The sequence below is a fragment of the Oncorhynchus keta genome, chromosome 4 (assembly GCF_023373465.1).
Source record: "Oncorhynchus keta strain PuntledgeMale-10-30-2019 chromosome 4, Oket_V2, whole genome shotgun sequence".
In the NCBI taxonomy this organism is placed as follows: Eukaryota; Metazoa; Chordata; class Actinopteri; order Salmoniformes; family Salmonidae; genus Oncorhynchus; species Oncorhynchus keta.
In genome coordinates, this window is record NC_068424.1 from 46547662 (window position 1) to 46619750 (window position 72089).

The following is a 72089-nucleotide window of genomic DNA, read 5'->3' on the forward strand; positions in this document are numbered from 1 at the left end:
GGCTAGCAACTCCAGCCAAAGCTTGCATGTGAATGAGCATTTATTTGGCTGTAGGTTAATCACCCACCAGTAGGCTATCCAGATTTGCAAGCAATGTGTGAGTGGATCTAACTGTTTGCTAGCCAGCTAAATGAGCTAGCCAGCTTGCTTCACTTAGCAGTAGACAAAGCTGGCTTTAATTATTATTATCCATAGTGTCCAGCATGCTGCAGGCACTGGTCATGCTGAGAAGTCTGAAATATGGTCCAACTAGCAATTGTTGCTCGAGGAAGATATTCTTAATCCCTTGCTGAATGAAAATCGCCCACAACTAAAGTTTTCATTCAGGAGCTAGCAACATCAAAGAAACTTTGTAACGACAGACTCACGAGTGTTTTCAAATTTGCTCTCCTGCACATCGGCAGCTGTCGCACAGACAGGCAGACGCACAGACGGACTGACAGCTAGGAGCCGATGTTAATTAACCGTATTTACGACTTGCATTTGTCAGTTAAATTACACGTTTATTCTGCATCACTCAACTCTCATTGATAAGTCTTGTTTGTATTGAGAGGGATATATAGTACCAGTTAAAAGTTGACACACCTACTCATTCCAGGGTTTTTATTTATATTTACTATTTTCTTCGTTGTAGAATAATAGCAAAGACATCAAAACTATGAAATAACACATGGAATCATATATTTTTTGTTGTTGAGATTATTCAAAGTAGCCACCCTTTGCCTTGACAGCCTTGCACACTCTTGGCATTTTCTCAACCACCTGGAACACTTTTTCCAACCGTCTTGAAGGAGTTCCCACATATGCTGAGCACTTATTGGCTCCTTTTCCTTCACTTTGCGGTCTAAAATATAAAATATATTTTGATTTGTTTATCACTTTTTTGGTTACAACATGATTCCATATGTTTTATTTCATAGTTTTGATATCTTCACTATTACTATACAATGTAGAAAATAGTAAAAATAAAGGAAAACCCTTGAATGAGAAGGTGTGTCCAAACCTTTGACTGGTACTGTAGTTATGTATTGTTGATGTATTGCTGTAGTCATGGATTGATCAGAGGGACAGATAGAACGTGCATGAGAGAAATTATCAATAGACCTATGCATCATAATTACTTAGAGAAATCTGACCTGCAAAGCTGCTGTACTTATAATTCGTAAAAACTTAATTTGTATCACTTTGAATTGATCCAAATGGCAAGTTCACCTTTCATCTGTACATTTTGAGATATATTAAAGTAACTAATATTTTATTTGGGACTTACTGAGTCTGGCTTTAAGGTAAGGGTTAAGGTTTATGATACGGTTAAAAAAATTAAATAATAACTGTGTTAATGACTGGGATATTACAGAAGTCATTACGTGTTGGATTACATGCAATTTAGACGTCAATCTTGAACGACCTGGCTGCTCATTTAAATAACAAATAAATATCAACACAGTGTGTGTGGGAGAGTGTGTGTGTTTCGGGAAACTATGTATGATTCTTCATGAGCCACGTGGGAGTGTCTATGTCTGTAAGTGTTAGCGTAACTAAGAGAGCGTTTGTGTGTGTGTGTGCGTGTGTCAACCCTGTTTCTCCATTATTATATTATTATTTCTCCATTTCTCCACTTCCCATGGGTAATGGCCGTTTGAGCTGCATAGAATACCCACAGAGCACTGCGGTGGCGTGCGGCCCAGTTTCTGAGGTGTGACTGATCTGTAAATTCACTTCCTGCTGCGGAGGGAAGCATCTCCTGTACTTAAACTAACCCCAAACACCCATCTCTCTCATACAATCCACACACCTCCCACCAAAAGTCTATTGGTTCCACTGAAAGGGCATCCACACTCTCTATTACACCAAGAAAATCCATTCTTTGTTCCTACTTTGATTGATTGGTGTCTCTTCCTCATATAATGATGAGCAATGGGAGTCTGACAGAGATTTAATGAGTGACCAGTGCAGGGGAAATAAGAGAGGAAGAGGAAGTAATGGCTGACTTGCTTAAAGTAGGTCACGGCATACAGGGCTTTAGTACATCTAATTTGACTATATAGATAGACGTCTCTCCTTCCCCCTCTCTCTGCTCATCTCTTCTTTCGTCCCATCCTTCCCCTTTTTGTCTGTCGCCCCGTCTCTCTCCCACTCTCACGAGAATACCTCTCTCTCTCTCTCTCTCGCTCACTCTCACGAGAATACCTCTCCCTCTCTCGCTCACTCTCTCTCTCTCTCTCTCTCTCCCACTCTCACGAGAATACCTCTCTCTCTCTCGCTCACTCTCTGTCTCTCTCCCACTCTCACGAGAATACCTCTCTCTCTCTCTCTCTCTCTCTCTCTCTCTCTCTCTCTCTCTCTCTCTCTCTCTCTCTCTCTCTCTCTCTCTCTCTCTCTCTCTCTCTCTCTCTCTCTCTCTCCCTCAGATGCCCTCCATCTCTCAGAGTAAATCCCTTTAACAGAGTGGAAACCTTTTCCTCTCCTCCTTTCCTCCTCCAGGCATCCATTTGGTCAACTTAATGGAAAGATGAAAAATGATTTTGGGGCGGGGCGGGGGAGGAGGGATGAGCAGGGAGCGACGGGAGAGGGGAGGTTCCATCGTTGGTTGTAAAATAAGATGAATTTTCAGACAGAGGAAATCAAATCAGAGTTATTTAGAAATGATGTGGCTCACCACATTTTGATATTGTCACATATTCTCATGCTGGGATATGTGGGGGATATATCCGTCTGAATATGGGTTAATCGGTGGATATAAAAGATATTAATCTAAATGTAAATATGACATCATAGTTAAGCCTGCTGCCTTACCCTTTGAGATAGCAAGGATGCAAATAACATAGCCTTCCCTAAAATGACAGGAACCTTTGGTGACAGATGTGGTCCAAATGCATGTACAGTCTCTCTCTCTCTCTCTCTCTCTATGTGTGTGTCTGTGGATTGTAGTCTAATGGTTAGATAATGAATAATGACAACACTGCTCCTTTAACTGCTGAGAGTCTCTTCTAATCTCTTCCAAGTCTCTTCTATTTGATTTCCTGGATACGGCGTAGTAACGCAGGCCTAAAAAGATCCGGGGGAATAGTCATTATGGGGCTTGGTTCACTTAAATGGGTGTTGCCTCACCCTCTAACAAGGGCCTCGATTAAAGGGGTAGAGAGAGAGAGAGAGAGAGAGAGAGAGAGAGAGAGAGAGAGAGAGAGAGAGAGAGAGAGAGAGAGAGAGAGAGAGAGAGAGAGAATTACATTCAAGGAAACAAAAATACCTCCACAGATCGGTTAAAACAAGCCTCCCGACAGATGATGCTATCGTTGAAGTGAGGAGTGTATGGGGATTGAGACTGGATGAGTCCGAATGAGGAAAGGTTTATGTAGAGTAATACCCAAAGGGTTTTGAAGAGAATTCGCAGTGTGTGCCTTCACACGTTTCTAATGATTATGAGTTAGCCCCTGTGGAAACCAGAGAGCTTAAAGTCTATTAAAGGAAAGACGTGGTCGTGGCTTAGTAAAGCATTACAATGTGCTTTAAAGAAAGTGCTGTGAATGTGGCCCTACGGACACCCCCGTTGAATGAATCTCAGTGGAATGCGAGCAAAGGGTTGTCTTAGTATCGGTAGGTTATTCTAATGTGCAGAGCAAAATGTGAACGTAGAGTCAAAATCATTGTATAGAACAGATGTGAATTGGAACGCACTTTAAGTGTTCCATTTCTCCTTGTCACTACACCACTTTATGGAACAATGCCTCTCAGGGAAAAAAAACGAGGACACAAAACTAAAAATAGATTAAAGATGTCTATCAATCTCTGTTCAGTCTCTCCCTTATGACAGAGAAGGGTCACAAATCTGAGAGATTCTAATACGTTCCTCCAACTGATCTTGGAACTGGAACTTTCAACTGATCTTACTCGTTCGTATATGTTCTTCTTCGTCGTATTCATGTAGAATTGATACTGCTTCATGTTTCAATTGTAATATCTGACAGATTCTCCAATGGAAATTAAATGTCTACATCTTCAAACAGCCCTCTCAGAGAATCAAAGGAAAGTGACAAAAGAGGGGGAGAGAGAGAGATTTTTTTTTAAGGGCGATATACAATTGAGCGGAAATACAGTATTAAATGTGTGTCTGTGTGTGTGTGATACAGCCAAACTCCCTGTCTTTGTTTGAGTGAATAGAGCTGGTTCTCAGATCGTCAGAGGAAGATTCCTCCCAGCCACTACAGAGCCAGCTAGCGTGGGAAGAAAGGACACTGTCAAACACTTTTCAAATGGCTTCCTCTACGGACTGAATGGGTTTCCAGCATGTTGCTTCCACTTACCAAATCATTCCTGATCAGTTTGAATGAAAGGGGAAGGTGGAAAGGAGACCTTGGATGACTACTGGAACATGCAAATGATAAAATGGCAGATTGGAAATATCTTTAGATGTGCCTTGCTCCTATCTCTTTATCTTCCCCTATATTCTGTATATGCAAATGCCATCCTCCAGACTGGGCAGAGTAGGGTATCTCTGAGTTAGAAATCAACTGTGGATCTTTGCTTAGGCCCATGGATATAGTAGCTCTGGGCCTGCAGCTTAAATAAAAAGGTGTGTAATAATATTGTGAGTTCAAACCCCCGAGCTGACAAGGTACAAATCTGTCGTTCTGCCCCGGAACAGGCAGTTAACCCACTGTTCCCAGGCCGTCATTGAAAATAAGAATGTGTTCTTAACTGACTTGCCTAGTTAAATAAAGGTTAAAAAAAAAAAAAAAAATATTGAGGAGAGGTTCAGCATCTCATTGCCAAAAAGGCGTGCGTGAGAGAGAGAGAGAGAGAGAGAGAGAGAGAGAGAGAGAGAGAGAGAGAGAGAGAGAGAGAGAGAGAGAGAGAGAGAGAGAGAGAGAGAGAGAGAGAGAGAGAGAGAGAGAGAGAGAGAGAGAGAGAGAGAGAGAGAGAGAGAGAGAGAGAGAGAGAGAGAGAGAGAGAGAGATATCATGTGTGTGTGAGTGTTAAATCACAGACACACAGCGAACTGCAGCCTCTGGGCATCTTGTGTTCCTCTCACCCGGTCTGCCTCGAGCCAGTCTTCCCTTTACCTTTCTATCCCCCATCTTTTTCCTCGTCTTTTTCTTGTTCTCGCCGTCTTTCAAAGTGAGTCAGAGTCAGTGGGAGGGCGAGATACAAACTGAACACATCCCACCAGGAATCACAACCGGCATTCAAAGCATACATGAATGCCACATTACGTAACGTGCCAGTGGAAGAAAACACATCTTATCTGGTGGTATGAAAGTAAACATTTGAATTTGCATTCAGAGGAGTTGAGATCCTTATGCACTGACACTAAATGCTTTGGCCACTCTGGGAAGAGATCTAGGTTGATTAGTATGCTTCTCAGGTTCTCAAAATCACCAAATTGAGGCTGCTTCCCCCTCCAGCTACAGTGCTGCAAACACGTTTGATAAAGTGGGTTCTGAGGCATAATAAGGATGGAAGCATTCTGCTATTTCTGGGCTCTGCTTGTGTGAAGAGAGGGGATGGGAGGAAAAGGGAGGCATAAGGTCTCACCGTTTGTTACCATCGACCTCCTGGGCGTAAAGTGTTGCTGTCTACAATGTGTACACATCTCTGTGTATAACAGCAGTTTACATACATGGAAGCTGAGCTAAAGCCAGAGGCATCGCAGTGAGAAGCAACATCTACACTGCAGCAGACATAACTCTACAGTGCAACAATATCTCACCCACCTCTACCGTCAAAAGTACGGAACTCATTTACAATATATTGCACACACCAATGCCCTATATACTGTAAACGGGTGTTAAACATTCTGTACTCTGTACTGGAAAGTGTGAAATCATTTAGTGAAGCGAGGGCTGTTTGACTTGTGTCATGGCCATGCAAACTATAGGTTAATCACACTGTAGGTGATCATTATTCTCAGCATATATTTTTTTCTGGCTGACAGTGGCGTTACCAAACCAACAAACAATACAAAAAGTTCAAATACTCTCCGGCTTGCACACTGACTCAGACACAGATAGCGGGATGGGCGCACAGTCAATCCCACCTACGGGTGTGGTGTGCACCACGCTCCTCTCTAGTGTGTGTGGGCAGGCCAAGCCCACATTGGCGTGATTGGAGCAGGTACAGAGGCTAATCCCAAACAGCCCACAAAGCGTTGTTGTGATTTCTGTAAAAGGGAAGGGCATACCGTCAGGCGCTATTAGAACCTTGGCAGAGGCAACCCTCCTGCGCATTTCAGGCAGCCTGACGGCCCACAGAGTAGGACCAACTATCCAGTTAAATGTGGAGCTTTCTGCTGAAAACATAGGTAACTATTTCTTGACTTTACAACTAAATGGTTGCTATAGCCATTCGTGATGGCTATGTTACATTTGTGAATGTGTGTACTTTGTATACAGATTGCTAGACAAATGACTCCTGTTGCACCAAGAATAATTTGTTTTCCTATGTGTACTCCACATAGTCCATCTGAATGTATAGATGTGGGTGTGCTCTGAGTAAAGTAATTGCCTCATTCCTTACAAAATGCCATTAGAGACTTCACCATTGGTCTGCTACTGTTGGGTGCTGTAAACCGGAATGTTAATACACCTCATTTTCAAATGGCTTGAAACCACTCTTAGCCTACATTGAGTAACTTTCACACAGAGGGTAGGAGTAGAAAATGTGTGGCTATTCAACGTGTTTCTTCAACAATTTTTTGTAGCCTGAAACTTGCTTATGATTTATCTTCAAGCATTTTTCTTGATTATTTCAAAAAATTTTGTGTTTGTTTTTTTGGAGGGGGTGAATCCATTTTCTCTCAAAGGGAGGAGAGCTTTATTTAAAATATACAGTACTGTATTTTATGACGCATTGATCTTTTCTGTATTCATCTGACCCACATAATAAAACCACATCTGTTGCTATTGACCAATCAGTTCAACAGATTATTTTGTGTTCAGTGAAATGTTGAAGTAATCCGTGATGTTCGTCATGTCCTTCAATCTCTGTGTTTTGCTCTTACAAAGGAGAATGGAGCGTTCCTTTCTGTCTTGCTCGCAGAAAGGTGTTACCTAAGGACATTTGCATGTCTAAAGCAGAATTGCAATGCTACCCCCGAAAGGACGCTCCTGGAGGTGATGCTGCTGGGACCATGAACTGCTGGTCTGAAGATGCCGACAGTGTCGAGAGTGCTGGCTGTCCAGTCCGGTTTTGAACACTCCTGTCTAATACAGTTTGCATCATAAAAAGGGAGGATTATGTAGACCGGCCCAAGCCCCAGTGTCACTTTTGTTAAATGCTCAATGCAAAAGGTTTTATTGTCTTCTCAGGAATGCAACCTTCTCTGTGTTGTTCTCACCACCCCCTTTCTGTCACATCTGTGACGCCGTAGCTGCTGTTGTGATGACATCCTGTAGGTATGATGATGTGATTAGAAGTTCATTTTTACACTATTCTATTGGTTAACAACTCAGATTTTGAATCCAAACAGTCAGATGTTAGACAAGGGTCTCCGGGTCATTTTGTCTTTCTCTTTTGGTCCTGCCCTGCTCTAGTTCGATACCGACACTCTCTCTGTCTCTTTCCCTCCACTCCCAAGAGTTTTGGGACATGGCTGGAAACGTCTCTCTCTCTCTCCCTCTCTGATCATGCCTAGATTATGAATGCTTTGTTAATAGAAGTATTGCCCTGTAATGTAAACCTTGTAAAGTGGCTGTTCCACTGGATGTCATAAGGTGAATGCACCAATTTGTAAGTCGCTCTGGATAAGAGCGTCTGCTAAATGACTTAAATGTAAAATGTAAATGTATAATGTGAAGCGTTCATTTTACAAAGAGAAGGAATCTATTTGCTTTTAGTATTCCACTCGTTAGACCTTTCTTGTTTTGTTCCTGTAACTCAACAATAGTCCTGATTGCACACTGCTAAATCATCGTTATGGATTCAGATAAACATTTGAATAGATTTTATTCATATTAATTGCATAGTCTTATTAACGGCCGCATGTGTGGTATTAAATGATAAATATGACCTCTCTCTCTGTCACGCCCTGACCTTAGAGATCCTTTTTATTCTCTATGTTTGGTTAGGTCAGGGTGTGACTCGGGTGGGAAAGTCTATGTTTTCTATTTCTTTGTTTTTGGCCGTGTGTGTGTGTGTGTGTGGTTCCCAATAAGAGGCAGCTGTCTATCGTGTCTCTGATTGGGGATCACATACAAGTTGTCATATTCCTTTTGGGGTTCGTGGGATCTTATTTTCTGTTTAGTGTCTGTGCCTGATGGAACTGTTCGCGGTCGGATTTGTTATTTTTTGTTTGAGTGTTTCTTGTAATAATATCATGAACATTTTCCACGCTGCACTTTGGTCCACTCTTCCTTCCACCGAAGACGAGCGTTACACTCTCCCTCTCCCTCTTTGCAGGTTTGTTTTGTGCTGACGTGGCCTTGCTCACCTCCCAGATAGTGGGCCTACACTATCTCTCTTACACACACACACACACACACACACACACGCCCCTCCCACTCTCACTCTTGTTCTCTCTCTCACTCATTTACTCTCTCTTTCACTTTCTTTTCTACTATCCACCTATTCCTCCTTCTCACATTCTCTAGCATATTTGTCTCTCTGTGAGAGAAGATTTGGGTCTGTGTGTTGGATGTGTGAGATCATCCGAGTTCTCTGTCCCTGTGTCAATACTGACATATAGATTGTGGTCTGGTTCTGTGTACAGAGTAAACACGGAGTAATGTCCTGACCTACTGTCTCTCACTGGGAGATGGGATTAGTCTACTCTGGGGACAATATATACACAACTGCACAATAGCACATTCAGCAGCACCACTCTCATTGTCCCCAAATCCCCCTTTATCCTCTTCCCGTCCAAGGCCTGAAATACAATGTAAATATATCATACACACAGTTCCATTATCACTCTGTGAGATACGCTAAAGTCTCTACCTTCCATAAAAACCCGCCATTTCCTCTTATCTCTCTTTATAATACACACACAAACCACTTTACATCCTCATCGATACACAAATCTTTGTTTATTCCTTTAAAATGCATAGAGCCCAGTGTCTCAATGGATATCTACAGTATAAATAAATATGAGCTCCAGATTTCTCCTTGTCTATAATGTTCTACATACATATAATGACTCAATTATAAGTACAGTAGCTACACACACGCACACACACTGCAGTCGGCCAGGGACAGGATTGGGGGAGGACATGACTGCTTGCTGATGGTGTTTTCATTTATGCGTGTGTGTGTGTGGAGCTGTGGAGATTGGGGAAGGCGATACCTCTCAGATATGTAATACACACAGCTGACCCCTAACCTGAGCAGTGGCCAATCGCATCGTTTATCACAGCACTGTGTTTACTTTCCCAGAGCCAATCAACAATCCCGGGTCTGTCTCGGTCGGCAACCACAGCTCAGACAGTGCAGTTATGGGCAAATAAAATTGGCCAGGTTTCAAATATGCTTAACCACACACACTGACAGTATGGGAGCCTGAATTCAAAATACAGATCCAAAATACAGTTTCCTTCCTTCCATTTTCCTTCTTTGTTTATTGTTATTTCGTTCTTCTGTTTCATTTTTTTTCCTTCCCTCCTTTTATCCGCCCAGCGTGATAGATCAGTGATAGCCCAAAGTAACTAGAGTTGATAGTGTCTTTGTGCTCTGGCTCTTACTGTTGAGTGCTGCCGAGTGTGCTGTGAAGTAGAGGGGAGTCTGTATGTCAGCTCCACTTCTCCTTCCCTTCAGATGGCAGAGCAGTGCAGATCAGAGCAAAACAGAGCAGAACAGAGAAGAACACAGAAGAACAGTGCAAAGTAGAGCAGACTAGAACAGAGCCGACTAGAACAAAGCAGATTAGAACAGACTAAACAGAGCAGACTAGAACAGAACAGAGCAGGCTAGAACAGACTAAACAAAGCCGACTAGAACAGAGCCGACTAAAACAGACCAGACTAGAGCTGAGCAGACTAGAGCTGAGCAGATTAGAACAGAGCAGACTAGAAAAGAACAGAGCAGATTAGAACAGAGCAGAGCAGACTGGAGCAGATTAGAACAGAGCAAAGTAGACTAGAACAGAGCAGAGCAGAGCAGACTAGAATGGAGCAGTTTAGAACAGAGCAGATTAGAACAGAACAGAGTAGATTAGAACAGAGCAGAGCAGTCTAGAACAGAGCAGAGCAGACTGGAGCAGATGAGAACAGAGCAAAGTAGACTCGAACAGAGCAGAGCAGTCTAGAACAGAGCAGATTAGAATAGAAAGGAGCAGATTAGAACAGAGCAGATCAGAGCAGAGTAGAATAGATCAGAGCAGAATAGACCCGGTACTTCCGGGTTGGAGCGAGCGGTCGCATTCGCACTTCGGTCCACATGTAGTATAACTTTTCATTACATTTCATTACATTTCATTATAGTACAACGGTTTGATTTGTCTAATCTTAGCAATTTCTTCTTAGCTAGCTACATAGCCGTCTTTGTATCAAAGATAATTGCGTAATTATCGTATTTCGTCATCCTAACGTAGTCTACACTGCTATCTGCCCAGCAGCTAGCCAGCTAGCAAACGTCCACCGTCTACCGAATAGCAGCACTGTAGCAACTATTACACTCAACTGAACGACTTGATTAGTGTAGTGTTAGCTAGCTACATAGTTGTCTTTGCTGTCTTCGTATCCAAGATAATTGTGTAGTTTAGAGTGTGTAGTCTTAGAGTGATTATCTTAATTTACCGAGGTTAGCTAGCCAGCTATTTGTCATCCTTAACGTAGGAGACACTGCTAGCTAGCCAACAGCTAGCCAACGTCCACCGAATAGAACTTCCCACTCAACAACCCGGTCGCATTCCGCTTCGCTCCACAGGTAGTATCACATTTTCATTTCATTTCATTACAGCACAACGGTTTGATTTGTTTGATCGTAGCTAGCTACATAGCTAGCTACATAGCCGTCTTTGTATCAAAGATAATTGTGTAGTCTAGAGCGATTTTCTAGGTTAGCTAGCCAGCTATTGTCGTTCTTTTAACGCAACGTAACGTAATCAACACTGCTAGCTAGCCAGCTAGCCCCCGAATAGCAGCACTGTAGAAACTATTACACTCAACGGAACGACTTGATTAGTGTAGTGTCAACAACACAGCCACTGCCAGCTAGCCTACAAAGTCAACAACGCAGCCACTGCCAGCTAGCCTACTTCAGCAGTACTGTATCATTTTAATCATTTTAGTCAATAAGATTCTTGCTACGTAAGCTTAACTTTCTGAACATTCGAGACGTGTAGTCCACTTGTCATTCCAATCTCCTTGCATTAGCGTAGCCTCTTCTGTAGCCTGTCAACTATGTGTCTGTCTATCCCTGTTCCCTCCTCTCTGCACAGACCATACAAACGCTCCACACCGCGTGGCCGCGGCCACCCTAATCTGGTGGTCCCAGCGCGCACGACCCACGTGGAGTTCCAGGTCTCCGGTAGCCTCTGGAACTGCCGATCTGCGCCCAACAAGGCAGAGTTAATCTCAGCCTATGCCTCCCTCCAGTCCCTGGACTTCTTGGCACTGACGGAAACATGGATCACCACAGATAACACTGCTACTCATTTACATTTACATTACATTTAAGTCATTTAGCAGACGCTCTTATCCAGAGCGACTTACAAATTGGTGCATTCACCTTATGACATCCAGTAGAACAGCCACTTTACAATAGTGCATCTAAATCTTTTAAGGGGGGTGAGAAGGATTACTTTATCCTATCCTAGGTATTCCTTAAAGAGGTGGGGTTTCAGGTGTCTCCGGAAGGTGGTGATTGACTCCGCTGTCCTGGCGTCGTGAGGGAGTTTGTTCCACCATTGCGGGGCCAGAGCAGCGAACAGTTTTGACTGGGCTGAGCGGGAACTGTACTTCCTCAGTGGTAGGGAGGCGAGCAGGCCAGAGGTGGATGAACGCAGTGCCCTTGTTTGGGTGTAGGGCCTGATGCGTTGTCCCATGGTGTTCATACTTGCATACTATTTTTTGGACAGATGAACGTGGTAACTTCAGGCATTTGGAAATTGCTCCCAAGGATGACACAGGTCTACATTTTTTACAGAGGTCTTGGCTGATTTCCCCATGATGTCAAGCAAAGAGGCACTGAGTTTGAAGGTAGGCCTTGAAATACATCCATAGGTACAACTCCAAATGACTCAAATGTAAATGAGCATAACAGATGTTTCAAAATCCATGACATAATTTTATGTAATTTGCCAAATACTAAAGGCACAGTCAACTTAGTGTAAGTTAACTTCTGACCCACTGGAAGTGTTATACAGTGAATTATAAGTGAAATAAACAATTGTTGGAAAAATGACTTGTGTCATGCACAAAGTAGATGTCCTAACTGGCTTGCCAAAACTATAGTTTGTTAATTAACAAGAAATTTGTGGAGTGGTTGAAAAACAAGTTTTAATGACTCCAGCCTAAGTGTATGTAAACTTCTGACTTCAACTGTATGTCCTATTATACACATGTACAAGTGTGTATTGTACGCATGAATTGGAAATGTGTTTTTTTGCAAATCACAACTCTCCCCGAGGCACCCTCGGAAAGTGGGGCACGGCCAGGGTCTCTCTCTCACTCTCTTTTTCTATCTCTCTACCTTGTTGTTTCTCATGCTCCTTCTTTCAACCCTTCTCTCCCTTCTCTCTGTCCAGGGTATGTGTTATAATTGGTAATTGTCTCCTAGAGTTCTTCATCTGGAACATTCCCTGGTCTCATTGGGAAGTTATTCTCCCGATTGCTGGACACACCAATAACAGAGGAAGTAGGGGGCACATTTGGGTAACTGGGGGGGGCTGTCTTGTTTGGGTAATTGATTAATAAAAATTAAAAATAAACTGCATAATAAAGAAATGTGACTGGTCAATTGTGTGAGTCAGGTGCTCAGCCCTTTTTTATACACCCATAGGAGACAGATCTCAATGTTCAAAATACACCAGAAAGCATCATCTAGCCACAGATCAATCATATCACAAGTATACAGGTAACTGCCAAAATAAATGAATCCTTTCCTGCACTGGCAGTCAAATGGCCAAAGCACCCTCTAGTGGCTTCATGGGTGGAACGTTATGAATCTTTTTCACAATTTCATAATCCGTAAACATTATTATTTTAAAAAGCAGAAAATCTGGTGTTTCTCTGTCAATTGTTTTGTTATATTTCTGTCTTCTGTGATGTATATAAAGTGTCAAATTGGAGTACAAACTCAAAATTGAATATATTTCAACTCTATCTGACATGGTACGTCTTCTTTTTTGTACGCTCATAACCATGTGCGTGAGGTGTATACTTTTTTTTCAAAGTAGATTTGTTTAAGACTACCAATAAAACTGTAGTTTGACCCTGGTTTAGCCAACTGCAGTAAAAGGTTTGAAAAGAGTGTTTGGCCACCACAAGCTGTCAGAACAGCTTCAATGCACCTTGGCATAGATTCTACAAGTGGACCAAAACCAAGCCATGAAAATGCACCCTACACCTTTTATTTTTTTCCCACATTTACTCAAGTGTTTCCTTTCATTTGCCGGGTGTTGGCAGTGGTTGAAAAAGTACCCAACTATCATACTTGAATAAGAGTAAAGGTACGTTAACAGAAAAGTCACCCAGTAAAATGCTACTTGAGTAAAAGTCTAAAAGTATTTGGTTTAAAACAAACTTAAGTATTAAAAGTTTAAAAAATTATAAATAATTTAAAATTCCTCATATTAAGCAAACCAGATGGCACCATTTTCTAGTTATTTCTTTATTTAGGGAAAGCCACAGACACACTCCAACATTCAGACATCATTTACAAACGAAGCATGTGTGTTTAGTGAGTCCGCCAGATCTGAGGCAGTGAACTGGACTATTTCCCTGTCCTGCTAAGCATTCAACATGTGACCAGTACTTTTGGGTGTCAAGGAAAATGTATGGAGTACAAAGTACAATATTTTCTTAAGGAATATAGTGAAGTAAAAGTAGTCAAAAATATAAATACTTAAAGTAAAGTACAGATACCCCAAAAAACGACTTAAGTGGTATTTTAAAGTATTTTTTTACTTAAGTACTTTACTCCACTGACAGTTGGTAAGGCCGCAATTTGGCCAACATGCACGCCAAACATACAGCTTGTTGAACTGTGGCCGTAGACATATCCATAGAAGGGTTATGAAACATCTTACCCTGACGACTCCCAATTTTTTTGTGAACAGCAGCACTGTTTTTCAAAGGGGCTCATCTTGAGGTAGTCTATTGCCAAGACACGTGCATCAGCCAACACTGTGTGCCTTGCCTATGGCTTCATCTTCATTATTAGGTGAGTCAGTGTGCCACTGGAAATATTATTTAGTTGTCTGCTTTTTCCTATAATACACAGTACCAGACAAACGTTGAGTGTTTTCAAGGGGTTTTCTTTATTTTTTACTATTTTCTACATTGTAGAATAATAGTGAAGACATCAAAACAATGAAATAACACAAATGGAAAACTTTAGTAACCCAAAAAGTGTTAAACAAATCTAAATATATCTTATATTTGAGCTTCTTCAAAGTAGCCACCCTTTGCCTTGATTACAGCTATGCACACTCTTGGCATTCTCTCAACCAGCTTCATGAGGCAGTCACTTGGAATGCATTTCAATTAACAGTGTGCCTTGTTAAAAGTTAATTTGTGGAATTTCTTTCTTTCTTAATGCGTTTGAGCCAATCAGTTGTGTTGTGACAAGGTAGGGGTAGTACACAGAAGATAGCCCTATTTGGTAAAAGACCAAGTCCATATTATGGCAAGAACAGCTCAAATAAGCAGAGAGAAATGGCCTTCATGGTCAATTTGATGCAAAGAAACCACTACTAAAGGACACCATTTAGAAGAAGAGACTTGTTTGGGCAAAGAAACACGAGCAATGGACATTGGAAATCTGTCCTTTGGTCTGATGAGTCCAAATGTAGAGGGACACTTAACCAGCATGGCTACCACAGCATTCTGCAGCGATACACAATCCAATCTGGTTTGTGCTTAGTGGGAGTATCATTTGTTTGTCAACAGGACAATGACCCAACACACCTCCAGGCTGTGTAAGGGCTATTTGACCAAGAAGGAGAGTGATGGAGTACTGCATCAGATGACCTGGCCTCCACAATCACCCAACCTCAACCCAATTGAGATGGTTTGGGATGAGTTGGACCGCAGAGTGAAGGAAAAGCAGCCAACAAGTGCTCAGCATATGTGGGAACTCCTTCAAGACAGTTGGAAAAGCAACAGTCTTGAGGTAAAGCTGGTTGAGAGAAGGCCAAGAGTGTGCAAAGCTGTCATCAAGGCAAAGGGTGACTACTACATATTTTGATTTGTTGAACACTTTTTTGGTGACTACATGATTCCGTATGTATTATTTCATAGTTTTAATGTCTTCACTATTATTGTACATTGTAGAAAATTCTAAAAATAAAGATAGACCCTCGAATGAGTAGGTGTGTCCAAACCTCTCTCACTGCATTGATCGCCTTCTCTTCTCACTCACTCTCTCTTTCTGCATTTCTCTCTCTCTATCCTGTGGAAGGAGCTGCAGCTGCGGTAAATCACCTCATATGGTTTTCCTAGCTACAGTATGGTTCTACTCTATATACTACTCAGTAGAAAGATGCCCAGACAGCTCTTACAGAATATGGAAACACGATGCACCTGAGCTCAATTTTGAGTTGTCAAGCAAAGGGTCTGAATGCTTATGTAAATAAGATATTTCTGTTTTTATTTTCAAAATCTTATGAGACTCAAAATTGAACTCAGGTGCATCCTGTTTCCACTGACTCCAATCAAGTCCACCTGTGGTAAATTCAATTGATTGGACATGATTTGGAAAGGCACACACCTGTCTATACAGTGGGGCAAAAAAGTATTTAGTCAGCCACCAATTGTGCAAGTTCTCCTACTTAAAAAGATGAAAGAGGCCTGTAATTTTCATCATAGGTACACTTAAGTTATGACAGACAAAATGAGAAAAACAATCCAGAAAATCACATTGTAGGATTTTTAATTAATTTATTTGCAAATTATGGTGGAAAATAAGTATTTGGTCACCTACAAACAAGCAAGATTTCTGGCTCTCACAGACCTGTAACTTCTTCTTTAAGAGGCTCCTCTGTCCTTAACTCGTTACCCATATTAATGGAACCTGTTTGAACTTGTTATCAGTATAAAAGACACCTGTTCACAACCTCAAACAGTCACACTCCAAACTCCACTATGGCCAAGACCAAAGAGCTGTCAATGGACACCAGAAACAAAATTGTAGACCTGCACCAGGCTGGGAAGACTGAATCTGCAATAGGTAAGCAGCTTGGTTTGAAGAAATCAACTGTGGGAGCAATTATTAGGAAATGGAAGACATACAAGACCACTGATAATCTCCCTTGATCTGGGGCTCCACTCAAGATCTCACCCCGTGGGGTCAAAATTATCACAAGAACGGTGAGCAAAAATCCCAGAACCACACGGGGGGACCTAGTGAATGACCTGCAGAGAGCTGGGACCAAAGTAACAAAGCCTACCATCAGTAACCCACTATGCCGCCAGGGACTGAAATCCTGCAGTGCCAAACGTGTCCCCCTGCTTAAGCAAGTACATGTCCAGGCCCATCTGAAGGTTGCTAGAGAGCATTTGGATGATCCAGAAGAAGATTGGGAGAATGTCATATGGTCAGATGAAACCAAAATATAACTTTTTGGTAAAAACTCAACTCGTCGTGTTTGGAGGACAAAGAATGCTGAGTTGCATCCAAAGAACACCATACCTACTGTGAAGCATGGAGGTGGAAACATCATGCTTTGGGGCTGTTTTTCTGCAAAGAGACCAGGACGACTGATCCGTGTAAAGGAAAGAATGAATGGGGCCATGTATCGTGAGATTTTGAGTGAAAACCTTCCATCAGCAAGGGCATTGAAGATGAAACATGGCTGTGTCTTTCAGCATGACAATGATCCCAAACACACCGCCCGGGCAAACAAAGGAGTGGCTTCGTAAGAAGTATTTCAAGGTCCTGGAGTGGCCTAGCCAGTCTCCAGATCTCAACCCCATAGAAAATCTTTGGAGGGAGTTGAAAGTCCGTGTTGCCCAGCAACAGCCCCAAAACATCACTGCTCTAGAGGAGATCTGCATGGAGGAATGGGCCAAAATACCAGCAACAGTGTGTGAAAACCTTGTGAAGACTTACAGAAAACGTTTGACCTCTGTCATTGCCAACAAAGGGTATATAACAAAGTATTGAGATAAACTTTTGTTATTGACCAAATACTTATTTTCCACCATCATTTGCAAATAAATTAATAAAAAATCCTACTATGTGATTTTCTGGATTTTTTTTCTCATTTTGTCTATCATAGTTGAAGTGTACCTATGATGAAAATTACAGGCCTCTCTCATCTTTGTAAGTGGGAGAACTTGCACAATTGGTGGCTGACTAAATACTTTTTTTGCCCCACTGTATTTGGTCCCCAAATATGTGTGTCAAGCTTATAGCGTCATACCCAGAAGACGAGGCTGTCATCACTTCCAAAGGTGTACTGAGTCAAGTACTGAGTCAATTTTCTGAATACTTATGTAAATGTGATATCTCAGTTGTTTATTTTTAATACATTTCCAAAAATGGCTAAAAACCAGTTTTTGCCTTTTCATTCTGTGATATTGTGTGTAGATTGGTGGGAGGAAAACGGCTATTTAATCCATTTTAGAATAAGGCTGTAATGTAACAAAGTGTGGAAGAAGTAAAGAGGTCTGAATAATTTCAGAATGAACTGTACACAGTTGAAGTCGGAAGTTTACATACACTTAGGTTGGAGTCATTAAAACTCATTTTTCAACCACTCCACAATTTTTTTTCGGACAGTCGTTTCGGACATCTTCTTTGCACATGACACAAGTCAGTTTTCCAACAATTGTTTACAGACAGATTAGTTCACTTATTATTCACTGTATCACAATTCCAGTGGGTCAGAAGTTTACATACACTATGTTGACTGTGCCTTTAAACAGCTTGGAAAATTCCAGAAAATTATGTCATGGCTTTAGAAGCTTCTGATAGACTAATTGACATCATTTGAGTCAATTGGAGGTGCACCTGTGGATGTATTTCAAGGCCTACCTTCAAACTCAGTGCCTCTTTTTGCTTGACATCATGGGAAAATCAAAAGAAATCAGCCAAGACCTCAGAAAAACAATTGTAGACCTCCACAAGTCTGGTTCATCCTTGGGAGCGATTTCCAAACGCCGGAAGGTACCATGTTCATCTGTACAAACAAGAGTATGCAAGTATAAACACCATGGGACCACGCAGCCATCATACTGCTCAGGAAGGAGACGTGTTCTGTCTCCTAGAGATGAACGTACTTTGGTGTGAAAAGTGAAAATCAAATCACAGAACAACAGCAAAGGACCTTGTGAAGATGCTGGAGGAAACAGGTACAAAGGTATCTGTATCCACAGTAAAAACAAGTCCTATATCGATATAATCTGAAGGGCCGCTCAGCAAGGAAGAAGCCACTGCTCCAAAATCGCCATAAAAAAGCCAGACTACGGTTTGCAACTGCACATGGGGACAAAGATCGTACTTTTTGGAGAAATGTTCTCTGGTCTGATGAAACAAAAATAGAACAGTTTGGCCATAAATACCATCATTATGTTTGGAGGAAAAAGGGGGATGCTTGCAAGCCAAAGAACACCATCCCAACCGTGAGCACGGGGGTGGCAGCATTATGTTGTGGGGGTGCTTTGCTGCAGGAGGGACTGGTGCACTTCGAAAAATAGATGGCTACATGAGGTAGGAAAATTATGTGGATATATTGACGCAACATCTGAAGACATTAGTCAGGAATTTAAAGCTTGGTTGCAAATGGGTCTTCCAAATGGACAATGACCACAAGCATACTTCCAAAGTTGTAGCAAAAGGGCTTAAGGACAACAAAGTTAAGGTATTGGAGTGGCCATCACAAATCCCTGACCTCAATCCTATAGAAAATTTGTGGGCAGAACTGAAAGTGTTTGCGAGCAAGGAGGCCTACAAACCTAACTCAGTTACACCAGCTCTGTCAGGAGGAATGGGCCAAAATTCACTCAACTTATTGTGGGAAGCTTGTGGAAGGATACCCAAAATATTTGACCCAAGTTAAACAATTTAAAGGCAATACACTCAACTAGTATTTGCTAGCATGTAAACTTCTGACCCACTGGGAATGTGATGAAAGAAACAAAAGCTGAAATAAATCACTCTCTCTACCATTATTCTGACATTTCACATTCTTAAAATAAAGTGGTGATCCTAACTGACCTAGGACAAGGAATTATTACTAGGATTAAATGTCAGGAATTGTGAAAAACTGAGTTTAAATGCATTTGGCTGAGGTGTATGTAAACTTCCAACTTCAACAGTATATATATTGCCTCCTAATATAATACAATCTGTGTGTCACTTCATTGGCCTGTGCTATTGTTTGTTTGAATTCAAGAGAAGATTGATCTCAGTATGTCAGTGTCAGTAGCCACTCAATTCTGTAATTTGTGTGGTATTAAAAGAGATTCCGCTAATGCCTTCTATCATGTAAATTATGTAGAATTGCATGAAATGCATTTTTTTATATAAAAAGAATAATAATAATATTCCAGCTATAGGAATTCCATTTAATCCCCTCTCTTTCTTATATAAGATGAACATCTCATTCAGTCATGTTCAGTGATGTGCTAATTTGAGTAAGATGTCAAACCTGTCAGGAATACAGATTACATTCGCTTAAAGCACCAGGTCGGAATTTCTCTATTCCCCAGTCGCCAATGATATGCTTTCTAAAAGATGTTCCCATGGTAACACAGCCGGATCTGTCACTATACTGTCAGATGCATGTTTTATAACTTAAAACAAATAAAAACGTAACTAAAATATATTTAAAAAAAATACAATTTTTACATTAGGACAAAGGAACGCTATAATCTCAAGAGACAATAATGAAATACTGATCAAATCTAAATGCAAATCGACACAGAAATATGTGGTTTATTTATATCATACTGGAGAGACACCTACGGATGCATCTATAAGCAGTGTTGAATCTATCTGCTAATCTAATTACGGCGTGATAATAAGCAGCTACCCACACATGGGGATGCATAACTCATATCTTCTACAATGTATATACCACATCCCGTGTGTGTGTGTGCGTGCCTGTTTGTGTGTATGTGTGTGCATTCATGCCAACGCTCTGACAGGGGATGTCTTGTTCTGAGGGATAATCCTGTGTGAAGAGTGAAGGATGATATTTTTTTGTTTTCCGACAATAAACACTCTAGATAAGGTTTGGATGACAGTCAACAGAAACCCAGCAGATAAGGTTTGGCACAGCGGCATATGGCACAACAGTGACAACTAACACTTCCCATACTGTGGATGGTATTATCGGTTGACGCTTTATGTCTGACTGACATTGGTGATAGGCCTCTCTACCTAGAACTCTAAAAGCCTTGTGAATAGAAAGCCACATTTCTGACGTCAAAGGATGCAGCCTGAAAACCCCGTTGAGCTTTCATTTCCAGGATGAGAAGTATTCAGAGGAATCTTCAAACGGACAGAAAGGCTTAATAAAACATGAGTAAACAGAACTGGGGGGTGGGTTGAATGGAATCTGCTGCTACAATACAGAACAGCACATCGGGGTACACAGCGGGGGGGGTGTATTCTCGCAGAAATGTAACCGTGCATAGACATACATATCATAATCACACACAAACCTCTCTCACTGCGTTTGATCGCCTTCTCTTCTCACTCACCCTCTCTTTCTGCCTTTCTCTCACTCTATCCTGTGGAAGGAGCTGCAGCTGCGGTAAATCACCTCATATGGTTTTCCCTAGCTACAGTATGGTTCTACTCTATATACTACTCAGTAGAAAGATGCCCAGACAGCTCTTACAGAATACGTCTCCTCTCTCCCTCCAAGGCCTCTTGCGTTAACAGGGCCTGCTCCCATGCTAACAAGAGCCCTCCTCAATCACACTCCATCAAGCAACAGTCTGCACTAACCACTGAGCTCTCCCCTCACCCCCACCCTGACGCTTTATTATTTAAAACACAAGGATCCGAGTTGCCATAGAGGCCCCTTAGTCGTCATGGCTACAAACAACTGCGTAGATGTAAGGAGCAGGAGGACGGGTTGAGGAGGTGCTCGAGGGCCTCGGAGAGAGGTTAACCTCTGCAGGGCTGAACTTTCCATCTTCATAAAGACGTCACTGGCCTCTGAACAAGAGGTTAAAGAAGAGAGGTCAGCTTTAAATATTGTTTAAAAGACATGTCAGAAGCAGTGATAAGGGTTAAGATGAACATTTCTGTCATTCTAGCTGCACGTTTCCTTCCAAAGTCGCTAGTCTCTAAGAGACCAGGCCAGTTCAGAACCTTGGACAGGGCTATGTGCTTTGCTGGACTCAGCTGAGCCACCAAGACCAGAATGTATCCCCTCTGTTTTTCTACAGTAATTGAAGTGACTGAAGACTATGCTTCGAAGTGCAGGCCAAAGGGTAATTTACATAGGATTAGATAAGTCTACAGTTCTACCAAGGAACAACACAAGTTGACTAAATTACTGAGGAGACTCCAAAGTAGATCCCATCTATCCCATAGCCACATCGATAGAATCTTGCAGATCTATTCCAAAGTCCTAATTCTATAAAGCATTCTAGTCAACCCATGATTCCTCTCACTGCTGCACTGCACTGCAAATTATCTGATCATTACAGCTGACCTGACCTGAGTTGAGCTGAGGTGAGTTAAGGGAAAATATAGATCCATTATATGGCTCTTTCCTGTGATCTAGGATCAGTGTCCCCGATAAAGACTGGGTTGTTCCTGCCCTGCAGCTGAAGCAGAGGAGGATCTAACACTGGATCACTGATCAACACTGGATCGATAGCTGTGATCTGATGCTGAAAACCGTGTTTTAACCCTAAATCGGAGGGAAGGGAGAAGCTGGTGGTTAAAGAGAGAATGTGTCCTGATAGGACCCTACTTGTCCAATGAAGGACAAAGAGCTATCAACCATTCATGGATTTTAAAAAGAGAAACAAACAGAGCACCTACATTTCATGTACAGTGCTAGAAAAAGGATACTATGATTTAGATAAGGTTTGGAAGATGATGGAAGCAATTCCTGCCGGTTACATTTTTGCTGATGACAAGGTGCACCACCCATTGAAAACACACTTACCATATAAAATAGCTAATAGCCCCATCTGGTGGTCAAATGTTCCATAGCAGCATCTCTGTGTGTGTGTGTGTGTGTGTGTGTGTGTGTGTGTGTGTGTGTGTGTGTGTGTGTGTGTGTGTGTGTGTGTGTGTGTGTGTGTGGCTATGGCTTACCTCCAGAACTCAGCTCTCTAGCCTGCAGTGTGTAAGGTGCATTAACACAAACTGTTCTAAAAGCTTTCAGTTCTAATGAAATGTTTATCGTTGCCCATGTTTAAGTGACTCACAATAGGGAAGCTGTATCTCCCTGCCTCTGTCTCCAACCCCATCTCTCTCTGTGGTTAAACAAACTGTAAAATAAGAAGAGGTTATCACATTTTCACTATACAGTAAGCCAACCTCTCAGTCTAAATCCCCCCTCTCCCACTGTGTACTCAGGGTAAAAGCTATAGTCTAGGAGTTGTGAGACTATGATTCGTTTCCTGTAAGGTAGGTTGGTAGCTGCCCACTGGTTCTGAGTATGCTCTGTGTGAGCGTGCGTGCGTGCGTGCGAGTACTCTCCATAGATCAGCTAAATGGCCTGGGCTAAACTTTGGGGTGACTGACCACCATCACTCTTCTCACACTGTTAAATGCGACTGACACTTGGTTCACTGCATCCCACAGCATTAGCATGGACAGGTGCCATAAACCAAGAGAGTGTGGGAGAGAGAAAGGGGGAGGGGAAAGAGAGATAAACAAACAGAAGTAGAAACAGATTGACTGAGATAGAGAAACTACCACATCTATTGGGTGAAATACCACAGTGTGCAACCACAGCAGCAAGATGACCTCGCCACATGTTGCCTGTTCGCGACCTGTTGCCACATGAAAAGGGGAACTGAGTGTCAATTGACACGGTGGTCTAAGTCAGGCCAGAAGTTTGCCAGCATTTGTGCCATTGTACCCCGGTAAAGGGGAGTGTCTAACCCTGTATGCTCCAATCAGGAAGCATTGCCTGGCAACCACTTTCATTCCTCTCCGGTGTCGGGGGGTTTATTGCAGTTTGTGTGCCCGCATACAGTATCTATTTTTGTGGTTGTAGCTAGTTCTGAATGTGTGTGTCTTCAGGAATGAGCCAGGCTGAGTTACACTCTGGTCAGTCCCTCAGGAGCTGTTATGGTGCAACAGCTGAAGTCAGGGCTGCTTAAAGACACAAACATGCACACTCACACACACGCTCTCTCACACACACACACGCACACACACACACGCACACCACACACACACACACACACACACCACACACACACACACACACAGCTGCTGAGTGAGAGCTGCAGTCCTTTCCTCAGACGGCCACAGTACTCCTGCTACCTGCCGCCCACCAGCCGCGTCAAGGAAACCGAGGAGAACCAGGCAGGGGGTCCTACACACACTTCCCTCCCAAGGACTCGGCACTCCTTCCAGGGGACAGCCAGCAGGGACCCTCCCTTGCACCTCCAGACAGACTTACAACCAGACTTCAGACCTCTCCTTGACTAAACTGACAGCAGAGGAAGGTGTCACTACTGCACCCCTCGAACCCTCAGCACCCCCCCCTCCCTCACCGTGCCGGACCCCCCGAGGGTGAGGTAGTGACATGGAGCTGCCCTGCCTGCCCCCCGAAACCCCCACCACAGCCAGCTCCTGCTCCACCGACCCCTTGTACGACAACTGTCTACCCCATGCCGGGAGAGGGAGGGATAGAGGGTTTAGGGAGATGGAGAAGGAGAGAAAAAGGGAAAGTGGGGGACTTTGCAACCCTGCTGTAACTGGAATCCTTCACCCCTCCTCCCCCCCTGGCCTGGTCCCAGCTGCAGCTGTGGTTCCCACACTGGGAAGGGGGAGAGATGGAAGAGGAGGGGAGAGAGGGGCTGGCGTGCAGCCAGCTCACAGTCACTGCAGCTGGGGAGGCCTGGGAAGGCAGGGCTGGGACATGGTGACAAACAGAGGAGAGAGAGGAGGAGGGAATACGGGAGTGCAGGAGGTGGAGAGCGTTCGGCATCAGCAGAGCCCCAGCCCGAGCGACGGAGACACACACGAGAGCGCTCTTTCCGTCTACGACAACCTCCACGCCGTGACCCCCACCGAGGACGCTGCCATGGAAACCACTGTGACCTTCCCCACGCCCCAGCGTTTCCTGAGGATCCCAGTGCCGGTCTCGGTGTTGATGGAGGATGGAGGGGTCAGTGGGGAGAGTAGCTCCTGGTCTTCCTGTGAAATCCTCCTTGCAGGGAGCAGTGCCAGCAATGGACCAGACCAGTACCAAGACCTGGACCCAGAACCGGACTTTAACCAGGACGAGCCCATGTTCCAACTCCAGCCATTGATCCAACCACAACCCCATCGACCAGATAACTTCTCCCATCTCCAGCCCCTTGTCCCACCTCTACAGGCTTCTGCCACCCATCCAGTCGAGCCTCTCCAGCCTTCTGGTCCGATCCCTGTACCTGTCCCTGGGGCCCGGGTTCCCCCTCCCCTGCCCTTGGCAGACCCCTCAGCCAGCGCCCTCCGCAGCCTCCTCACCAGCCTCCAGCAGCAGATAGCCAGGCAGAGAGAGGAGTACGAGGAACGCATACACAGGTAAGAACTTCATATCATGATCTAATGTGCACACACATATAATGAAAAACATGGTGACATGGTTTCTCTGTGTACTTTCAGTGATAAGGAGTTGCAAAGGTTTTCTATCCAGATGTGTGTGTCCACTCTGCTGTTTCCCATGACCACCCCTCCCCCCTACCCCCACATCCTGTTTACTGACAGATATCAGTCATGGAATATTCCACAAACACTTTTCCTGCCTTTTCTTCAATATTTATTTGACATGTCATTAGTACGCACACAAGGAATGAATGCCACGAATGGCATATTAAAAAACACTGGAATTCAAAACCGACAATTACACACTTCATGAAATTGTTTTCTTCGGGTGGAGTAATATTATGCTTAAAAACCTAATGCTGCCATGTCTGTCTTTTTGAAATAGAGGCTGTTTGTGGGGTGGATGGGAAAAAAAGAGCGATATAAAAGGGTATGTGCTAACCTAGACACTAACACATACCTCACTACTGCTGATATAGACAGACAGTGGATGCCTGGTCAGATTGAGACGAAACTGGCCATACAACTAAAATTAGGAGCATACAGCACACAGGGACGATGACGTCTGACTGTCACATAGGCTAATTCACCATCCTTAGCCCTAACCCCACTCAATCGAGGTGTTGGCTCAGGACCCCTCTCTCTTCCTTACCCTTTTCGCTCTCCTCTCCTCCTTCTCACTCTGTCCCCCTTACCCACTCTCTCCTTCGAACCCTTAAGGAAATGCAATTGAGATTCTCCCATGATTCCTCACGTCTTCGCCTCGCCATTTTAAGAGGCGAGAGGACGCAATGAACCAAGGAAATGCAATTGAGATTCTCACCAAAAGTCTGGAACAGAGGAGCGAGGTGCTACAGGGAGAGGTGTTTGACCTGATGGCTAACCTGGCTCAGCAGAGTTAATGTGCCACCCCCATTTTCCTAATCTTCTCTCTCCACCCCCCACCCTTTGTCCCCCCCCTCCCCAGTCTGGAAGAGAGGAACGAGGCTCTCCAGGTAGAGGTGTTTGACCTCAGGGCCAACCTGGCTCAGCAGAGGCGGTGGTACTCTGTGGTCCAGGCTAAGATCTTGGAGTCAGAGAGGGGCCGGGCTGCAGCAGACCTCCGAAACACAGCCCTGCAGAGGGAGATGGAACAGTTCTTTGACACCTTCGGAGAGCTCAACAACGAGGCCAAGAAGACGGAGAAAATCGTCAGGAGTTTCTGAGACTGACCTTTGGCTGAGGGGTGTGTACTGTGTGTGCTGAGGAAGTGAAGTATGTATGATGAGATTGGAAGTGGTAAGACAACTGTCTTTAAACTAAGACTATTTACACAATCTTTAAGGCCAGCTGGAGAGGAAACATTTGAGTATGAAGCGCTGCCTTCAGGAATTCTAATGGATTATGGAATGGTTCATTATCAGAAATGTGCATATTCATAAGCCACAGTATATTGTCCATGGATTCAGACCACGGGCTCATACACCTTTATCTTGCGTCATGTTTGGCTCATCTTTGATGATTATATCACACCTCTCTATTAGCACTTTCTAGTGCTGGGTCGGGATCTGGAAAAGCTGATTTGCCAGTTCGGTGGGGGAAGCGCAAAAGGCGCTCACACACATCTCGAAGGTTCTGAACTGGTATCGATGTACAGTACCTCTGCATTTACAGCAATTAACAGCACATTCTTTGAGTTGTCCACTTTTAATTGATGGGGAAGGACAACGTGAAGGCAAAGTGGTATTGTGAAACAGCATGTCATTGCAGACGGTACATTATGAAAATGAACAAAATAAAAGAAAATTAACAAGATAAAAACATGAGATGTACAGTTTGTACACAGTGAATATTTTAAACATGGTACACACACACACACACACCTCAGTCCTTAACAAATAGGATGTAAAGAGCGAGGCGGACACTCCTCTGGTCATTTAAGGCATGATGAATGAATAAGGCTGTCATGGAAAACAAATATGGGGCACAGTCCTCATCTGACTACATTATGTCTGTTTGTGCATATCCGTCATCCAACAGAGTTACTTTTCACGAAAAATCTGTTTAGTTCCATCTACGCAGAGTTCCGCTCCAGAACCTCAAGGTTCAGAATCACAACTAGGTATTGTACAAGTTATGTGACATGTCCACATTCCAAACCAACAGCTGTGCTCCACCACTGTGTGACTGTCCTTCCGTCCATAGGCATTCATCTACTGATGGTGGTTGTCCTTGTCTTGAAGAAGCAAAATCCATTTGAGGAACGACGAGGGGACAGCATGGTACCGATATAAGATACACACAAGAAAAGTACAGTGAATGTGACACCATGCAAGTTGAAAACAATTGTTAAGTTGCTACATCTCTAGATACTGAATTTCAATATAAATGTTTTATGTCATGATTTCTCCCAAAGGATTTCCAGTACTGATGGAATGGTTTAGAATAAGAGGCCCCATGCATTTGACCCTATGCATTTGACCCCATGCATTTGATCATCAATAAGAGGTTTCACAAGGGTCTTGTTGTGTATGGGTAAAACATCATCAGTGGTGTGCAACATTTAGCCAAGAACTCAAACTAAATACAAAACACATGGACCTTTTTTTGTACTCTCAAAATGTACAGGATAATGATATTTCAATATACACATTGTACCTTACGGCATATGGGTTGATTGTACTATATGAAGATGTTTCTATGGGTACATTGGATGTCTAACAAACAAATATGCCTAGCTATATATCTACGTGCATTATCAGAGCTTTAGCTGGATACGATGACATACATTACACTTATAAGGAAATAAAACCTTAACATTGCGACCACAGCCACCCCTGGAGGTCAGGAGTAGTAACAGCTCCAAACCACATCACTCACGACAATTAAAACACTATACTCAACGCCGGCACCACTCTCACTTGTTCTCAACACTGCTACCTAACTAAAACAAATCTAAAAAACGTGATTAGTGGTTGATCGATCGGCAGATGAACATTTGATGGTTTGATAATGTGATCAATGCTTTGTTTGTGTAGCTGTAGCATGCAGAAAGCAGCTGTTCAAATGTAATGATACTCCTGTCTTTCGGTTAAAATCTTTATAACCTTAATTGAAAACAAAAACAATAAAACATTTTTTTTTAAAGGGTAGGCAAATTAAATATCAAGTCCCTTGCCAAGAATTCTAAAGACAGATATTCAAAATGGAAGAATATATTACAGAAAACTTCAAATATTAATATTTTAACTTGCGCCTCTTACACACAGTCAGAAAAATAAGGCTTAGGATAGAAGTGAAACACTGCTCTGGGGTTACAGCTAAACTATACCTGTCCAAGATCACACAATTTTTCCTTTAGAAAAATAGACCTATGCATGGAAGTTAGAGAGAGAGAGAAAAGGATACGGAAAGAAATATGAAGTAAGCGAGACAAAGCAAGCTAGAATAGAGAGAAAAATATACACTTCCTGGTGCGATCTCATTGGCTCTCGTCCAGGTGTCCAGTGAGTGTGTCAATGCTGCTGCTGTCAGTGTCGGAGGCCAGGGTTTGCTCTGTTGACATGGACGAGATGTCATTGGCCGAGGACGACTGGGAAGCCAACCCCCTCACTGCATCTATCACAAAGACAGACAGACAGACAGTGAGAGAGAAAATATAATAGGGTTTATACTGTATGTCTAATGCAGTCGTCACCAAACTTTTCCGAGTCAAGATCACTTTCGCAGTCAAAAAGGAAGCCGAGATCTAGTGTTCAGCTAAAATAAATGACTTAAATGGCTTAAATTTGTTTTTAACTACCTAATAAAAACAATTATGTAGGAAGAGTAGGCCTAATCACAACATATTGGCTAAATGCTTAGCAACATTGTTCTTCTCAGACCATATTATACACTGCTTAAAAAAATAAAAGGGAACACTTAAACACCACAATGTAACTCAAAGTCAATCACACTTCTGTGAAATCAAACTGTCCACTTAGGAAGCAACACTGATTGACAATACATTTCACATGCTGTTGTGCAAATGGAATAGACAACAGGTGGAAATTATAGGCAATTAGCAAGACCCCCCCAATAAAGGAGTGGTTCTGCAGGTGGTGACTACAGACCACTTCTCAGTTCCTATGCTTCCTGGCTGATGTTTTGGTCACTTTTGAATGCTGGCGGTGCTTTCACTCTAGTGGTAGCATGAGACGGAGTCTACAACCCACACAAGTGGCTCAGGTAGTGCAGCTCATCCAGGATGGAACATCAATGCGAGCTGTGGCGAGAAGGTTTGCTGTGTCTGTCAGCATAGTGTCCAGAGCATGGAGGCGCTACCAGGAGACAGGCCAGTACATCAGGAGACGTGGAAGAGGCCGTAGGAGGGCAACAACCCAGCAGCAGGACCGCTACCTCCGCCTTTGTGCAAGGAGGAGCACTGCCAGAGCCCTGCAAAATGACCTCCAGCAGTCCACAAATGTGCATGTGTCTGCTCAAACGGTCAGAAACAGACTCCATGAGGGTGGTATGAGGGCCCGACGTCCACAGGTGGGGGTTGTGCTTACACCCCAACATCGTGCAGGACGTTTGGCATTTGCCAGAGAACACCAAGATTGGCAAATTCGCCACTGGCGCCCTGTGCTCTTAACAGATGAAAGCAGGTTCACACTGAGCACGTGACAGAGTCTGGAGACGCCGTGGAGAACGTTCTGCTGCCTGCAACATCCTCCAGCACGACCGGTTTGGCAGTGGGTGGTGTGGGGTGGCATTTCTTTCGGGGGCCGCACAGCCCTCTATGTGCTCGCCAGAGGTAGCCTGACTGCCATTAGGTACCGAGATGAGCTCCTCAGACCCCTTGTGAGACCATATGCTGGTGCGGTTGGCCCTGGGTTCCTCCTAATGCAAGACAATGCTAGACCTCATGTGGCTGGAGTGTGTCATCAGTTCCTGCAAGAGGAATACCACGAAATTGGGGAGGAAAAAAATAAGATAACTCAAACAAAATAATTTTATGCATCCTCAGAACTGTAGGCTACATTTACGGTTCGCAACTGTAAACAATTTACTTTCAAAACCGTCTGAAGCAGCAGTAGCTCAATGCATGTACGTACATAAATAATATATTTTAAAATGTGTGTTTATATTTAATGAAGAATTTCAAATGTCATTGTATATCCTTTGTCATTGTTGAAATAGGCCCAAATCTTTTGTTGTTTTGAATACTTACATCCTTTTGGATATTAGAATATGAGAATAACCGTGCCCAAACCCTAATACCTGGTAGGATCCACCAGGGGTCAATTCCATTTTAATTAGAAATGTCAATTCATTTCTTGAAAATGGAGAAGTTACGTTGAATTCAATTTGAATTTCAACAACCTTCAAGTTACGGAATTGAATTGGACTGCTAGAATTTTTTTGATCTTGGAATTCAATATTTGTACATTTCCCAGTTGATGGAATCAATGCACTTAAGTATCAAAAATGGACAGTAGAATTGGTTTAAAAACATTTCAACTTTAATTTCCATTATAGCTAGGCTGTCTGAACAGTGACATGATCCGTCTGAAAGCCTGAGGGATTTGAATTCTAATTTGGAATTATTGGGGATAATATTGAATTGGGAATGTCATTCTTGGAATTTACTTAACATTAGAATTGAGAGGAACTGAATTCAAAGACCGAACTGGAATTTTAATTGAATTTGTGCAATTAACCCCAACCCTGGGGCCTGGTCCACTAACATTCACCACTGTGTCACAGACACAACAGACCTAGAGGACTTGTTATATAGTACAACCTGTACATTAAAGATGTGATCTTGTATCCGTGTATTGTGTAAAGAATTACCTGACTCTTCTTTCGTCACGCCATTCTTGTTCCTCTCCTCCCAGTCTATCAATTCTTCATAAATGAGCTCTGAGGAGAAAGAGTGATTTGTTTCATCCCTGTACAGTCGTCTACACTGTGCGTACGTGAACGTAACATATCAGAACAGGGGAGAGAGTGCTGTCCCTAGAGGGAGACACCACATACCTTTCCAATGTTGGATGCTGTGTTCTCTCTCCTCTAGCTGCTTGTCACAGATCTGTGGGGGAGGCTATTAGATACAACATAGACAACACAGTGACACACATATCAGACCAAACAAAATGTATTCCCCATATATATATATATATTACACACATACATACACAGTTGAAGTCAGAAGTTTACATACATCTTAGCCAAATACATTTAAAATCAGTTTCACAACTCCTGACATTTAATCCTAGTAAACATTTCCTGTCTTAGGTCAGTTAGGATCACCACTTTATTTTAAGAATGTGAAATGCCAGAATAAGAGAGAGAATTATTTATTTCAGCTTTTGTTTCTTTCATCACATTCCCAGTGGGTCAGAAGTTTACAAACACTCAATTAGTATTTGGTTGCCTTGCCTTTAAATTGTTTAACTTGAGTCAAACGTTACGTGTAGCCTTCCACAATAAGTTGGGTGAATTTGGGCCCATTCCTCCTGACAGAGCTGGTGTAACTGAGTCAGGTTTGTAGGCCTTGCTCACACACATCTTTTCCAGTTCTGCCCACAAAATGTTCTATATGATTGAGGTCAGGGTTTGTGATGGCCACTCCAAGACCTGGACTTTGTTGTCCTTAAGCCATTTTGCCACAACTTTGGAAGTATGCTTGGGGTCATTGTCCATTTGGAAGACCCATTTGCGAACAAGCTTTAACTTCCTGACTGATGTCTTGAGATGTTGCTTCAATATATCCACAATTCTCCTGCCTCATGCCATCTATTTTGTGAAGTGCACCAGCCCCTCCTGCAGCAAAGCACCACAAACAACATGATACTGCCACCCCCGTGCTGCACGGTTGGGATGGTGTTCTTCGGCTTGCAAGCCTCCTCCTTTTCCTCCAAACATAATGGTCATTATGGCCAAACAGTTCTATTTTTGTTCCATCAGACCAGAGGACATTTCTCCCAAAATTACGATCTTCATCCCCATGTGCAGTTGCAAACCGTAGCCTGGCTTTTTTATGGCGGTTTTGGAGCAGTGGCTTCTTCCTTGCTGAGCGGCCTTTCAGGTTATGTCGATATAGGACTCGTTTAACTGTGGATATAGATACTTTTGTACCTGTTTCCTCCAGCATCTTCACAAGGTTCTTTGCTGTTGTTCTGGGATAGATTTGCACTTTTCACACCAAAGTACGTTCATCTCTAGGAGACAGAACACATCCCCTTCGTGAGTGGTATGACGGCAAAAAGGCACAGAGTTTGAAGGTAGGCCTTGAAATACAGCCACAGGTACACCCCCATCAGAAGCTTCTAAAGCCATGACATTGTTTTCTGGAATTTTCCGAACTGTTTAAAGGCACAGTCAACGTAGTGTATGTAAACTTCTGACCTACTGGAATTGTGATACAGTGAATTAAATCAGTCTGAACAATTGTTGGAAAAATTAATTGCGTCATGCACAAAGTAGATGTCCTAACCGACTTGCCAAAACTATTGTCTGTTAACAAGAAATTTGTGGAGTGGTTGAAAAACAAGTAAATGACTCCAACCTACGTGTATGTAAATTTCCGACTTCGACTATATACATCCCCTCTCTCAAAAATGTGGAACAGTCCACTCACCGCATCTGCCTCTCCTGGATCGTACCACACGTGGATATACGGGTGATTCAGGGCCTCTTCCACTGAGATGCGGCTCTCGGGATCGATCACTAGCATTTTGGACAGCAGGTCCCGAGCTTGACCCGCTGTCATGGAAATGAGAGAATGGCACATTCACTGCACTGTTTCTACAGCAACCAAGGCTATCTTGACATCATTTCATTAAGATAGACCCCGTGGTCTCTATGCGACCACTTAAGCCCACACAAGGTGTTATCTAAGAATACTGATCCAGCTTTCAACTAGATCACTTTGATACAGCAACACACATATTGCTGGATAGTGTTCTTCACTCCTGCTCTTGGAGGGCTACAATGTGAGCGAGATTTTGTTCCAGCCCATCAATAACACACCAGTTTCAGCTTATCTATTCATCACTAAGGCCTTGGTCAGCTGAATCTGGTGACGCAGTGATGGGCTGGAGCAAAAGCCTGCGATACTAGAGCCTTCCAGGACCAAGAACTAAAAGAAAAGTAAAACATATATTTAAAAAAAAAAGATACAAAACTCAGAGGGGAGGTATCTTACTCTTGAGTCTGTCGTGTTCGGAATCAGAGGGGAAGGCCCAGTCAGGAAATAGTTCAGCGAAGTTGACCCCTGGGTATTGAGGCTTGTTCATCACATAGTTCCTCACAGTCTCCATCAGCCGGTTCATGAACTCCATGGAGGGAGTACCCAGCACCTCAATCACCTTGTTCCACTGGTCTATGTCTGGACAGGCACCACGGTTAAGGAGAACATGGGTGTATGTGTGTGTATTACATCAACTAAAAATGAGAGCGAGAGCCCATTCCCATTAGAAAAGGTGAAACGGGCAGCCAGTATAAAATGCTACATCGGAGGCGTCCCAGTTCTTTTTTTCATTATCAATGGAGGTGACATCTACTGGTTGAGGAAAAACACAATGGAGGTGGTCTCAGTCGTCCATGTGGATCTAACCAAGTATAAATACTTATGGAGACAATGGAAGAATCAAGTGCCAGAGAGGAGTGGAGACAGAGGGATGAGGAAAGGGATGAAGAGGAGTGAGATATTGAAAAAAAAAAAGGGAGTGGGAGAGAGGTGGATGAAGGATACGGTCGGTGCCCTGGAAGATAACGTTGCCCTTCACCATTTCACCCATGATGCACCCCACTGACCAGATGTCCACTGGGAACAGGAAGAAAATGAAAACACACAATGTTCAAACATATGGTTGGTTGTCTTCATAACACAAATCACCAAAATCATAGGAAGACTTACGGCAGTGGTTAAATTATTATATGTTAAATGGAAGAATAATGCTTTAGTTACGAAATGGTTCAAAATGCAGGTTTAGGGACATTGTCCAGGCTATTTCCATTCAGAGAGCACTCTCATCAGGATGGGAAGGACAGACTAACTCACTTAACACACAGCCTTTCAGGCTCCTCTCGCATGCTTAGGAGCACTGCTCATCAGTTTACACGGCCGTTTCGCTTTCTCGATTTGCAAGTCGGGGATGAAATAACGCGCGTCCTTGCTGGACACTTTGAAGATGTCAGAAGAACTGTCCCACGCGTACTTTTCCTCAGCCAACAAGACGAGTAACGAACAGCAAAATCGCCAGCCTATGCATAGGCGGCGTTTGAGTTACCATAAAAATGCATCTTTATAATAATGCATCGTCGCCTTTCCAGACTTATGTAAGATAGCCTACTATGCATGTGAGGAGTAGATTGGAAAATCATAATTTAGGCTAATAATATAACTCTTGTCACAGTTCGCAAAGAAAAAAAAGGGGGAAAAAAAAGACCACGTGTATATTGGTGAGTCCTGGGTTACAGGCTATATCAGATACGTTTATTCTTTCTTTGCACGGGAGAAACACATTTCATGCAATTCTACTTCACTTTATATGACTGGAGACATGAGCAGAATCTTTTTTTAATTTTTTTTATTTTTTTAAATACGACTAATTACAGGGTAGCCTACTCTGCTGACATTGGAACGGATAAATCAAAACAACGTTGTCCATTTAATAGGCCTATGAGAAGGGGAGACGCAAATAGAATATGACGTCCATCTAAACTGGAAGAAAATGTCCAAAAACAAACTTAAGTGGCACTGACTGAACAACGATAAAGAGTGAACATGCGCAGAGTGATAAAGAGTGAACATGTAAGATAATAAGATAAGCTACAGGCCTACTGTTCAATTAGGTTGAGAATTTGGTTATTAAAAAAAAGACAGATTTTCATTGTCTTCTCTTTACAGCAAGAGCCTTTTGTTTTCCAAACTAATGTTTTATTTCTGTATAGGAGTAGGCTAATTAGGCTATATAATTTTGGCAATTTAATTTAAGTTACTTAGGGAAAGCTTAGATTCCCCTAGCCTTATGGATGCGTCACCTATGAGCCTATGGCAATCTACTATTCCCCATAGTAAAAAAAGTATACTATTCTATTGGCCAGCTTGTTGAGAAATAAATAGCCCAAACAGTCTCTGGGACAGTTGTGGGAAGATTGATCCCAAATTCACGTAACCACTAGGCCTAGGCAACAAAAATAACATTGAATAGCAATGAATAGATGGAACAGATCATAACATTAATTTAAAATGTAAAGTCTTATTTCTTAACATAATTAGCGCAGTAATGTGCACAAGGCATTTGGCTACCGGACAATGGAAGGAAATTTAAAACCAATAGAATATGAGATAAATAGGCTTTTGGTTTCAATGGCAAATGCCCAGGCTACTTTGAAGCAAGGTAAAACATGCCTCATAATATGTAGCAAAATGTTCAGTTTTTAAACAATTAACTTCTCTAGGATAGGGGGCAGCATTTGGAATTTTGGATGAAAAGCATGCCCAAATTCAACTGCCTGCTACTCATCCCCAGAAGACAAGATATGCATATTATTAGTAAAACACTGAAGTTTCTAAAACGGTTTGAATCATGACTGTGAGTATAACAGAACTTATGTAGCAGGCGAAACCCAGAGGACAAACCATTCAGATTTTTTGTTTCGTTTGAGGTCACTCTTTTCAATGGGTTTTCATTGGGAATCCAGATTTCTAAGGGACTTGGTGCAGTTCCTACCACTTCCACTGGATGTCACCAGTCTTTAGAAATTGGTTGAGGTTTTTCCTTTGTGTAATGAAGAAGTAGCCCTGTTCAAAACGAGGGTCACTTCATGTGTACTGTTTGATAGAGGCACGTGACCAGAAAGCTAGCATCAGTTTGTTTTCTTCCTGTATTGAACACAGATCATCCCGTATTCAATTTGATCTATTATTTACTTTTAAAAAAACTAAAAGTTGTATTACAAAAGTAGTTTGAAATGTTTTGGCAAAGTTTACAGGTAACGTTTGAGATATTTTGTAGTCACGTTGCGCAAGTTGGAACCAGTGTTTTTCTGGATCAAACGCGACAAATAAATGGACATTTTGGATATATATGGATGGACAGAATTAATCGAACAAAAGGAACATTTGTGATGTTTCTGGGACATATTGGAGTGCCAACAGTAGAAGCTCGTCAAAGGCATGATTTATAATGGCATGATTTTATTTCTGCGTTTTGTGTCACGCCTGCAGGGTTGAAATATGTTCTCACATTGTTTACGGAGGTGCTATCCTCAGATAATAGCATCGTTTGCTTTCGACCAAAAATCCTTTTTGAAATCTGACACGTTGGCTGGATTCACAACACGTGTAGCTTTAATTTGGTATCTTACGTGTGATTTCACAAAAGTTTGATTTTTATAGGAATTTATTTGAATTTGGCATTTTCTCTGGCTTTTGGCCAAGTGGGACGCTACCGTCCCACATATTCCAGAAAGGTTTTAAGTAGGTATACGTTTTCAAAAGGCATACTGCTTCCAGCTCATTGCTAAGTGGCGTGTGACGCGCTGATGAAGCCTGACTTCCGTTGCCAATGCATTTAAATAGTGAATGGGAAGCGAGCTTCAATTACCAGTTGAGAAATAAAAAGTTATTTTTAAAACGTGGACACAGAACTATTTAACACGTGACTGCATTTAGACTGCAGATTTTCCACTCAAAAGGCCCTGTATCACGTGTGATAAATAAGTTGCATAACGAATATACACACGTACCAATTAAATTCCAATAGAATTATTTAGAATTAATTGCCCCATAGACCGATAAGCATGACTGGTCAAATGTATTTACATCAACAAATAGGCAGTGGCGTAAAGTACTTAACTAAAAATACTTTAAAGTACTACTTAAGTCGTTTTGGGGGGAGGAGGGTATCTGTACTTTACTATTTATATTTTTGACAACTTACATTATTTTCTTTAGTAATGTACTTTTCACTCCACATTTTCCCTGGCACCCAAAAGTACTCGTTACATTATGAATACAGGAAAATGGTGCAATTCACACACATCAAGAGAACATCCCTGGTCATCCCTACTGCATCTTATCTGATACTCACTAAACACAAATGCTTCGTTTGTAAATTATGAGTGTTGGAGTGTGCCCCTGGCTATCTGTAAATGAATATTTTTGGTTTGCTTAATATAAGGAATGTAAAATGATTTTATTTAAAACCAAATACTTTTACTCAAGTACATTTTATATTAAGGCATCTTTACTTTTACTCAAGTATGACAATTGTTTACTTTGTCCACCACTGCGAATAGGCAACAAAAAAAGCATTATTTCGCAAATGGATTTTTTTCTCCCAGCCTGGCGCCAATTGTGGTTACTAACTTTTTTTTAAATATATTTTTTATAATTAAATGAAGGCCAAAAGCTGGATATTTCTGGCTAAAGCAAACCCTGAGTTCTGGCTAAAGCAAACCCTGAGTTCTGGCTAAAGCAAACCCTGAGTGTGTGGGTGTGTGTAGCTGGTACAATAGGATGTGATCAGGGCGTGGATAGTATTTGCTTTGGACTGTGTGCCTTTAACAAATGTTCAAAAACCCCTCCCCTGTACTTCTGCCCTGATGAAGACTTAGAGGTATTTTCCTTTGATAAAAGGTCAATTGGAATCTAATGCACTGGAAAAATGTGCCTTAACTTCCTACACAGGAAGTAGGTTTGACTACTGTACATCGATAAAACAAAAACATAAATGGAATACCATTCACTATGCAACACTGCTACATACAAATTCTCATAATCAGAGTAATGTGTCATAAGTGGAACGAACACACACGCTCTCTCACTCACAAAGGATACAGTCTTTTCCAGGGAAGAGGATTTTGTGTGCAATCATCTCAGCCATGATGCAGCCAACAGACCACAGGTCAACTGCAGAGCAGCACAGAACCATCATCAATGGAAACATGATCAAGCGGTATGATCAGAACAGCATGATCATTCACTGTTCGTTCTCTAACCTTGATCAGCCACCACAATAGTTTCGTAGAATCACTAACTATGATCAATAAAAAGATTTCTCCAACCCTTCAAAGGTCCTTGGACACACCAAACATGACCAACAGCACTCCATTTTAAAACCAACCCACTGTGATGGACATTGTTTTTTACTAATAACCAATTTCTGTGTTCATGAAAGTGACTGATTGAACAAATCCTCACTATCAGTATCTGCAATTTGGCAGTACGCCCAGAACCTTGTTTAGAGAAAGGGATATCTCAGTTTCAAGTTCTCAGCTTAGAGAAAAGAATACCTTGTGAGGTATTGGTCTGTCACATGCATGATCCAGTATTGGTCGTCACATGAATGAAGCAAACATGAATTATGAATAAGCTAAATCATGCAAATATAACTTGTCAGTATATAACGGGACTGCCCAGTTAGAGCTCCTAATCGACATGTGTACTTGGTGCATTAAGTTTGTTGGAACCACTCCAGCGCACTGATAATAAACAATGATTCATTTAAAGATTGACTTAGTGTCCCGGTGTAAGAATTTCCATTGGGGGTCTGCGAAGAAAACCGGTGGCACATTTTATGAAGCCTGAGGGTAAATTTCCATTTTGACCAAAAGATGAGACCCGCCCAGACCCTTACTGTGAGCTGCCCAGGAGGAGACATCATCCGCGAACAAATGAGGGACAGCAACTGATTTCAATAAGTCCATTTAAAGGAATCTGAATAAAAATATATGATGAAAAATAAAATCATGGTGAGTAACGGATAAAAAGGTACCCATAGTCTTAGAGAGAGAAGGCTATTCACAAGTTTTATGAGAAAACTTGCGCAAGGGCATAACGGTACCATGGAAAGCCCCACTGATAGCTGTCTAAGCATTTGTAAGAAATGTCTACGTGGTCTGCAGCCACTGATACTAAATATGTACAGAAGATACATATGGTGCAAAAGCAAGTAAAAAGATAATCGTTGAAGATGCACAAGACTAAATATGCAAATTGATTTTCTTCACATGCCTGCATGTAAAAAGGGGGAAAAAAAGATGTTGGTAATGGTTGACAGTTAAGTCCAAATGGATTGAGGTTTCCCCACATCAAGTGATGTGTATTGCTGTTGTCTTCTCATTGTTCTTGTCTTGCTTCAATAACACATATCACCAGACTGGGTCTGTTGGATGGTTGGGATTTCTCCCTTAGGATTAGCCCTGTGCTGCCATCGTGTTAGAAGGTAACAGATGGGGCCTCCCGGGTGGTTGTGCCTCCAGAGACTCTGGGTTCGCGCCCAGGCTCTGTCGCGCCGGCCACGACCGGGAGGTCCGTGGGGCGACGCACAAGTGTCCTAGCGTCGTCAGGGTTAGGGAGGGTTTGGCCGGTAGGGATATCCTTGTCTCCGTGTTTTCTCCGACACATTGGCGCGGCTGGCGTCTGGGTTGAAGGCGCGCCGTGTTAAGAAGCAGTGCGGCTTGGTTGGGTTGTGTTTCGGAGGACGCATGGCTTTCGACCTTAGTCTCTCCCGTGCCCGTATGGGAGTTGTAGCGATGAGACAAGATAGTAATGACTAACAATTGGATACCACAACATTGGGGAGAAAAGGGGGCGAAACATTTTTTTTTTAAGAAAAAAAGGTAACAAATATTTTTTATTACAATGGTTAAGATGGATTTTCATGGTGTTATTCACCCCTAGTGGAGATTCCTGGTACTTAGAAAGACTGTACTCAAACAGGAAGTAGAGAATTCGTTCTGCACGCATAGAAGCAGCTAAAAACAACGATACGGTGCAGGTCTTTCAGTGTAGTTATTTCTTGTCACGCTTCAGCCTCTGAAAATATTTGTTTGTAAATTAAATTCAAGCATTTAGCTAGTGATGACAATCTTGTTATTGATAGAGTTGCTTACATATCAATGTTGGTTGGTTGCATTTACTCACACAAATTGCAAAGCCTTTCATGTATGTCGTCAGCTGTATTATTTTGCTCGTGCGTCATGCAAAATAATTGTAAAATATACAATACTGTAGTTTTGTTACTGTTTCTAGCGTAATATGCTTTGTTATTAGGGTAATGAAAGGAGTTAGTCAATTACCATATGAGTAACAATTAGCTATATGGTTTGGCGTCATGCCAGATGCATGGTACCTTGGCACGTGCTTTGTATTTTCATGAAACTTCAACATGAAAGGTATAATGTACAGCTACAATATGTCGATTTGAATTGAATACTAAAGTATATTCTTTTCTGTATTCTGCAGTTTCAATTCATAAACGTTTTCAATAATTTAATTCAAGAAAAGTCACGCCTTGGGAGTTTTATTGACGATTTAGTTGTTAGCTATCTGTCTAGTTTTGCATGGGAACGCAATTCAAGGGCAGAACAAGCCCTCTGACTCCCTGACCTGTAACTCTGCAGTGAGTTCGCCAAGATGATAGGGGAGTATAAGCCCATTTGAAATATATATATCTAACTCAGCAAAAAAAGAAAACGTTCTCTCACTGTCAACTGCGTTTATTTTCAGCAAACATGTGTAAATATTTGTATGAACATAACAGTCAAGAACTGAGACAAACTGTACAAGTTCCACAGATATGTGACTAACAGAATTGGAATAATGTGTCCCTGAACAAAGGGGGGGGGTCAAAATCAAAAGTAACAGTCAGTACCTGGTGTGGCCACCAGCTGCATTAAGTGCATCTCCTCATTGACTGCACCAGATTTGCTGTGAGATGTTACATAGTACGGACATTGCAATTTATTGACAGTCCTCATGCCTCCTTGCAGCATGCCTAAGGCATGTTCACGCAGATGAGCAGGGACCATAGGCATCTTTCTTTTGGTGTTTTTCAGATTCAGTAGAAAGGTCTCTTTAGTGTCCTAAGTTTTCATAGCCGTGACCTTAATTGCCTTACGTCTGTAAGCTGTTAGTGTCTTAATGACCGTTCCACATGTGCATGTTCATTAATTATGGTTCATTGAACAAGTGTGGGAAACGGTGCTTAAACCCTTTACAATGAAGATCTGTAAAGTTGTTTGGATTTTTACGAATTATCTTTGAAAGACAGGGTCGTTTCTTTTTTTGCTGAGTATATTATAATATATATATATATAAAATGGTTTAAACTGTGTTATTCTCTGACATTTGTTTTAGAAATCTGTATTAAGAATATTGGTAGCATTAATAGTTTGTCATACAATAAATAATTTGTCTGGATTTTGTTGAATCAGAAATGCCCTAAACTAAAAAGAAAAAAACTGTTGTTCTGGTCTCTCCTTTATGGCGAAAGTGACTACAGATGGTGTCTAGATGCATGGAAGGGATAATTTGACCAAGAACAGTGTGAACTTCATCCCCACTAATCAGCTGAAGCAATGGTGTTCAGTATGGTCCTTGACCACTTCTACCGTGAGACCGGAGTCCGAGCCAGCATGTACACAGCATCCACTTGGAGTGAGCATGGAGAAAGATCCCATTCAAACTTGCTGGTGTACTTGTAGGAAAATGGACAAGACATAATGGACTGTAAAGGACAGTGGCGGCTCAGGTGAGAGACATTATCAAGGGCCATCCACTTTGAACATGTGCCATTAGGAGGACAAACTGAAACACATGAAGAAAACGCCAAAAGGATGAGTGTCGGGAGGGAGGGGGTAAACTGTGTCCGTAATTGATTTAGGCTTATCCAAAATTGTATATTTGAAGTATCAGGTTGATTGTGGAGGTCTGCACACTAAGAAATGTATAGTAATTTTGACTAAGAATGAATTGAGATACCACATCTGTCATTACCACAAGGGATGAGAATAGTTGCTACTGGAAATATAAGAATATACTGTATGTCAATGTACACTCTGCCAGTATCGGTGTGTGCTAAGTTGAGGGTCTTACATTAAAGTGATAGAACCAACTTGAAGCACTACCATTCTAAACTTGGGTTCGACAATTTATCAATAGTTATAATTATGGTTTGGAAAGGCGAGGCTTCTAGAGACAGAGCTACACAACTAAAATGTGAGGAGAGCCACTAGATTGGGGCAAGGTTAGCCCAAGCTGCAATCTCATTCTTATCAAGGTTGGTGTGAAACTGTTTAACATGTGTCCTCTCTTCCCTGTGAAAGTCAATATGCATGTACCCTAGACCAAATTCGGGAGATGTCTAGAGAAAATTGGCAATGCCTAAAGAATTGCGTAAATTGGCTCTACAAACAGAGAGGCTCTTGACTATCTTTTGGCAGTTCAAAGGGGCACTTGTGCAATCAGTTGTATTTATTATGGATCCCTATTAGCTGCTGTTACTCTTCCTGGAGTACAGCAAAATTAAGGCAGTTTAAACAATTATAGAAACATCACAATACATTCGCAACACACTGTGTGCCCTCAGGCCCCTACTCCACCACTACCGTACTAAATCCATGTGGATGTATAGAGCATATATGTGTGTGTGTGTGTGTGTGTATATCGGCGATGAATGTTGTACTTTTGCCCCAGATCACTCCTCTCATATGACTGATCTCACCGAACACATTGCCACTGTTGCGAAGAATAATTCCCCACAACCAGAGGGGACGCCTGCAACTTGGTTGGAATCTCTGTTTGGAAGTTGGGGATCCCAAATTGCCAAAATGGGCTACAGCAAGTTTTTTTTCCTTTTTCTTAGTTTGTCCAAATTGTGTTATTGAACATGCTGTGTATGTTTGATAAATTAATTGCCGTTAATAGAAGTATAACCTTTCCTATGATGATAGTGTTACCATACTAATTAGATTGTATAATACAGAACGAAGGGTTTGAAGTGTCTGGTTTCATGTGTTCATTTTCCTTACTTTAAAATTCAAAAAGGCATTTGCACATCTGAGCAAACTTTTTTTGCAGGTGCATTGCAACAGTTGAATAAGACGAATGAAAAAGGAAACCGCACACTGCTCTTGATAGTGTCACGGATCTTTAATAGGCTTAACGTATCGGCCTCCATCAGAGATTTCCCCTTACTTTAAAAGAAATATGATAGAGAAGAAAAAAACGAAATGCTTACATTAAAATGCAATGATTATCATCACACACGACGTGATAAGTTAAATATGATGGACATTATTACATTAGTTATTTTCTGATAACCAATTTCTGTGTGTTCTGTTGCTGCTTTTCTCAAAACCAATTTCTGTGTTCATGAAAGTGACTGATTGAACGAATCCTCACTATCAGTATCTGCAATTTGGCAGTACGCCCAGAACCTTGTTTAGAGAACGAAAGATCTCAGTTTCAGGGTCTCAGCTTAGAGAAAAGAAGCCTTGTGAGGTATTGGTCTGTCACATGCATGATCCAGTATTAGTCGTCACATGAATGAAGCAAACATGAATTATGAATAAGCTAAATAATGCAAATATAACTTGTCAGTATTTAAGGGAACTAACGGGACTGCCCAGTTAGAGCTCCTAATCGACATGTGTACTAGGTGCATTAAGTTTGTTGGAACCACTCCAGCGCGCTGATTATAAACCATTATTTATTTAAGATGGAATTCAAGTGTCCCTGTGTAAGAATTCCCACGACACCCCTTTCATAATTCTTCTGCAATTTGTTTTTGTAGGTTGTAACCAGGCACTATGAGGAATTCCAATCACTAACACATCAGCACCTTTTGGAATGGAACAACTCTGTTCAGTGGTACACAATACACACAGGACCCAGGACTTGTTAGTGGGTTAGTCAGATTAGTAGCAATTAGGCTGTGTCCTAATTGACACTATTTCCCAAGTTCAATACTTTTAACCAAAGCCAGAGGGTCAAGGGTAGTGCACTACAGGGGAAATAGGGTGTGGTTTGAGACACAGCCATAGCGTTCTTCCCACTTACCGTTCTCCTTGTACTTCATGCCCAGGATGACCTCTGGGGCCCTGTAGTACCTCGTCACCACATAAGGGGTCATCATGAAGTTGGTGCAGGCCGTTCTGGCCAATCCAAAGTCCAGGATCTTCAGAGTACAGTCTGACTTGACCACTATGTTACTGGGCTTCAGATCCTATAGGGAGAGAGGGATAGAGCATACAGCGTATCCGGAAAGTATCACATTTTAATGGTCATATACACATGGTTAGCAGATGTCAATGCGAGTGTAGCGGAATGTGACTTTTTCCACATGGTTACGTTACAGCCTTATTCTAAAATTGATTCAATTGCCCCCCCCCCCCAAACAATACCCCATAATGACAAAGTAAAAACAAGTTTGACATTTTTTGCAAATGTATTCAAAATAAAATACTGAAATATCACATTTACTTAAGTATTCAGAACCTTTACTCAGTACTTTGGTGAAGCACCATTGGCAGTGATTACACCCTCACGTCTTCTTGGGTATGACGCTGCAAGCTTGGCACGCCTGTATTTGGGGAGATTCTCTTCATTCTTCTCTGCAGATCCTCTCAAGCTCTGTCACATTGGATGGGGAAAATAGCTGCACAGCTATTTTCAGGTCTCTCCAGAAATGTTCGATCGGGTTCAAGTCCAGGCTATGGCTGGGCCACTCAAGGACATTCAGAGACTTGTCCCGAAGGCACTCCTGTGTTGTCTTGGCTGTGTGCTTAGGGCCATTGTCCTGTTGGAAGGTGAACCCTCGCCCCAGTCCGAGTTCCTGATCAGGTTTTCATCAAGGATCTCTGTACTTTGCTCCGTACACCTTTTCCTCAATCCTGACTAGTCTCCCAGTCCCTGCCGCTGAAAAACATCCCCACAGCACGATGCTGCCCAGACCATGCTTCACCGTAGGGATGGTGCCAGGTTCTCCAGACATGACACTTGGCATTCAGGCCAAAGAGTTCAATCTTGGTTTCATCAGACCAGATAATCTTGTTTCTTAAGGTCTGAGAATCCTTTAGGTGCCTTTTGGCAAACTCCAGGCGGGCTGTCATGTGCCTTTTACTGAGGAGTGGCTTCCGTCTGACCACTAACATAAAGGCCTGATTGGTGGAGTGCTGCAGAGATGGAAGAACCTTTCAGAAGGACAACCATCTCCACAGAGGAACTCTAGAGCTTTGTCAGAGTGACCATCAGGTTCTTGGTTACCTCCCAAACCAAGAACCTTCTCCCCCGATTGCTCAGTTTGGCCGGGTGGCCCGCTCTAGGAAAAGTCTTGGTGGTTCCACATTTCTTCCATTTAAGAATGGAGGATTCTGTACTTTTGGGGACCTTCAATACTGCAGAAATGTTTTGGTACCCTTCCCCAGATCTGTGCCTCGGAGCTCTACGGACAACTCCTTCGACCTCATGGCTTGTTTTTTTCTCTGACATGGCACTGTCAACTGTAGAACCTTATATAGACAGGTGTGTGCCTTTTCAAATCATGTCCAATCAATTGAATTTACCACAAGTGGACTCCGATCAAGTTGCAGAAACATCTCAAGGATGATAAATGGAAACAGGATGCACCGGATATCAATTTCGAGTCTCATAGCAAAGGGTCTGAAAATGTAAATAAGTTATTTCGTTTTTTCTTTTTGTTATAAATTAGCAAACATTTCAAAAAACCTGTTTTCGCTTTGTCATTATGGGGTATTGTGTTTAGTTTGCTGAGACTTATAAAAAAAATATATATATTTAATCAATTTTAGAAATGAGCTGTAACGTAGCAAAATGTGGAAAAAGTCAAGGGGCCTGAATAATATCTGAAGGCACTGTATGTAGTCAAAGTGTGTATGCTGGTGTGTGTGCTGCATTCATGCAAGTATGTGAGCGTGTGCAGGTGTGTGTGTTCCTCACCCGGTGGATGATGCCAGCGGAGTGCAGGTGTCTGATGCCACAGAGGATCTGGTAGAGCAGGTAGGACATCCTCTCATGGTCCAGGTCCATGTGGATCACCTGGCACAGACTGGCATCCATTAGCTCCATCACTAGGTAGCTGGCACAGGGACCGGGAGAGGAGAGGGAAGGAGAAGAGCACATAAGAACAAGCAGAGATTGAATAGTAGAAGATTGGCGAGAACGTCTATCAGCAAACCTATGGGTATTACTGTATCAAACTGGATTTGAGTTGAAGACTAGGGCTCTATTTCAATGTCCACACTCGTATAGTACGCGTAGAATTACGCCATGCATTGGAATGTAGCGCAGAACTACTCAACAGTAAAAGAAAGACCACAGGTACAAGAAGACTTACAGGTCCTGAAACTCCTCCAGTGACTTCTGAGGCGTGAACACATTGATCAACCTGATAATCTGAGGACAGACAAAACGCCACTCATCAGCTGAATAGATTATTAAAGGAATATGGGTTATTAACAGGTAATGAAACGTAATATCATGGTATTACTGATGGTTACTATATTGTATCTATTAGGTCATTATTTTTTGCATCATACGGCATGTGTCAGCTTCAAATAGACAATCCGCTCAATAGACAGGGCAGAGGGCTTTCAAACAGTAGCTTGTTAAAAATCGGGTGCCATACGTTTTTGTGGTTGACACATTTGAGCAGCACCAGTTCCCTGTAGGCCCGCTTGGCATGAGTCTGGTTCTGGAATGGCCGACACAGCTTCTTTACTGCCACGGGAAAACCTAACACTGAGTCCAGAGCAGAGCTGGAGAGAGGGTTGGGGGGGTGAAAAAGGAAGAAAGAGTGGTGGGGGTATAGGGAGGATGGAGAGAAAAATATGTGCCATGACTCATGACAGCGCAAGGCTAAGAGACATACTCATGGAACCTTTCATTCTTGTAGAATAGAGAACAGTAAAACAGTAGCTAGCCTAGTTCTAGGACTACCCAACCTATGGCCCAATCCCAAATGGAATGCACTTGTGGAGATATGAGAGGATTTGACTGGTATAAACAAGTAAGTGAAACTTTCACTTATTAGAGGGCATATTGTTTGTCTACATAACGGTTGTCTTACCAGACAATCCCCTGTGCCCCGGAGCCGATGGCCCTGAGCTCCTGGTAGCGCTTCAGAACAGTGAAGGTGGAGTCTCCCACCTGCACACTGTAGAACTGGCCCTCATCCACACTCATACTGCTGCCGTCTCAGTCAGGGGCCTCTGTGCTGCCTCAGGGGCCGGAACCAGTCTAGGAGACACAGAGATCGATATAGTAGGACTTGTCTTACTATAAATCATAATATATGTCTGAAATTTGCAAAGCATCCTTCCAGCCATCCAAGTCCTGTTAATCTAAGCAGAGTGTGTGAGGGTCTGTGGGTGTGTGTTTAAATGCAGTATAAGAGGACAGAAGCAGTGAGATGCTAGCTGACAGATTGAGAGCGCCTAGGGCCGTAGTCTAAACAACACTGCTGTGCCTGCTCTAACCCAGTTACACAACATTACTCCCTTACAACAACCTCTGGCAAAACACATGCAGCTTGACACATACATTTTTGGGGCGACCTGACCAAATTCACATAGAAATGAGAGTAATTCGCATTGAAAGCATGTGCGCTATTTCTATGCTTCGTTTTTGCGTCTTTTACTTTTTAACACCGGTATCAAGCAGCTGAAAAAACAATATTTTTGGTTATGGGAAATATATTTCACAATGGTTTAGATGGTACAATGACTCTATTATACTTGCTCGTTTTGTCAAACTGAAATTTTAGCAACCAGGAAATGGCGGATCAATTTCTGCATAGTGCATCTTTAAAACATACATTTTTTAAAACACGTATACACAAACTGACAAAACAGTTAATCTACGCTGATGAAGATCCATGTCTGCCTGTTAAGCGTGGTGTGTGTTTCAGGACCTCAGAGATAATGTGTGGGCATGCTGTTGCTGATGCTTCTGGCAGGAAGAAAGAGGAATGTTATTATTGGCTGTGTATGTGGGGGAGGCATGTTTGTGTCAGTGTGTGTGTGATTGCAGATGCCCACACTGTTGAAGCAGTGTGTGGGCACCATGACAAATCCCCACAGGTGAATTGGACTCGGCTACATTACAGGCTTTCAGTCAGACAAATTGCCAAAAGCAAGAAGGCAAGGTACAGGGGAACTCATATCCCTTTATAATTTTTTTAAACACAATAAAAACACTCACAGACAATGACACTAAACACAGAGGTACACATGGAAAAGACATGCACTCATGTCATGAATCTACAATCGCATGTGAAACCACAGGAGTTGTGCGTGCGCACATACAAGGTTAGGGAGAAACGGATTTACGTGTACTCCATTACATGTAACAGATTATATATATATATATATATATATGTATTTTTTTAACTAGTTACGTTACCAGCTAAAATATTGTAATCAGATGACAGATACTTTTGAAAAAACAGATTACTTTTGAATAAAATAAAAAAATAAAAATCTTTGACACCGTTGACGTGTCGGTCCCATGTTTCAGGAGTTGAATTTAAGATCACAGAAAATGTCCATATACACAAGAAGCTTATTTCTCTCAAATTGTGTGCCCTAATTTGTTTACGTGAGCATTTCTCCTTTGCCAAGATAATCCATCCACCTGACAGGTATGGCATGTCAAGAAGCTGATTAAACAGCATGATCAATACACAAGTGCACCTTGTGATGGGGGACACCAAAAAGCCACTAAACTGTGCAGTTTTCTCACACAACACAATGCCACAGATGTCTCAAGTTGAGGGAGCGTTTAAACTGGCATGCTGAATGGAGGAATGTCAACAAGAGCTGTTGCCAGAGAATTTAATATTAATTTCACTACCAATGTCGGTTTAGAGAATTTGGCCGTACGTCCAATTGGCCTCACAACCATAGACCACATATATATCAATGCCAGCCCAGGACCTCCACATCCGGCTTCTTCACCTGCGGTATCGTCTGAGACCAGCCACCCAGACAGTTGATGGATCTGTACAACCAAAGAATTTCTGCACAAACTGTCACAAACAGTCTTAGGGAAGCTCAGCTGTGTGCTCAGCATCCTCACAAAGGTCTTGATCGGACTGTAGTTCGGCAGGTAGCATAGTGGTTAGGGCAATGGACCAGTAATCGAAAGTTTGCAAGATTGAATCCCTGAGCTGACTAGGTAAAAATCTGCAATTCTGCCCCTGAACAAGGCAGTTAACCAACTCTTCCTAGGTAGTCATTGAAAATAAGAATTTGTTCTTAAAAAGGTTAAAGAAAAAAAAATCATAACTGACTTCAGTGGGCAAAATGCTCACCTTCGCTGGAAAAGCGTGCTCTTCATGGATGAATCCCGGTTTGAACTCTACCGGACATATGGCAGACAGCGGCGTGTGGGCGAGCGGTATGCTGATGTCAACGAGGAGAACAGAATGCCTTATGGTGACGGTGGGGTTATGGCATGGGCAAGCATAAGCTAAGGACAATGAACACCATCTATGCAAAAGGAGATGTGTCGTAAAACATGAGGCAAATGGTGTTCACACCAGATACTGACTGGTTTTCTGATCAGTCTCTACATAATTGTTAAAAAAAATTTAAAGGTTCCGTATTCCCAGTGATGTGAAATCCATAGATTAGGGCCTAATGAATTCATTTCAATAGACTGATTTCCTTTTATAAATTCAGTAAAATCTTTTTAAAATTGTTGGATGTAATTTCTCAATAACTTTCAAAATCAGCATGGGAAAAAAAAACGTGCATTTTTTAATTTTGTTCCGCCTGAGCGAGTCTGACCACAAGTCAGAGACCATTATGACGACACACTAAATGTGTTTGATGGATCGCAGGAAAGAGCAGGGAAAGGCTTTTGTGGGCTACAGTCCAAGCTATGTCTTCCAATGGTGTGACTGATGTCAGCATCCAAAGATTATCCAACTTGAATTAACAGGTAGTTGGAGGGAAGGGCGACAGCAGTGGCGTTGCCTACAGGAAATGCTGTTATCACTTATTATTGATATCTACCTGGCACATTGACATGCACTGCTGTGCGCTCATTTAGCCATTTGCGCCTTACGGATTGTGGTTGTTGTGGATGACTGTTTACTTATTTTCCACCATAAATTGCAAATAAATTCATTAAAAATCCTACAATGTGATTTTCTGGATTTCTTTTTCTCGTTTTGTCTGTCATAGTTGAAGTGTACCTATGATGAAAATTACAGGCCTCATCTTTTTAAGTGGGAGAACTTGCACAATTTGTGGCTGACTAAAAATACTTTTTTGCCCCACTGTATATACAGTACCAGTCAAATGTTTGGACACACCTACTCATTCATGGGTTTTTCTTTATTTGTACAATTTTCTACATTGGAGAATAATAGCGAAAACATCAGAGCTATGAAATAACATATGGAATAAAGTAGTAACCAAAAAAAAAAAAAGTGTTAAATTAAAATATTTTATATATTTGAAACTCTTCGAATTAGCCACCCTTTGCCTTGACAGCTTTGCACACTCTTGGCATTCTCTCAACCAGTTTCACCTGGGAAGCTTTTCCAACAGTCTTGAAGGAGTTCCCACATACTGTATGCTGAGTACTTGTTGGCTGCTTTTCCTTCGCTCTGTGGTCCAACTCATCCCAAACCATCTAAATTGGGTTGAGGTCGGGTGATATGATGCAGCACTCCATCACTCTCCTGCTTGGTCAAATAGCCCTTACACAGCCTGGAGGTGTGCTGCATCATATCACCCGACCTCAACCCAATTTAGATGGTTTGAGATGAGTTGGACCGCAGAGTGAATGAAAAGCAGCCAACAAGTGCTCAGCATACAGTATGTGGGAACTCCTTCAAGACTGTTGGAAAAGCATCCCAGGGGAAGCTGGTTGAGAGAATGCCAAGAGTGTGCAAAGCTGTCAAGGCAAAGGGTGGCTAATTAAACGAATCAAAACGTATTTTAGATTCTCCTAAGTAGCTATCCTTTGCCTTGACAGCTTTGCACACTCTTGGAAATCTCTCAACCTGGAGGTGTGTGTTGGGTCCTGTTGACAAACAAATTATAGTCCCACTAAGTGCAAACCAGATGGTATGGCGTATCGCTGCAGAATGCTGTGGTAGCCATGCTGGTTAAGTGTGCCTTGAATTCTAAATAACTCACTGACAGTGTCACCAGCAAAGCACCCCCACACCTCCATGCTTCACAGTGGGAACCACACCTGCGTAGATCATACGTGACACTGTCAGTACTCTGCGTCTCACAAAGACACGGCGGTTGGAACCAAACATCTCAAATTTGGACTCATCAGAGCAAAGGATAGTGCTCCTGTTCCTTGGCCCAAGCAAGTCTCTTCTTATTGGTGTCCTTAAGTAGCCATGTCTTTGCTGCAATTCAATCATTTATTTGAGCTGTTCTTGACATATATGGACGTGGTCTATCTTCTTTATACCTCCCCGACCGTGTCAAAACACAACTGATTGTCTCAAACGCATTAAGGAAATGAAGACATTTCAAACTAACAAGGCACACCTGTTAATTGAAATGCATTCCAGTTGACTACTTCATGAAGCTGGTTGAGAGAATGCCAAGAGTGTGCAAAACTGTCTTCAAGGTAAACAATGGCTACTTTGAAGAATATCAAATATATTTTAATTACTACATGATTACTACTGTGCTATCTAACCTCCAAAAGAGCTTCAATGCCATACAACACTCCTTCCATGGCCTCCAACTGCTCTTAAACGCTAGTAAAACCAAATGCATGCTTTTCAACCGTTCGCTGCCTGCACCCGCACGCCCGACTAGCATCACCACCCTGGATGGTTCCGACCTAGAATATGTGGACATCTATAAGTACCTAGGTGTCTGGCTAGACTGCAAACTCACCTTCCAGACTCATATCAAACATCTCCAATCCAAAATCAAATCTAGAGTCGGCTTTCTATTTCGCAACAAAGCCTCCTTCACTCACGCCGGAAAAATTACCCTAGTAAAACTGACTATCCTACCGATCCTCGACTTCGGTGATGTTATTTACAAAATAGCTTCCAATACTCTACTCAGCAAACTGGATGCAGTTTATCACAGTGCCATCCGTTTTGCTACTAAAGCACCTTATACCACCCACCACTGCGACCTGTATGCTCTAGTCAGCTGGCCTTTGCTACATGTTCGTCGCCAGACCCACTGGCTCCAGGTCATCTACAAGTCTATGCTAGGTAAAGCTCCGCACTGGTCACGATGGCAACACCCACCCGTAGCACGCACTCCAGCAGGTGTATCTCACTGACCATCCCTAAAGCCAAAACCTAATTTGGCCGCCTTTCTTTCCAGGTCTCTGCTGCCTGCGACTGGAATGAATTGCAAAAATCTCTGAAGTTGGAGTCTTTTATCTCCCTCACCAACTTTAAACATCTGCTATCTGAGCAGCTAACCGATCGCTGCAGCTGTACATAGTCCATCGGTATATAGCCCACCCAATTTACCTACCTCATCCCCACACTGTTTTAATTTTACTTACTTTTCTGCCCTTTGCACACCAGTATCTCTACCTGCACATGTTCATCTGATCATTTATCACTCCAGTGTTAATTTGCTAAATTGTAATTATTCACTCCTATGGCCTATTTATTGCCTACCTCCTCATGCCTTTTGCACACAATATATATAGATTATTTTTTCCCCTACTATGTTATTGTTTACTCCATGTGTAACTCTGTGTTGTTGTCTGTTCACACTGCTATGCTTTATCTTGGCCAGGTCATAGTTGCAAATGAGAACCTGTTCTCAACTAGCCTACCTGGTTAAATAAAGGTTAAATAAAAAATAAAAATTCCATGTGTCATTTCATAGTTGATGTCTACGATGTAGAACATTTTTAAAATATAGAAAAAAATACCTGGAACGAGTAGGTCTGTGCCCCCCATCCCCGGCTTACTTTTATGGGTTAATGTAAAGATAATATGATTAGGTTATCTATAGAAAGCAATGGGTTGGAAGAAGCCTAACATAACCAACCCATAAAGGAGATGCAACATCAATTTCTGGCCCGCTATGTAAACTCTAACATAGTTTTATCCTGCAATAGATGTTGGTAAATTGGCTATATTAATTTGTCTTCTAATGTCTCTTAAAGGGGAAAGTAATTTGAAAGCAACAAAGACTACTAAGAAGGTATCAGTCGCATTAAAATCATACTTCAATTAAGGGGTTGGCACTGATTTACTATAGACTAGACCACCCACTAAACTATTATGTGAACAGAGTTAGTTTTAGACAGAGTATAAACACATATCCTGTGTGAGCATGAGTATCTTCACAGCTAGCCCTGTGTGACACACAGGGACCCCTGGGGCAGGATGTGATGCGGCTCCCTGGAGCTAACTGACTGGAATATCAGATTATAATACAGCAACACACAAAGGCAGTGCTTATCTGTATGGAGAGAGTCTTATAAAAAGGAGTCGAGTTCGGCCGATTATGATTTTTCAACGCCGATACCGATTATTATTATTTTTACCATGCATTTGTAATAATAATATAATAATAATAATAATAATGACAATTACAACAATACTGAATGAACACTTATTCTAACTTAATATAATACATCAATAAAATCAATTTAGCCTCAAGTAAATAACGAAAGATGTTCAATATGGGTTAAATAATGCAAAAACAAAGTGTTGGAGAAGAAAGTAAAAGTGCAATATGTGCTATGTAAGAAAGCTAACGTTTAAGTTCCTTGCTCAGAACATGAGAACATATAAAAGCTGGTGGTTCCTTTTAACATGAGTCTTCAATATTCCCAGGTAAGTTGTTTTAGGTTGTAGTTATTATAGGAATTATAGGACTATTTCATATACCTTTGACTATTGGATGTTCTTATAGGCACTTTAGTATTGCCAGTGTAACAGTATAGCTTCCGTCCCTCTCTTCGCTCCTCCCTGGGCTCGAACCAGGAAAACATCGACAACAGCCAACCTCAAAGCAGCGTTACCCATGCAGAGCAAGGGGAACAACAGCTCCAAGTCTCAGAGCGAGTAACGTTTGAAACGCTATTAGCGAGCACCCTGCTAACTATTTAGCCATTTCACATCACATCGTTACATCAGCCTAATCTCTGGAGTTGACAGGCTTGAAGTCATAAACAGCAGAGCTGCTGGCAAAACGCACAAAAGTACTGTTTGATTGAATGCTTATGAGCCTGCTGGTGCCTACCATCGCTCAGTCAGACTGCTCTATCAAATCATAGACTTAATTATAACATAATAACACACAGAAATGCGAGCCTTGGGTCATTAAAATGGTTGAATCTGGAAACTATCATCTCGAAAACAAGATGTTTATTCTGTCAGTGAAATACGAAACCGTTACGTATTTTATCTAACGGGTGGCATCCATCAGTCTAAATATTCCTGTTACATTGCACAACCTTCAATGTTGTCATAATTACATACAATTCTGGCAAATTAGCGCAATGAGCCAGGCGGCCCAAACTGTTGCATATACCCTGCTTCTGCGTACAATGAACGCAAGAGAAGTGACACAATTTCACCTTGTTAATATTGCCTGCTAACCTGGATTTCTTTTCGGTAAATAAGCAGGTCTAAAAATATGTACTACTGTGTATTGATTTTAAGAAAGGCATTGGTGTTTATGGTTAGGTACACGTTGGAGCAACGACAGTCCTTTTTCGCGAATGCGCACTGCATCGATTATATGCAACGCAGGACACGCTAGATAAATTAGTAATATCATCAACCATGTGTAGTTATAACTAGTGATTATGATTGATTAAGTTTAATGCTAGCTAGCAACTTACCTTGGCTTCTTACTGCATTCGCGTAACAGGTGGGCACGTGGTTAGAGCATTGGACTCGTTAACCGTAAGGTTGCAAGATTGAACCCCTGAGCTGACAAGGTAAAAATCTGTCGTTCTGCCCCTGAACAAGGCAGTTAACCCACTGTTCCTAGGCCGTCATTGAAAATAAGAATGTGTTCTTAACTGACTTGCCTAGTTAAATAAAGATTAAATAAAGGTGTTAAAAAATATATATAAAAATAAGAATCTGCAAAATCAGCGTCCAAAAATACAGATTTCCAATTGTTATGAAAACTTGAAATCGGCCCTAATTAATCGTCCATTACGATTAATTGGTCGACCTCTAAAAAAAGGAGTCACAACACAAAGAAAGAATGGACACTCGTGTCATGGTTTGGTGGACTGAAATAAGGCCCGGCACCCACCTAGCCTAACTCATACCCTAAAAGGTGAGTGGGTTCAGATAAAAAACTGGATTAGGCAGAGAATGTGGTAGTGAAGCATCTAAAACAGTGCACGTTAGGCTAGACTAAATACACACACCAAACAAAAATGATTTTTAAAAACGCAGCATGCAACAATTTAAAAGATTTTACTGATTTGCAGTTCATAAGGAAATCCCAAACATAGGTAGTGAAATGTCTGGTGAGTATGCAGGCAATGGAAGAAATGGGACATTTTGAGCTTCCAGGAATTGTGTACAGATCCTTGCGACATGGGCCGTGCATTATCATGCTGAAACATGAGGTGATGGCGGCAGATGAATTGCACGACTATTGGCCTCAGGAGCTCGTCAGGGTATTTCTATGCATTCAAATAGCCATTGATAAAATGCAATTGTGTTCGTTGTCCGTAGCTTACGCCTGCCCATACCATAACCCCACCATGGGGCACTCTGTTCACAACATTGATATCAACAAACCGCTTGCACACATGACGCCATGCACACTGTCTGTCATCTGCCCAGTACAGTTGAAACCGGGATTCATCTGTGAAAAGCATTTTCCAAATTAGGTCGGTTACGACACCGAATTGCAGTCAGGTTAAGACTGGGGGTCGACCGATTAATCGGAATGGACGATTAATTAGGGGAGATTTCAAGTTTTCATAACAATCGAAAAATCGGTATTTTTGGACACCGATTTTTTACACCTTTATTTAATCTTTATTTAACTAGGTAAGTCAGTTAAGAGCGCATTCTTATTTTCAATGACGGCCTAGGAACGGTGGGTAAACTGCCTTGTTCAGGGGCAGAATGACAGATTTTTTCCTTGTCAGCTCAGGGATTCAATCTTGCAACCTTACAGTTAATTAGTTCAACGCTCTAACCACCTTCCTCTCATTGCACTCCACGAGGAGCCTGCCTGTTATGCGAATGCAGTAAGCCAAGGTAAGTTGCTAGCTAGCATTAAACTTATCTTATAAAAAACAATCAATCATAATCACTAGTTAACTACACATGGTTGATGATATTACTAGTTTATCTAGCGTGTCCTGCATTGCATATAATCGATGCGGTGCGTATCGTTGCTCCAATGTGTACCTAACCATAAACACAAATGCCTTTCTTAAAATCAATTACACAGAAGTATACATTTTTAAACCTGCATATTTAGCTAAAAGAAATCCAGGTTAGCAGGCAATATTAACCAGGTGAAATTGTGTCACTTTTCTTGTGTTCATTGCACGCAGAGTCAGTGTATATGCAACAGTTTGGGCCGCTTAATTTGCCAGAATTTTCCCGTAATTATGAAATAACATTGAAGGATACGCAATGTAACAGCAATATTTAGACTTATGGATGCCACCCGTTAGATAAAATACGGAACGGTTCCGTATTTCACTGAAAGAATAAATGTCTTGTTTTCGAGATGATAGTTTCCGGATTCGACCATATTAATGACCAAAGGCTCGTATTTCTGTGTGTTATCATGTTATAACTAAGTCTACGATTTGATAGAGCAGTCTGACTGAGCGATGGTAGGCAGCAGCAGGCTCGCAAGCATTCATTCAAACAGCACTTGTGTGCGTTTGCTAGCAGCTGTTTATGACTTCAAGCCTGTCAACTCCCGAGATTAGGCTGGTGTAAGCAATGTGAAATGGCTAGCTAGTTAGTGGGGTGTGCGCTAATAGCGTTTCAAACGTCACTCGCTCTGAGATTTGGAGTGGTTGTTCCCCTTGCTCTGCATGGGTAACGCTGCTTCGAGGGTGGCTGTTGTCGATGTGTTCCTGGTTCGAGCCCAGGTAGGAGCGAGGAGAGGGATGGAAGCTACTGTTACACTGGCAATACTAAAGTGCCTATAAGAACATCCAATAGTCAAAGGTTAATGAAATACAAATGGTCTTGAGAAATAGTCCTATAATAACTACAAACCTAAAACTTCTTACCTGGGAATATTGAAGATGTTAAATGTAAGTCATGTTAAAAAGAACCACCAGCTTTTATATGTTCTCATGTTCTTAGCAAGGAACTTAAAACGTTAGCTTTGTTACATGGCACATATTGCACTTTTACTTTCTTCTCCACTTTGTTTCTGCATTATTTAAACCAAATTGAACATGTTTCATTATGTATTTGAGGCTAAATTGATTTTATTGATGTATTATATTAAGTTAAATGCATTCAGTATTGTTGTAATTGTCATTATTACAAATAAATAAATAAAACACTATTTTTTTATATTTTTAAATCGTCCGATTAATCGGTATCGGCTTTTTGTGGTCCTTCAATAAATCGGTATCGGCGTTGAAAAACCATAATCGGGCAACCTCTAGTCAAGACCCTGGTGAGGACGCCGAGCATGCATATTAGCTTCCCTGAGACGGTTTCTGCTGTACTTCTTCAGTTGTGCAAACACACAGTTTTGTCAGTAAGTCTAAGACAGAGTATCCTGGGCTGGCGTGGTTACATGTGGCCTGCAGTTCTGAGGCCGGTTGGACTTACTGACAAATTCGCTAAAAACGACATTGGAGGAGGTTAATGGTAGAGAAATGAACATTAAATTATTTGGCAACAGCTCGGGTGGACATTCCTCCAGTCAGTATACCAATTGCACTCTCCCTAGTGTTAAGCAAGACAACTGCACATTTTAAAAGGGACCTTTTATTGTCCCCAGCACAAGGTGCACCTGTGTAACAACCATGCTGTTTAATCAGCTTCTTGACGTGCCAGACCTGTCAGGTGGATGGATTAATTTGGCAAAGGTGAAATGCTCACTAAGAGTGATGTAAACAAGGTAGTGACTTTTTTTTGAGAGAGAAATAAGCTTTTCATGCATATGGAACATTTCTGGGATCTTTTATTTCAGCTAATGAAACATGGGACCAACACTTCACATGTTACTTTTATATTTTTGTTCAGTCTATGATACTCTCCTGAGAGAAGAAATTAAAGCTATGGCTTCTCTCAATAATAAATACATTAAAAAACACCACACACACGATATTGCATCATTCAGAACCTATAGCAAGTGGAAAACGACAATCTTTTAAAAAGTACAAATGAATGAACCTCAAATGCAGTCATTGATTTGGCTCAAGAAAGCGTGAATAACGTAATCTCATTCCATGTAGGTTACTAAATTGACTTCAGACAACAAAAAAATAAGCGATAGAATAAGAGATCGTCCGGAAACACTGAAACGCCCTATAGCATAGCCTACTTCCCCCAAGCGTTAACCCCGCTATTTCGTTCCCATTCAATTCCTTGCTGGTAAACTGGCACAACCCGGTTGATTGAAAGATGAAGTCATCGCCCATCTTCTCATCGACCCCCGGTGTATGACACCGCATACCATCGGCAATCCACTATACCCTACCCTAATGTCAATCGTCAGAGGTTTGATAAAACTCACGTTTTCTGGTGTGCCACTTATTATTCGCCAAGGCCCTGGCTCTTCCGTTTCTATCACTCCGAGCAGACAATGCAGTAGCAGGAATGGAAAAAGGACGGACAGCGGGCAGAATCATACGACACCTACCTTCTCCCTTCGCTTCTCCTATGTCACTCCCATGCATGGAAATGACGAGATACCAGCTCCTCTCCCTCGTTGGGAATATCGGGTATTAAGTAAAGTTGTGAAGACCAGTTTTCCTAATTGCCAATAGAAATGTGAAAATGCTTCCCGAGTTTGAAACCAAAATGACAAACTCCTGCACTATCAGAGGCGGAGGAGGGTATGTCGGGGTTCAAGTGCTTATTGAAACGAAGAAACTCGGAAATGTCCGACTTGCTAATTGGTTGTAGTTAAACACGTGCCGCAAGTCGGAAATGTCTGTGTATCCTAGTTCCGACTAGAACGTGAACGCGGCAGTAGTCTCAACACAACAAGTGAATGACGTAATCGCGTTGTTTCACGTTGGACTCCTGAAAGTTTGTGGCAAACTTTTTTTATTGTGGAAAGAAACATTAAACTGGCGACATATTTTAAGCAAATATTCTAAATCCGCATAAAGAAAATATTTTTCCATCAGCAACCACGTTTCCATCCACAGTTTTTATGAGAGTAAAGTCATACCGTATTAAAAAAAATGGAAACAGGAAGTTTTGGTACAATTTAATAAATGCAGACAAGATCATTATCTCGTTCTACATGTCTACATGATGGCATCTTTTTGTATCGGTAAAATGTATTATGCGAGAAATGGCGATGGAAACGCCTTTATGCGCAAGTATTGATATAACAACCATCATATCGAAGTAAACTTGGAGTCACGTGATGCTATGTCTCGGGAAATCATGCAGTTTAAATTAGGCTACAGGAAATACATTAAGATGAACTTCACAGGGTGGTGAAAGTGCATGGTATGAGCTTGGTGCTCCTTTCCAATATATATCGAGGATCTTATTCTGGTGACATGATCATCGATGCTTGACTGACGTTTTGACAAATACAAACATTCTCGCTCTTATACATAGTCTCATCATGTAAACTTGCCTACCCACACTGTATCTGCAAACTGTTGGCTAGAGTAAATGTGCCAAGACCAGAGTAGGCACATTTTTTTATTTAACAGTTGTGACAAAACTATCGGTAGATTCGGTGCGAATTACGGAGGAATGAGACCTTAGCTCCCATAAATGCAACAAAAGTGTGTAAATAATGCTAATTTAACCATTCTCGTCTTTCTTTAAAATGTAATGGTAAATATGTTTTACAGTGGTAAATATGAAAATAAAAGCTTCCAAATGAAAATAACACCCCATCTCTCTGTTATGGTTTAATCCATTTATTTCTACGTGGCAGTGCTGTCCACTCAGTAGTGCTGAATTTCGGCCTCAGCCAAAGCTCCTTTATGCATAAGATTTTACTTTCTACTTCCTCATTTCAACCATTTGTTTTCCATACATTCTTGATTAAAAAAATGTTCCAATGCCTTTATTCTAATGCATTAGATTTATCTATTGATTTATCATTGTTTGCTTTTGTCAGTCAGCTGTTTAGAGCTCTCATTGCTTTGTTTTTCAAGTGCACAGCTGGTTCTCCCTGACATCCTTGGCCAAAAGTAGTACGCCATTTATTTACCCTTATTATTTTCTATCAATATTTGTTTTCTTACCTGGATCAGCTGATGAGGTCGACAATATCACTAGACCCATAGCCTACAGCTAGACACCAATTCTCATCCAATAAGTATACTTTAATGACAGCAGACCTATAAGGTGATTTGGCATTTGATTTTGCAATGGCATAGGCCTACATTATTTGGGATTTGTGTGCCCATGAGAACTGTTATATGGCGAAGCATAATTAAATGTTACATACGCATAGTTACACTTACGGTACACTTACATTGCATTTTATAAATGCTTAATAATAACAAATAACACAAATGAATGTCATTAATGTAATGGATGAAATGTAGCTTTTTATGTCACATGATCTGTGACAACTCATGAACTAGGGTGTAAAATATGTTTTTTAATTAAACTCATGTAATATATTGAAAGTAGGCTACCTGTTCTGCGTGTGTTCGTGTGTGTAAAATTGCCTTGGCTGAGAGGTTAGGTTATCTCCGCAGTGGTGTAAACCTAGTGGAGGGTAAACAGTTTTCCCACCTTTTTCAGAAAAATGCATTGAAAGTATAGGGAGCGTAATGGTGATCAGAATTTACCCACCTTCTTTTTTTTTTACAACTACATCACTGGCTACCGGTAGGCCTATTGGAAGTTCATGGTAATACACATTGTAGCCTAGTCTAGTAAATTGACCTTGTGTTAGGGTGACCATCACCTTTTTCCCGGGACAGTTTCAGCCCCATTTCAGGTGTCCATATTTTTCAGGCTACAAAAAAGGCACATTCTTCAGCAAGACGCATCAATTAATGTAGGCCTAATCAATGGTAATTGCTGTATGTCATTAGGCACACTTTTTGGTGTTTTGTAACAGATGTCTATTTTCATTCATCAAATGGCATAAGAATAAAATAAAATAGTATTTGTCACATGTGCCGAAGACAACAGGTGTAGGTAGATCTTACCTTACTTAAGAGTCCTTAGCCAACAATGCAGAGTATTAAAAAAGTAAGTAAGAACATTTAGCTAAATAAGCTAAAGGAAGAATAGTAACACAATAAAATAACAATGATACATACAATGGGTACCGGTAGTCAGTCAATGTGCAGGGGTACGAGTTAGTCAAGGTAATTTAGGTAATATGTACATGAAGGTATGGGTAAAGTGACTATGCATAGTTAATAAACAGAGTAGCTGCAGCATGGAACTTTGAAGAGTGTGAAGGAATGTGAACGTATGTGTGTGTGTGTGTGGCATCAATATGCATGTGTGTGTGTGTTTTGTGTGTGTATCCGTTTGTGTCAGTGTAGTATGTGTGAGTGTGTGGTTAGAGTCCAGTGAGTATACATCGACACGTGCAATAGAGTCGGAGCAAAAAATATAAATAATAATAAAATAAGGGCATCAATGCAAATAGTCTGAGTAGCCATTTGATTAACCGTTCAGCAGTCTTATGGCTTGGGGATAGAAGCAGTTCAGGTGCCTTTTGGTCACAGTTAGACGCTCCGGTACTGCTTGCCGTGCGGTAGCAGAGAGAACAGTCTATGACTTGGGTGGCAGTAGTCCTTGACAATTTCTAGGGCTTTCCTCTGACACCGCCTGGTATGTAGGTCCTGGATGGCAGGAAGCTCGGCCCCAGTGATGTACTAGGCTATACGCACTACCCTCTGTAGCACATTGCAGTCGGATGCCAAGCAGTGTCTGTCACGCCCTGACCATGGAGAGCCCTCGGGGTTCTCTGTGGTGTAATGGGTCGGGGCATGACTAGGGGGGGTTTCTGGGTATTGTATTTCTATGTTGGTGTGTGTGTATGGTTCCCAATTGGAGGCAGCTGATAATCGTTGCCTCTAATTGGGGATCATACGTAGTGTGTCCTTTTTCCCACCTGCTATGTGGGAATATTGTTTTGTGTGAGTGCCTATGTATTTCACGAACGTTATATCTTTATTGTTTTGGAAGTTTCACTATCTGTCAGGATTTGGCCAGGGTTGTTCCGGTTTTTGGTCACTAGATGCCCCCATTGTGCCTTTTGACCTTTTGTTTTCCCTCGATCCCCATTATTATTTGCACCTGTGCCTCGTTTCCCCTGATTGTATTTAAACCCTTTGTTTTCCTCAGTGCTGTGCTCTGTGTTTGTATGTTAGCACCCAGCCCTAGTACTCTGTGAACTCTTGTTGTTCCCGGTGGACTCTCTTGTGGATTTCTGTTTTTTGTTCTTGTTTGTTTGTTTGTTTTTTGAGTATCTTTTGAGGCTTTTTTGTGCTATACCTTCCACCTTGTGGATTTACCTTTTTGTCTTGGAGGATTACCTTTGTTCTTGTGGAATTCCTTTTGAGGTTGTGGAGTTACATGTTTTCCTGAAGAACTTCACTTTTTACTTCATTAAATACACCGTCTCAAGTACTGCTGTCTGCCTCATCTTCTGGGTTCTGCCGACTATTCGTGGCTCAGTTGGTTAAGTGACTGTTCCTCACTCCGGAGACCCGGGTTCGTAACCGGGTCCTGACACTATCATTCAAATGTGGAACTCTACTCACGCTGCGCCTTGGTCCAATTATTCATACGATGGTCGTGACAGTTTCCATACCAAGCGGTGATGCAACCAGGATGCTCTCGATGGTGCAGCAATATAACCTTTTGAGGATCTCAGGTCCCATGCCAAATCTTTTCAGCCTCCTGAGGGGGAATAGGCATTGTCATGCCCTCTTCACGACTGTCTTGGTGTGTTTGGACCATGATAGGTCCTTAGTGATTTGGACACCAAGGAACTTTAAGCTCTCGACCGGCTCCACTACAGCCCCGTAAGCAGAAAAGTACATGTTGTGTGCACTAAGTCATCACACACTGATTTGTATCTGCAACAAGTCAGTTTGGTGGAAACCCACCACCAGTGGGGAAATTTGCATATTTTCTTTATGCAGATCTTTTAATATTCACATGAAAATCTGTCTCCAATTGAATGGAAACCTAGCTAGTGGTGTGTTTCCTATAGAGTTGAATACAGTTTATTCCTGGTATTTTACAAATGTTCCATCACGAGAATACATCTCTTTGTCTGGATTTGATTAAAAATTCTGAACCTGATTAAATACATTTTATGAGTCTCACATTAAAGACATTTCTGGCTTGATTCAGGAAACTGGCCGTATGTCACGCGTCACTACTTCACAGGGGAGCTATTTGAATGTAAACTTCTTCTTTAAAAAAAAAATCTAAATGCCTTTTTTTTTGGCAGAAATGCCTTATGGAACATGTGAACTTTCATGTGCCTTAATAACAAACTTGTATGGCATCTGTAAATACGAATACAATTGTTAAATTACAATTCTAGTTGGTTTAGCCACGGAAAAAGACAGGAACCTTCCCGCTAGCCATGATTGGCCGGAGACAATGGATGGGCTGGACATGTGGAGAGATGAGTTCGGATTAGTCTGCCATGTAACACGCTTAGGTCTGTAACATGAGCAGGTCAGTATTGTAGGTAATCCTTACTAAAGCATCTTTAAAAAATATATATATCACGGAGTAGAACTGCGTAAGTGTTGCTCTCCACTTTCTGGAGGACAGAGTTTTGAAATCATGCATGGTGGAATTAGAGTATGATAACTAAGGAGATGAAGAAAATTCAGGCGTTGATGCAAATATGAAGAAGGTTTCGAAAAGAGAACACACAGAAGAAGGCTGTTGTATAAAACACCCGTCTCTGGATTACATCTTCAAATGAAGGACAACCATGGCATCCGTGACAGAGGGAGAAGTGTCCATCCATGTATATGGGTAAGACAGTCTAGCTAGCTACATTTTCAGATATTATACATTTCTAATTTAGCCAGAAAGTCGTTTATTTCAATGAAAGCTTACTGTTAGCTAGCTAGCTAACGTTAGCTGGCTGGCTCGCTAGCTAACGTTACGTGTATGATCTGTGTTGTATTATTATTGATATCTCAGAGCCATTTGCATTGCTAGTTATAGCCTAATGTTAGCTATCTAGCTAACAATTCACCTGATTGGTTAGCTACCTGCAGATTCATGCAGGGTAGTAACGTTGTAAGTTAGAATTGTGGTTAATTGTTTAGCAAGCTAGCTAGCTACATGTCTAAATAAAATACTCTACTATGCAAGTAACCACTTCACTACACCTGTGTCCTGTGCATGTGACACATAAATGTAGACTTTATTTGATATAATATGTGTTTACCAGAGACGGTAATGTGAAGAACATGACCTGCACCAAAGTCAAATTAGGATATAAAGTTAGGCCAACGAGACAGTGTCCAAGTTCTAAAATCCTTCAGTAGAATGCCCTGCTATTAGTTCGTCACACTCACAACCGTAAGCTAGTTTCTGTAATTGGCTTGCCATTAACTTGTAAATAATATTATTGTTGTGAGTTTATTTTCCTGTAATAAAGAAGACAAATGAGCTAAATTGAAGAAGTTGTAACCTATATGATTTGGTCATTATTTGAACTGGCTAGCCAGCCAACTTAACATTAGCTATCTAGATAACTAAATAGAAACTAATCAAAACACTGTTTAGAAAGTTGCTTTTAGTTGCCTAGTTTACTCGATTGACATATACTAAATCAATTTTTAAATGTTTGGGTTTATTGGTGTTAAAATACACTCGTTATGCTATTTTGGACCCACAAAACACCAGTCTCTACACCAACAGTATAGAGGCAACTCAGGGATGGTGGCCTTCTAGGCAGAGTTCCTCTGTCCAGTGTCTGTGTTCTTTTGCCCATCTTAATCTTTTATTTTTATTGGCCAGTCTGAGAGATATGACTTTTTCTTTGCAAGTCTGCCTAGAATGCCAGCATCCTTGTGTTGCCTCTTCACTGTTGACATTGAGACTGGTATTTTGCGGGCACTATTTAATGAAGCTGCCAGTTGAGGACTTGTGAGGCGTCTGTTTCTCATACTAGACACTCTAATGTACTTGTCCTCTTGCTCAGTTGTGCACTGGGGCCTCCCACTCCTCTTTCTATTCTGGTTAGGGCCAACTTGCGCTGTTCTGTGAAGGGAGTAGTACACAGCGTTGTACGAGATCTTCAGTTTCTTGGCAATTTCTTGCATGGAATAGCCTTAATTTCTCAGAACAAGAATAGTCTGACGAGTTTCAGAAGAAAGCTCTTTGTTTCTTGCCATTTTGAGCCTGTAATCGAACTCAAAAATGCAGATGCTCCAGATACTCAACTAGTCCAAAGAAGGCCAGCTTATTGCTTCTTTAATCAGAACAACAGTTTTCAGCTGTGCTAACATAATTGCAAAAGGGTTTTCTAATGATCAATTAGTCTTTTAAAATGATAAACTTGGATTAGCTAACACAATGTGCCATTGGAACACAGGAGTGATGGTTGCTGACAATGGGCCTCTGTACGCCTACGTAAATATTCCATTAACAATCGGCCTTTTCCAGCTAAAATAGTAATTTGCAACATTAACAATGTCTACACTGTATTTCCAATCAATTTGATGTTATTTTAATGGACAATTTTTTTTTAGCTTTCTTTCAAAAACAAGGACATTTCTAAGTGACCCCAAACTTTTGAACGGTAGTGTATATTATAAAATACAATCATAGTTTGTGATAAACCAGCCCAACTTTCTTTAACCCCCATAAAAAAAAACAGATAAATACATTAACTACAGTACATCTCAATGTAACATGTTTTACCCTTTACAGTACAAAACTACAATCCATATCACTTTATGCATATCAGTCTTATATTGAGATGTGAAGGGAAATGCCTCACATTTTCGAGAACAAGAGTCAGGGCATGTCAATATGGCCGTTGTGGATTACACTCCGGGAGATTAAATCCACTATAAAAGTAAGTGCAACCAATTGGTCTTCATCCATAAATAAGCCAATGGAACCCAAACAGTCTTCGTAGAATAGGGCAGAGATGTTGCTCACAATGCTGCATGACAGACAACATAATATGATTGCAATGGTGAACGCCATACAATGACTAAACAGAGAATTATGATTCATGAAAGGGTAGTGAATGAAAGGAAGTATAATTCTAATAGTATCTTACAAAACTGTAGCAGTATCACCTGGGCTCTTTTCAACAGATTGGAGTGTAGATTATGAACAGTAATCCTCTCATGATTAAAACCATATTAGATTCAGTCTGACAAAGGAGTGATAAAAAAAAGTGCCCCTTGATTATGGGACTACAAGGAATGCATTTTTGTGTACAGTACACCAAAGCAATGTGTATAGGCCCTACATCACAAGTGTTATGTCCCAATAGCCTACATAGAGCTTTTCAGAATAGTTCCCTACAATATGCTAGCTATTGGCTCTGCTAAATAACAGAATGCTATGGAATAGCCTACACTCCCCAAGATGCAAAGCTAATAAACTTCCACGGGACAGAGAACCCATTTAACAACGATAATATTATTGGAAACATTCACAATGCCTCCCATATTGCACAATTGTAAGCGCTTCAATACACCAACTAAATGCAATACTCCTACAATATGTATTTTTGGCTCAACTGTTTGTGGACAAGGCACACATTTGGTACAAGGCACAGTGTGCACAGGACTGTATAGTGAAAGGATCTTGCTTTGGAGGCATTATCGGAGATAATGCTGATTTGACAGATGGTCAAAGTTTTGATCTCTCTCTCTACAAGGCCCAAAAGGTCAATGGCACCACTTCAACAGTGTGTCAATAGGACTTCACATTTCTCTGCTTTAAAAATGTCACGTCCCTCTATTCACACACACGCACACGCACACAAACACACACACACACATTTGTTTTAATATCCTTGTGGGTACCATAAAATTGATTTCCATTCAAAATGATATTTTCCCTAACACTTAAACCTAATCCTAACTCTTAACCCTAACCCCTAACCTTAATTCTAACTAACCCTAAACCTAACCCCTAAGCCTAAAATAGCCTTTTTCCTTGTGTTGATCGGCGAAATGTCCCCCCTTATCCCAAATTGCCTTGTTTTACTATCCTTGTTTAACTTCTTGTCCCCACAAGGATGGTCAAACCAAAAACACACACAAACACCATCTACACACATAATCGCACTTTGATGGCTTCGCCTCCTCTGTCTCTCTCCTCAGCAGAGCAGTGATGTGGCCTCTACAGCCTTCTGCCTGTCTGCCTGGTTCTACTCCACTGTGACAGACTTGGCCAGGCTCCTGGGACAGTCCACCTACAACCAGAGGAAAGAGACAGACATCCATTAAACAAGCTCAAAACTGCGGAGTAATGGAAACAACACAAGACTAGATAAACATACAGCATAGTTGATTTTGTGAGGAACTGTAGATTTGAATGCTTGTTGCGATGAAATCGAAATAAAATCAAGAGTAAATACTGGGAATGAAAAGGTACAGTAGTGGAGGTCTGTGAGCAAAGGAATAGATTGCATTAAGACAAGGTAGGTTGCAGTGGTCGACTCACGTCGTATCCTCGCAGCACGGCCAGGTGAAAGGACAAGAGTTGCAGAGGGATGACACTGAGGATGCCCTGGAGACAGTCCACTGTCTGAGGCAGCTCAATGGTCTTATAAGCATTCTTAGACACCTCTGGGTCATCCTGGCAACACAAGATAATCGGCCGCCCCTGAGGGTGAAAGAGATTATTCAAGGCTTTTGATAGTCAGGCTGTGTGTGCGCCTGTGGTTGTATGTATGTTTGTCTTGGTGCAATTCCATGGTAACAGAATGATGCTGAGACTCCGATGTTTCACTTTAAAAGTATGATAAACAAAAAAGCATTGATTGCAAAGTTAAACAAACCATACAATTCTATGCACAATGACTACTTTTAACAATTTCCACAGACAATTTGACAAAAACACATTTACTCGAAGAACAGTGCAGATGTAACGTTTGGTAACAGAATCAAGGTCAAATCTCCCTCAGTTCTTTATGTGACCACATTTTCCAAAAACCTTGTGTTGTGAAAAAATATATTTTGGTGGTTGAACTACAGTAAGTGAAGAATATTAACACACGGTAACATAATGATGGTAACAGAATGACATCTTGGGTCCCTGATGTGTTCTATAATAATGAATGTCCCAATGTTTTTCTAGAAAGGTAGAACATTTCCTATCCTCTTTTGCATGTTTGGGTATTTTTCTACACACTGGCTATTATTCGAATGAGCTCCATCCTCAAACAAGACCACATTTGATTGGTCCAGACCGGAACAAATCTGTACCAATCATAGACGTCTATGTTTCACAAGTTTGGACATCACAGTACAGCAAAGCACAACAAAGTAGAGTACTGTACTTACTATACAGTATAGTTCAATACAGTAGAGTACAGTAGAGTATAGTTCAATACAGTAAAGTACAGTGCAATAGTCAATTATTGTAGTCTACGCCAGTGTGCTGTACTGTACTTTACTGTACTAAACTTTATTATAATCTACAGTAGAGTACTGTATTGTACTGACCTACAATCTAATCAACTTTTCTTTACCGATTTGGTAACAGAATGAAGCGTTTTAATCACTTAATAAATCATAAACAAATTGTTAGCAGTAAAAACACTAACTAATTGGCAAGTTAACCTTCACTTGTTACTTCTGTGAACTTTCATTATCCTCCGTCATGAGAGAAATTGGAAAATATCTTCAAGATATGTGGGTTTTTGTAAAAGAATTATAAGACACTAGGCAATATTTCTTAAACTTACAGAAGGCAAATCATTTCAACAAAATATAAATGCTGATATTAGTTGGCTGGGGTCTTCAGCATTATTGTGTTTTGATGTATTTCTAATACCTTTTTAAGACGTTTTCTAAGGCCCCTTTTCCATCTGTTCTCACCAGAAATCAAAGCCTTTGCCTTTACCACATTTTTATGATGGAAAAAGGTTGAAAACAATGTACATACAGTGGGGAGAACAAGTATTCGATACACTGCCGATTTTGCAGGTTTTCCTACTTACAAAGCATGTAGAGGTCTGTAATTTTTTATCATATGTACACTTCAACTGTGAGAGACGGAATCTAAAACAAAAATCCAGAAAATCACATTGTATGATTTTAAAGTAATTCATGTGCATTTTATTGCATGACATAAGTATTTGATACATCTGAAAAGCAGAACTTAATATTTGGTACAGAATCCTTTGTTTGCAATTACAGAGATCATACGTTTCCTGTAGTTCTTGACCAGGTTTGCACACACTGCAGCAGAGATTTTGGCCCACTCCTCCATACAGACCTTCTCCAGATCCTTCAGGGTTTGGGGCTGTCGCTGGGCAATACGGACTTTCAGCTCCCTCCAAAGATGTTCTATTGGGTTCAGGTCTGGAGACTGGCTAGGCCACTCCAGGACCTTGAGATGCTTCTTACGGAGCCACTCCTTAGTTGCCCTGGCTGTGTGTTTCGGGTCATTGTCAAGCTGGAAGACCCAGCCACAACCTATCTTCAATGCTCTTACTGAGGGAAAGAGGTTGTTGGCCAAGATCTCGTGATACATGGGCCCCATCCAGCCTCCCCTCAATACGGTGCAGTCGTCCTGTCCTCTTTGCAGAAAATCATCTCCAAAGAATTATGTTTTCACCTCTATGCTTCACGGTTGGGATGGTGTTCTTGGGGTTGTACTCATCCTTCTTCTTCCTCCAAACACGGGGAGTTTTTGGAAAAAAAAGCTCAATTTTTGTCTCATCAGACCACATGACCTTCTCCTATTCCTCCTCTGGATCATCCAGATGGTCATTGGCAAACTTCAGGCGGGCCTGGACATGTGCTGGCTTGAGCAGGGGGACCTTGCGTGCACTGCAGGATTTTAATCCATGGCGGCGTAGTGTGTGGTTTTCTTTGAGACTGTGGTCCCAGCTCTCTTCAGGTCATTGACCAGGTCCTGCCGTGTAGTTCTGGGCTGATTCCTCACCTTCCTCATGATCATTGATGCCCCACGAGGTGAGATCTCGCATGGAGCCCCAGACCAAGGTAGATTGACCGTCATCTTGAACTTCTTCAATTTTCTAATAATTGCGCCAACAGTTGTTACCTTCTCACCAAGCTGCTTGCCTATTGTCCTGTAGCCCATCCCAGCCTTGTGCAGGTCTACAATTGTATCCCTGATGTCCTTACACAGCTCTCTGGTCTTGGCCATTGTGGAGAGGTTGGAGTCTGTTTGATTGAGTGTGTGGACAGGTGTCTTTTATAGGTAATGAGTTCAAACAGGTGCAGTTAATACAGGTAATGAGTGGAGAACAGGAGGGATTCTTAAAGAAAAACTAACAGGTCTGTGACAGCAGGAATTCTTACTGGTCGGTAGGTGATCAAATACTTATGTCATGCAATAAAATGCAAATTAATTACTTAAAAATCATACAATGTGATTTTCTGGATTTTCGTTTTAGATTCCGTCTCTCACGGTTGAAGTGTACCTATGATAAAAATTACAGACATCTACATGCTTTGTAAGTAGGAAAACCTGCAAAATCAGCAGGGTATCAAATACATGTTCTCCCCACTGTATGCCTTAATTATTGGGGGTGGCAGGTAGCCTAGTGGTTAGACAGTTGGGCCAGTAACTGAAAGGTTGCTAGATCAAATCCCCGAACTGACAAGGGTAAAAATATGTTGTTCTGCCCCCGAACAAGGCAGTTAACCCACTGTTCCGAGCTGTCATTGAAAATAAGAATTTGTTCTTAACTGACTTGCCTAGTTAAATAAAGGTTAAATAAATAAAAAATCAGGAATTTAAAAAAATAGATCCTTAGCTTAAATTTGACACCAAATGTGATGTGTTCCTATGAACTTTACATGTTAGTACTCATGGGACATTTTACATCAAAATGCCCCTACTGAGCAAGTTTTAGTTGTGGGTGTGTGTATTTAGTTGTGTGTATCTGAATATGTGAATAAGGTTGCGTTGATAGACAGGCAGCCAAATTCGGATAATTGGTCTCCAGCGCTGAAATAAATCTGATGTAAAAAGATCTGATGTGATTGGTCAAAAGATCAATTCATTTGGCTGTCTTTCTAAATGCAGCCTGTGTGAGTAGTAATGTAACGTACCGATCTGGCTGTGACTTGCTGCAGTGCGTTCTGACACTTGGTGTAGCAGGCGTCTCTCATGATGATCATGATGACCGGCATGTGCTTGTCAATCAGAGCCAGAGGACCGTGCTTCAGCTCCCCAGCCAGGATGCCCTCTGAATGCATGTAGGGGATTTCCTTGATTTTCTGTATGGGAAGAATCAATCAGTTAAATGACATAATAATCAGTATTATCATGTCAGAATGTGCATATATTGTGTGTATATATAGAGGTTTAAGGGTATATAAAGAAGCGGAAAAGAGGAGAAAATGCCAAACATTGCCCCTAGATGAAAAACTGACCTCAGGTCAGCGTCCATGGTTCCTATAACGGATGACGGTTAGTATTTGGGGTGGGTGAGCTAATGCTAGATCTGTTCTCACCAGTGCCCCTTCTAGACAGGTAGCGTAGTTGAAGCCTCGGCCCATGACCAGCAAAGACCTCTGCTCATATAGCTCATCTGCTATTGACTTGATGTTCTTATCCAGAGTCAACACCTTCTTGATCAACTCTGAGAGAGGGAGGGGAGGAGAGGAATAGGGGGTGAAAAAGTTTAGTAAGGTTTAGTAAAAACAACAAAGTGGTGTTTTTCCTGGTGAGATCAGGCAGTATATTGGTTAAAGTGTGTTAGTCATAGTGATATCATGTTGGTTACAGTGAGAAGGTGATAATGGGTTAAACATTATCATAGTGGGTGTTGTGGTTTATAGACTCACCTGGGAGTATCCTGAGTCCATTGATGATCTCCAGCCTCCTTGTCTGCAGGGAGATCCTGTCCTCACTCATCATCAGACCAAACATGATGAGAGCCACAAACTGGCTGGTGTAGGCCTTGGTACTGGCCACACCGATCTCTGGACCAGCATTGATGTGCACCCCGCAGTCTGTGTCTCTGGAGATGGAGGAGCCCACTGTGTTGGTGACCCCCACCGTCAGAGCACCTCTATCCTTACAGTACCTCAGAGCCATCAGGGTGTCTGCTGTCTCACCTGAGGGGAGGAAAGCGCAGAGGACAGAGGCAACTTAGCATTCATACAAACACTAGAATTCTCCCCAATCCAACAGATTATAGTCTCTGTACTAGCATTC

At 41.7% G+C, this 72089-nt stretch overlaps 3 protein-coding genes across 7 annotated transcripts in view; 1 reads left to right on the top strand and 2 right to left on the bottom strand.

Annotated features, from left to right (window-relative positions):
* The first annotated feature begins 23436 nt into the window (after positions 1-23436).
* LOC118375912 (rho GTPase-activating protein 24-like) lies at positions 23437-27388 on the top strand. The gene is made up of 2 exons (XM_035762553.2): positions 23437-24813; positions 25802-27388. Exons 1-2 carry the CDS (start codon positions 23831-23833, stop codon positions 26037-26039), a joined length of 1221 nt encoding a protein of 406 aa, XP_035618446.1. The 5' UTR covers positions 23437-23830; the 3' UTR covers positions 26040-27388.
* LOC118375883 (mitogen-activated protein kinase 9-like) lies at positions 26502-58630 on the bottom strand. Of its 5 annotated transcripts, none has more exons than XM_035762527.2 (12): positions 58411-58630; positions 46683-46852; positions 46242-46371; positions 45951-46009; positions 45554-45692; positions 43655-43820; positions 37649-37720; positions 33005-33187; positions 32438-32562; positions 30835-30898; positions 30649-30717; positions 26502-28431 (listed from the first exon to the last, which is right to left on the bottom strand). In XM_035762527.2, the coding sequence occupies exons 2-12, from the start codon at positions 46796-46798 to the stop codon at positions 28295-28297; spliced, it is 1260 nt and encodes a 419-aa protein (XP_035618420.1). In that variant the 5' UTR covers positions 46799-46852; positions 58411-58630; the 3' UTR covers positions 26502-28294. The 5 variants fall into 5 exon arrangements, with proteins under 5 accessions (XP_035618420.1, XP_035618425.1, XP_035618404.1 ...); XM_035762532.1 differs by lacking the exon at positions 37649-37720 and adding an exon at positions 33554-33625 and having other exon boundaries at positions 30835-30886; positions 58411-58629; XM_035762511.1 differs by lacking the exon at positions 37649-37720 and adding an exon at positions 33554-33625 and having other exon boundaries at positions 58411-58629.
* Positions 58631-65158: 6528 nt separating this feature from the next.
* LOC118375921 (glutamine--fructose-6-phosphate aminotransferase [isomerizing] 2-like) overlaps positions 65159-72089 on the bottom strand; it is a 43184-nt gene continuing 36253 nt past the window's right edge. The window contains exons 14-18 of the mRNA XM_035762562.2: positions 71717-71989; positions 71384-71511; positions 70979-71146; positions 67392-67553; positions 65159-67140 (exon numbers count right to left, since the gene is read on the bottom strand). Coding sequence (XP_035618455.2) covers positions 67096-67140; positions 67392-67553; positions 70979-71146; positions 71384-71511; positions 71717-71989 — 776 coding nt within the window. The 3' untranslated portion in view covers positions 65159-67095. The remainder of the gene's footprint in view (positions 67141-67391; positions 67554-70978; positions 71147-71383; positions 71512-71716; positions 71990-72089) is intronic.

Excerpts from the sequence above, each read along its gene's own strand:
- LOC118375912 (XM_035762553.2), top strand. The coding sequence starts at position 23,831 with ATGGAGCTGCCCTGCCTGCCCCCCGAAACCCCCACCACAGCCAGCTCC. Across the intron at positions 24,814-25,801 it reads TACGAGGAACGCATACACAG|TCTGGAAGAGAGGAACGAGG; the intron begins GTAAGAACTTCA and ends CCCCCTCCCCAG.
- LOC118375883 (XM_035762527.2), bottom strand. The coding sequence starts at position 46,798 with ATGAGTGTGGATGAGGGCCAGTTCTACAGTGTGCAGGTGGGAGACTCC. Across the intron at positions 46,372-46,682 it reads GGGGCACAGGGGATTGTCTG|CTCTGCTCTGGACTCAGTGT; the intron begins GTAAGACAACCG and ends CCCTCTCTCCAG. Across the intron at positions 32,563-33,004 it reads CGAACACGACAGACTCAAGA|CGGGTCAAGCTCGGGACCTG; the intron begins GTAAGATACCTC and ends TTTCCATGACAG.